The sequence below is a fragment of the Dendropsophus ebraccatus genome, chromosome 12 (genome assembly GCF_027789765.1).
Source record: "Dendropsophus ebraccatus isolate aDenEbr1 chromosome 12, aDenEbr1.pat, whole genome shotgun sequence".
Taxonomy (NCBI): Eukaryota; Metazoa; Chordata; class Amphibia; order Anura; family Hylidae; genus Dendropsophus; species Dendropsophus ebraccatus.
Window position 1 is genome coordinate 75,693,923 of NC_091465.1, and position 72,089 is coordinate 75,766,011.

At 43.5% G+C, this 72,089-nt stretch overlaps 1 protein-coding gene and 1 long non-coding RNA gene across 4 annotated transcripts in view; one reads left to right on the forward strand and one right to left on the reverse strand.

The window, feature by feature from the left end:
• Positions 1–795: 795 nt before the first annotated feature.
• LOC138769722 (uncharacterized) lies at positions 796–29,169 on the forward strand. The gene is made up of 4 exons (XR_011359298.1): positions 796–864; positions 25,292–25,454; positions 25,720–25,805; positions 29,088–29,169. It is a non-coding gene; the product is annotated as an uncharacterized lncRNA (long non-coding RNA).
• A 19,898-nt stretch (positions 29,170–49,067) lies between these two features.
• Positions 49,068–72,089, reverse strand: part of GSK3A (glycogen synthase kinase 3 alpha) — a 24,265-nt gene continuing 1,243 nt past the window's right edge. Inside the window, exons 1-11 of one of the 3 annotated variants that reach the window (XM_069947874.1) lie at positions 63,504–63,824; positions 57,774–57,961; positions 55,123–55,206; positions 54,895–55,005; positions 54,672–54,802; positions 54,342–54,448; positions 53,535–53,632; positions 52,681–52,776; positions 52,407–52,589; positions 52,226–52,294; positions 49,068–51,544 (exon numbers count right to left, since the gene is read on the reverse strand). In XM_069947874.1, coding sequence (XP_069803975.1) covers positions 52,271–52,294; positions 52,407–52,589; positions 52,681–52,776; positions 53,535–53,632; positions 54,342–54,448; positions 54,672–54,802; positions 54,895–55,005; positions 55,123–55,206; positions 57,774–57,961; positions 63,504–63,636 — 1,155 coding nt within the window. In that variant the 5' untranslated portion in view covers positions 63,637–63,824 and the 3' untranslated portion in view covers positions 49,068–51,544; positions 52,226–52,270. Of the gene's footprint in view, positions 51,545–52,225; positions 52,295–52,402; positions 52,590–52,680; positions 52,777–53,534; positions 53,633–54,341; positions 54,449–54,671; positions 54,803–54,894; positions 55,006–55,122; positions 55,207–57,773; positions 57,962–63,503; positions 63,825–72,089 lie in introns of those variants that run through there. The other 2 variants (XM_069947872.1, XM_069947873.1) reach the window with 2 other exon arrangements.

Here is a 72,089-nt window from a genome sequence, read left to right on the forward strand (position 1 = left end):
CCAGTCCAGCACTGTGTCACAATATAAGTTATGACTACTAAAAGAAAAATCAGATACAGTAGAATGATGAAGGCATCTGCTGTTACGCGGCATAACCTGCTTTCACTGGCCCAGAGTTAACACAATTCAGACCTGTGGGTGGTTAATGCTGTTCATAATAAAAGTGACCCACCACATAATTTGTCATTTTCGACTTTCCTTGGAGATTTACTGAAATTCAGCTCATTTAGTACCTATTTTTTTGTCAGCTGGTTAATGCAAAGACCTTTAAATATATTAGGGTAATGACACTTGTAATGGATATCATATGTGTTTGATGATCTGATACTGTTGTTTTGTTTATTTACATGAACTAACATTACTTATGACATGGCAACTATGGTTAAAATTCAACAAAAATGACCAAATGTAAGAAGAGGTGCTCAGTGTTGTGAACAAATGATACCTAACAAAATGATAGCTTCTCTTTTGTAAAATTAATCATTAACACATGCAAAAGAAGAGAAATAAGCTATCAATATGTCATTGTTCTTATTGGTAAGAATATCACAAATGTTTAATGCAGTCATTTTATTTTTTGCAGAGAACAGGATGCTTGTTCAGGATATACCTTCTGTTAGCAGCAGAGGGCACATGGACAACACTTCTGACTTTCTTGTGGACTCTACGTTTACAGTAACTTCTACAAACCACCACTTTATCCCTATTACAACAATCTGTTCAATTACACATCCTACCAAATGGGCATGACTGCTGATCCTACAGGTGCTGGTGAGTGGGTGCCATTGGCGGAGCACAATAAAGAACACTTTTAGGAGCATCCCAGCTGCCTATGTCCAGGCTCAGTCAGGAAATCAGTGGCAGGTAAAGGAAAGCACAACAACTAAAAATTCATCACCTAAATGCCCTTTTCCTATGTGATGTATTTTCATATTTAAAACCTTTCCCCTGTCATAGAGAGGTTTTGACTGGTGGGGGTCTGGGTGCTAGGAGACCCCCACTCCTTACTAAGATGAATGGAGGAAAGTGTTTAGCAGAGAACAGTTTCTCCTAACTTGTTGAATTTTGACTTTATACAAAATCTATCAACATAGACCCACTGATCAAAACTTCAGAATGTCTTAAAACAGCAGTTATACTTCAAATATATATATATATATATATATATATATATATATATATATATATATATAATTTAGCATTATGCTAGTTATTTTCATCAACCATCTTAACCCCTAGACGACCCTTTCTGTACAGGTACGGCATGGACGCCTGTCACCAGACGACCCAGACGTACCCGTACAGCAATAGCTTGTGCAGCACTAAGAAGCTTCATAGTAAGTGGGGCCCTAACCCTTAATGACAGGCTTCACCGATCGCGCTGCAGCCTGTCATTAACCCCTAAAACGTCACGATCACGGGGTTAAGCGTAAGTGACAGGAGCAGCTTCCTGTCACTTACCGATCGGGCCCCTCCGCATTGTGATTGCGGGGGTCCCAATTGCTTTCCCGGACCACAGGCTGGTCTATGTGCAGAATGCCGATAAAACTGATGATAACACTTCCCCCAATAAAAGTTAAAATCACCCACCTTTCCCATTATACATATATATTATGTAAAATAAAATAAACATGTTATATACCGGAGCGTGCATAACTGTCTGATCTATTAAAATACAACAATATATTCCCGTACGTAGAATGGCGTAAAAGAAAAGACGCCAGGATTGCTGATTTTTTTAAGTGATCAAAGTCTGATCTACACAAATATGGTATTAATAAAAACTAGAGATCATGACGCAAAAAATTTACATCCCATACAGCCCCATAGGTGAAAAAATAAAACCATTACAAAAGTCAAAATAGGGCAATCTTAATAATTATGTGCAATTAAAAAAGGTTTCTGTAAAGGAAAAGAAGAAAACATTAGAAAAGCTGTATAAACATTCTATCGTGTTCAGACTGACAGATAGAATAAAGGTATAATGTCAGTTTTTACCGTAGACACGGGAAACCCCAAAAGTTACAAAATTACACACACACCAATTTTACCCATAAATAATATATTTGGCACCATTACAAAGTACACTTGTTCCTGAAAAAAGCAAGCTCTTACATGTCCCTGTAGCTGGAAAAATGAAAGCGCTATAGTTCTTAGAAAGCGAGGAGGAAAAAGTGTAAATGCAGAAATGCAAATTGGGCTATTTTGGGCTGGGGTCAAAGGGTTAAATACTGATCCCTCTGAATTTCATCTGCATCTCAGAGTAGGTTGGTAAAGGATCAGAGTTTAAAGGACTCAAAATGGCCTTAAGGACCCAGACAAATTTTAGGAATATGAGGTATAACTTTATTCATTAATAATGTGGAGATCCTTTTACTTATCCCAGTGATTCACATATTCTGCATTTATATAACTGCTACGTTTCAGTCGATATTTTCTGCATATCTTTATGGGGGGGGGGGGGAACTAAATTTTGTGGAAAATTGGGAAAAATTACATTTTTTCTAACTTCTGGGAAATAGTTATGCCCCATAAATTAGATACTAAATAACATTAGCAATTTGTCTACTTTATGTTGGCAGCATTTGTTAAACTTACTTACAGTTTTTTAAGACAATAGAAAGCTTAACCCTTTAACCCCTTAAGGACGGGGCCAATTTTTGTTTTGCGTTTTTCGTTTTTTCCTTCTTGTGTTTGAAAGGCCATAGCTTGCATTTTTCCACCTAGAAACCCACATGAGCCCTATTTTTTGTGTTACTAATTGTACTTTGCAACGACAGGCTGAATTTTGCATAAAGTACACTGCGAAACCAGGAAAAAAATTCAATGTGTGGTGAAATTGGAACAAAAAAAAAACGCATTTCTTTTATTTGGGGGGTATTTGTTATTACACCAGTCGCCCTGAGGTAAACTGACTGTTATGCATGTTCCTCAAGTCGTTACGATTACAAAGATATGTAACATGTATAACTTTTCTTTTATCTGATGGCCTGTAAAAAATTCAAACCATTGTTAACAAATATATGTTCCTTAAAATCGCTCCATTCCCATACTTATAACGCTTTAATTTTTTGGTCTATGGGGCTGTGTGAGGTGTCATTTTTTGCGCCATGATGTGTTCTTTCGATCGGTACCTTGATTGCGCATATACGACTTTTTGATCATTTCTTTTTATTACATTTTTTGCGGATTTGATGCAACCAAAAATGTGCAATTTTGCACTTTGGGATTTTTTTTGCGCTTACGCTATTTACCGTGCGAGATCAGTAATGTGATTAATTAATAGTTCCGGCGATTACGCACGCCGCGATACCAAACATGTTTATTTATTTTATTTATAACATGGGGAAAGGGGGGTGATTCAAACATTTATTAGGGGAGGGGGCTTTTTATTAACAACAACTTTTTTTTTTTTACACATATACTAGAAGCCCCCTGGGGGACTTCTAGTATATGCACTCTGATCTCTCATTGATCTATGCTGTATATAGTTATACAGCATAGATCGATGAGATCGCCACTTGATTGCTTTCGGCTGCTGCAGCCGAAAACAACCAAGTGCGAGCGGGTCAGGTCAGCGCCATTTTGGCGGAGACCCGGCAGGTAATAGACACGGAGATCGCCACTAGACACAGGGAACGGCTGCATACGATAATCCATAGGAGAACAATGAAGACAGGGGGAGAGCTTCAAACTGCTTTTTCATGATAAAAATGCCTTTTTCGGCTAATAAACCCAATTACAAAGTTTCTTAAAATCGCCTGGCTATTGATTTCTGCAAAAAAAAAAAAATTCACGACAGTGACTCTTTAAAGACAGAGCCAATTTTTTTAGCTAGAACCCCACATGAGCCCTTTTTTTTTTGCGCCACTAATTGTAATTTGCAATGACAGGCTGAATCTTTGCATAAAGTACACAGCAAAACCAGAAAGAAAATAAATGTGTGGTGAAATTGAGAAAAAACGCATTTTGTTTATTTGGGGGGTATTTGTATTTACGCTGTTCGCCCAGGGGTAAAACTGATTTGTTATATAGGTTCCTCAAGTCGTTACGATTACAACGATATGCAACATGTATAACTTTTATTTTATTTGATGGCCTGTAAAAAATTCAAACCATTGTTAACAAAAATATGTTCCTTAGGCTTATAGCGCTTTTATCCTTTGGTCTATGGGGCTGTGTCAGGTGTCATTTTTGCGCCATGATATGTTCTTTCTATCGGTACCTTGATTGCGCATATGTGACCTTTTGATCGCTTTTTATTACAATTTTTCTGGATTTGATGCGACCAAATATGCGCAATTTTGCACTTTGGGATTTTTTTGCGCTTACACCATTTACCGTGTGAGATCAGTAATGTGATTAATTAATAGTTCGGGCGATTACGCACGCGGTGATAGCAAACATGTTTATTTATTTATTCACTTTATTTAAAACCTGGAAAAGGGGGGTATTCAGACTTTTATTAGGGGAGGGGGCTTTTTACTAATAACAATACTTTTTTTTACACATATACTAGAAGCCCCCCTGGGGGACTTCTAGTATATACACTTTGATCTCTCATTGAGATCTTTGCTGTATAGTTATACAGCAAAGATCAATGAGATCGACACTTGTTTGCTTTCGGCTGCTGAAGCCGAAAACAAATCAGTGCCGAGGCGGGGACGGCGCCATCTTGGAGAAGCCATTTTCAGTAACGGAGAGCAATCTCACCCACTAGACACCAGGGAGATGCTGCATCCAGTAATCGGATGCAGCTGTCATGTTTGACAGCTGCATCTGATTACTGTATTAGCGGGCACAGCAATTTTTTTGGCGCTTACGCTGTTTACCGTGCAAGATCAGGAATGTGCTAAATTAATAGTTCGGGCGATTTAGCACGCGGCGATAACAAACATGTGTATTTTTTTTTATTTTTTATTTTTAATAACATGGGAAAAGGGGGGAGATTCAAACTTTATTAGGGGAGGTTTTTTTTTTTTTTTTTTTTACACACATGCTAGAAGCCCCCCTGGGGGACTTCTAGTATACGCACACTCATCTCTCATTGAGATCTATGCAGTATAGTTATGCTGCATAGATCAATGAGATCAATGTCAACTTTGACAGCTGCATCTGATTTCTTAATTAGCGGGCACGGCGATCGGACCGTGCCCGCTAATTGCCGCGGTCCCGGGCTACATGCGGCACCGCGGGGGTTCAGAGTGAGGTCACCGCGAGGCCCCGCTCTGAACTCCCCGAGGTGGCTGCAGAGCGTAAATATACGCCCACGGTCGTTAAGGGGTTAAAGGGGTAATGCAACGTTTAACATTTATTCACTAAATAACACACATTACAACGTTATAAAACTTTGTAATGTGTGGAATTTAAGTGAATGGCTCCCTTCTCCGTGTTCCCCCCCCACGCCGGAAGTGTGGTGCAGTATACTTACTAAATTGATGTGGACCCCAAAAATGACATCGTCGACCCAAGATGGTGGCCGGGGTCCACAGCAATTGAGTAAGTTATACTGCACCACACTTCCGGGGTGGGGGGAATACGGGGAAAGGGGCCATTCACTTAAATAACACACATTACAAAGTTGTATAACTTTGTAATGTGTGTTATTTAGTGAATAAATGTTAAACGCCGCACTACCCTTTAAAGGTTTAGCAGCAATTTTCAATATTGTCATAGAAATTTCAAAATGTGTATTTAGAGACCAGTTCAGGAGTGAAGTGTATTTGAGGAAACTATATATTAGAAAGTCAATTTTTAAAACCACAACTAAAATGTTTTTTAACCCTTTTGGTAAGTCACGGAATAAAAGCAGTGGTGTGAGAGAATTAACAAACCTCCATTTTCTTTGCAAAAATTCTATTCTAATACAGTATCGTTCGTAACAGAAAACCTATTAGCTGAGAAATCCACCACAATATTTATTGCCCTATTTCTGCAGTTTATAGAAATATCCCAAATGTGGCCATATTGTGCTACTTGACTCGACCACAAGCATCAGGCATAAAGGAGCCCAAGTGAAATTTAGCGAAAGCTCCATTTTATTTGACCATTCATCTTGCCTGGATTCTGTCTACAACGCTGCAGTCTAAGGCTATGTTCACACTACGTATATGTCTGGCCGCGAAAAATATTTTCGCGGCCGGACATATACATGTTAAACTCCGGCCGGGAATTCACGCAAGTTGCGGCCAGCTACGTACAGACCGCGAACTTACGCCCGTAGTCTACTTACGCTTCCCGAGCGCCCCACGTAGCGATCTGACAGCGGTCTTTTACTTGGAAATCTTCGCCTAGCCCCGGACACCCCACAGAACCTTTTGGATCGCACAAAAAGCTTGCACAATGAAATCACCCCTAAGCTGATGAAGGATATGCTTGGCCGAAACGCGTCCTTGTACCATATGTTTGCTACACTACAATAAAGAAGTATAATCTACTTGTGAGTGCCGGGCTCTTCCTAATATCTGGTTCATTTTTTACGGCGCCACATACGATCTGGGCATAAGTTTGTACGTAGTGTGAACTGTGCAGCCATACATTGTATACTTTCCATTGTATGCAAACTACGTAAGTTTCCGGCCGCTTATTCACAGAATGCGCTACGTCCGGAGACTTACGTAGTGTGAACAAAGCCTTAAAAGAATATCATCATGACTTACAGCCAAGGAAAAACCAACATTCAATATCTCCGAAAATTAAAATAATCAACCCGAAATACCTGAAAAGGCTTCCTTAGGACTGTGTTAGATGGGCCGATATTTTAAACCAAGCAAGCACTGACATGTCAGGTCATCATTCGCTTGCTTCTCATTCCCCGCTCGCTTTCGGTGCTATTACACACACCAATATCAAGTGGGAAGGGCTGCTTGGTTGATCTTTAGATCGTCTGCATGACCCATAGGGAAGAGTGGTGGACTGCTGCCGCCTCTCCTATTAAGCATTGCGACACCAGCAGAATATCGTTATTGGGATTTTAGGCCATGGTTTAAATCAACAATCAGCTGACATTGTGCAGGTTGGCTGATCGTTGATTTAAAACTGGACCTATTACAGAAAAGAATTATCGGCTTGGTAATCCGCCAAGTGTGGCCAATAATCGCTTCATGTAATAGTTCAGTAGGCGACACAATGATGGGAAAGATTTAAGACTTGACAGATGTTGAGAAGGCAGTCATTGACACACTCCACAAGGAGGGTAAGCCCCAGTGCTATATCAAAGCATTTTAATGGAAAGTTAAGTGGAGGGAGAAAGTGTGGTAGAAAAAGGTGCACAAGATACTGGGATAACCACAGCGCAATCAGTGATGGTTTTGGGAGCCATGCCATCTGCTGGGGTAGGTACACTGTGTTTTATCAAGACCAAAGTCAGCACAGTTGTACAGTTTTTTTATTTTTTTAATCATATTATTGGAAAAAAAATAACTTTTTGATGATTTTCTAATTTATTGAAATGCAGACTGCGCAAGAGGACACTAAGATATCTATTGGCTTAATGGCATCTGTTCCTGACAGTCCCCAAATACTGCCTTCGGGAAAGATAATGTTGAAGTCCAGCTGCCTGGTCCTTCCCCCCTGATATCTGCCATCCCCCCCCCCATACATAAAAGATTTTTGACTGTTCCCACCTTAAATGGACAAGTTTAATTTTACACTGATATAGATGGGAACCTTTAGGCTCTGAGCACGTTTGCAATATAGCCTCCATTGAAAATAACATCAGATTAACACCAGAACCAGTTATAAATCAAGGGTCACGGTCAGACACTTGTGGTATCTGGTGTGTGAGAGATTTGGCAACATGTTGTGGTTTTTGTTGTAAATGGAAACGACAACACAAATGTCCTCAGCACATTTACTTACACCACTCATGGCTGGCATAGATCTATGCTAACAATTTCACATTGTTACAGAATTGGTGCATTTTATGGCTCCATTTCCTGACACTATTTGAGGTAGATCTAAAAGTGGATAGGTGTTAAAATACATAATAGGTTGGAATAATCTGGGGCACAATTTAGATGTAAAGTGGGGCCTTTGATTACAAGCATAATTCGTTCCGGGACCGTGCTTGTAATCCAAATCCATTCTTAAACCAAAGTATATTTTCCATAAGAAATCCCTGAAATGCAGATAATTAGTTCCACACCCCAAAAATAATAATGTTTAATTCTGAATAACCTGTAGAGCAGATGAAACAAAACAATGAGAAACAGCTGAATATGTAATATTTTAAGTTACTGTGCAGTATAGCAATCAGCATGTAGTGTATAATGTTTAGTATGTACATAAGAATTAGAAAACAGCAGCAGTTTGTAGATACAGGATGGAACTGCAGATCCCCATGATGCAGTAGCGTAGTACAACATTCTAGAATAGAGAAGCAGGGCTGCTGTCAGAGGCCTGTGTGGTCACATGCCAGCAATGGGGAAGGGGTGTGTTCAGCATGGACCAATCAGGAAATGAGAATCACAGAGCTGTGCAGGAGGACAGTGACTGAAACCTTTCTATACAGCAGTGTGAATGGCAGTGTGGAGTGTGTGAGTGCAGACATTATAGGAGCAGTGTGTATAGCTGAGTGTAAGTGCAGGCACATTATAACAGCAGTGTATATAGCTGAGTGTGATTGCAGGCACATTTATAGCAGGAATTGAAAGGATGGCAAACACAAGGGCTGACAGAGACTGCAGGGAGCATGAAGAAATGAGCAGGGCAGATGTGGGCACAGAAATGCAACACTCTCTGTCCGGTGAGAGAAGGGTTACAGCTATGAAGATATTACCTCCACAGTCCTGTCCCCTGATGTGAGCCCCAGCCTGAGGTGGATCTGCTATGATTTGGAAGGTGAGGGAGACTTCCTTGGTCAGAGTACAGTGCTGTAGACCAAACTATACAGGCCATGCCCCTCCCCCACTCCGGCCAGCACAGGGCGCTGTTAAACCAAAGCAATGCTCTAAACCAAGTTACAGTTTTGAAAAACTCTTAATCCAAGTTACTCTTAAACCAAGGTACCACTGTATTTACCTTCTCTAATGTGCTGTGAAAATTGTGAGCAATAAAGAGGGTTTGGAGCAAGAAATGTATAGTGACCCTGGTTATGGAGTCTGGGTAATTCTGAGCAATGTAATAGAACTGTGAATAAAGGAAAATATATAGAATATCTGGATAAGGAGGGTTATTTTCTGTCATGTAAAATATAAAAAATAAACCTTTAGTATGTGCATTGTATTGTCCTAAAGAACTAAACAGCCTTTTAAAACTGAAACAGTGATGACATTTCCTTTTAGGACTTGCCTTCAGTGTATAATCGTTTAGACTTGACAGCGCTGAAGTGTAGTGTATTAATACTCATAATGTGTTGCCATGAGTTCCTCCGTGGCCCTCAAACTATTTATTCCTTTGAACAGTGAGGGTCTTACAGGTTGCACCTGCATTAACCCCTTCACGTCAGCCATCTGTATATATACGTTCCTATTGCACATGCCCCGTGCAGTAGGAATGTACATATACGTTCCTGACTGACAGGGGCTTTGTGATGAGAACGGGATTGCTGCAGGGACAGCGATCCCGCTCTCATCTGTGTACAGCACCGGAGATAATGAGGATCAGCTGCGATCCCGCAGCTGACCCCCATTAACCCCTTAGTGACCGCCGAAACGGCGGTCACTAATGGGCCGGTGCCGCCACTGTATTTCATCTCCCCCCACCGTGAATCCACGGTGGGGGGGGGAGATGAAATAAGTAAAAATCAGACCCCAGATCAGCCCCTAGTGCCCCAGTCACTAACCCCCCCTCCCGCGGCGGCCATCGGATCCAAGATGGCCGCCGCGATCACTGTGAACAGAATAATGTCTGTTCACAGTGATCAAAAAAAAAAATGAATGAAAGCCCCATGCTCTCCGCCACCGGAGGTAGCGGAGAGCATGGGGCAGTCATCGGACCCCCCCTGTAGGGTCCCAGTACAAGCGATCAGCGGTATATACTATATACCGCTGATCGCTTGTGCCATGTGCCACCGGCACTTTTTATCCCCTGTCACCATGAATGATTGGTGACGGGATTGGTGACCCCCTCCAGATTGTCCGTAATCACCCCAGATTGCCTGTAACCACCCCAAATTACATGTAACCACCCCAGATTAGCTATAAGCACTTCACTCTATCCGTAACAATTCTAGATTGTCTGTAACCCCCCAGGTTGCCCGTAACCACCCCAGGTTGCCCGTAATCATGCCAGATTACATGTAACCCCCCAGATTGCACGCAACCACCGCAGGTTGCCTCTGACCACCGCCCCTTGCCTCTGACCACCGCCCCTTGCCTCTGACCACCGCACGTCGCCTCTGACCACCGCACGTCGCCTCTGACCACCGCACGTCGCCTTTGACCACCGCACGTCGCCTATGACCACCGCACGTCGCCTATGACCACCGCACGTCGCCTATGACCACCGCACCTTGCATCTGACCACCGCACCTTGCCTCTGAACACTGCACCTTGCCTCTAACCACCCCAAATTGCCAGTGACCCCCTCCAGATTGCCCGTAACCACGCCAGATTACAGGTACCCACCTCTGATTACCTATTAGCACTTCAGTTTATCCGTAACCACAGCAGGTTGCCTGTAACCACCCCAGATTGTCTGTAACCACCCCAGATTGTCCGTAACCACCCCAGATTGTCCGTAACCACCCCAGATTGTCCGTAACCACCCCACGTTGCCTGTAACCACAGCAGGTTGCCTGTAACCACCCTAGATTGTCTGTAACCACAGCAGGTTGCCCGTAACCACCCCAGGTTGCCCGTAACCACCCCAGATTGTCCGTAACCACCCCAGATTGTCCGTAACCACCCCAGATTGTCCGCAACCACCCCAGATTGTCCGCAACCACCCCAGATTGTCCGTAACCACAACAGGTTGCCTGTAACCGTACCAGATTGTCTGTAACCACAGCAGGTTGTCCGTATTCACCCCACGTTGCCGTAACCACCCCAGGTTGCCTCTAACCACCCCAGGTTGCCTCTAACCACACCAGGTTGCCTGTAACCACCCCAGGTTGTCGTAACCACAGCAGGTTGCCTGTGACCACCCCATGTTGACCGTATCCACCCCAGATTATCCATAACCACCCCAGATTACCCGTAACCACCTCAGACTGCCCGTAACCACCCCAGATTACCCATAAACCCCAGACTGCCCGTAACCACCTCAGACTGCCCGTAACCACCTCTAGATTACCCGGAACCACCCCAGACTGTCCGTAACCACCCCACATTACCTGTAATCTAATTTTTTTTATTGTATTTTAGTAACTGCGCTATTGTAATAACTGATACTAGCTGCGGTTTTGCTCCAGCAAATTGGCGCTCCTTCCCTTCTGAGCCCTGCTGTGTGCCCATACAGTGGTTTATGCCCACATATGGGGTACCGTTGTACTCAGGAGAACCTGCGTTACAGATTTTGGGGTACATTTTTTCTCCTGTTCCTTGTGAAATTTAGAAATTTCAAACTAAACCAACATATTTTGGAAAAATTCAAGTTTTTCTTTTTTTACTGGCCAATTTTGAATACTTTCCTCTAATACCTGTGGGGCCAAAATGCTCATCCTACCCCAAGATGAATTCTTTGAGGGGTGTACTTTCCGAAATGGGGAGACTTTTGGGGGGATTCTATTCTGTAGACATTACAGGGGCTCTGCAAACGCACCTGGTGCTCAGAAACTTCTTCAGAAAAATCTGCAGAGAAAATGCTAATTGGCGCTCCTTCCCTTCTGAGCCCTGCTGTGTGCCCATACAGTGGTTTATGCCCACATATGAGGTACCGTTCTACTCAGGAGAACCTGCGTTACAGATTTTGGGTGAATTTTCTTCCTGTTCCTCGTGAAATTGAGAAATTTCAAACTAAAGGAACATATTATTGGAAAAATTTGAGTTTTTCATTTTTACTGTCTACTTTTGAATACTTTCCTCTAATACCTGTGGGGTCAAAATGCTCACCACACACCAAGATGAATTCTTTGAGGGGTGCACTTTCCAAAATGGGGTGACTTATGGCGAGATTTTACTCCACTGGCACTACAGGGGCACTGCAAACCCACCTGGCGCTCAGAAACTTCTTCAGCAAAAACTGCATTGAAAAAGCTAATTGGCGCTCCTTCCCTTCTGAGCCCTGATGTGTGCCCATACAGTGGTTTATACCGACATATGAGGTACTTTTTACTCAGGAGAACCTGCGTTACAAATTTTGGGGTACTTTTTTTCTCTGTTCCTCGTGAAATTGAGAAATTTCAAACTAAAGGAACATATTATTGGAAAAATTCGAGTTTTTCATTTTTACTGTCTACTTTTGAATACTTTCCTCTAATACCTGTGGGGTCAAAATGCTCACCACACCCCAAAATGAATTCTTTGAGGGGTGCACTTTCCAAAATGGGGTGACTTATGGCGAGATTTTACTCCGCTGGCACTACAGGGGCTCTGCAAACACACCTGGCGCTCAGAAACTTCTTCAGCAAAATCTGCACTGAAAAAGCTAATTGGCGCTCCTTTCCTTCTGAGCCCGCTGTGTGCCCATGCAGTGGTTTATGCTCACATATGAGGTACCTTTTTACTCAGGAGAACCTGCGTTACAAATTTTGGGGTACTTTTTTTTCTCTTGTTCCTCGTGAAATTGAGAAATTTCAAACTAAAGGAACATATTATTGGAAAAATTTGAGTTTTTCATTTTTACTGTCTAATTTTGAATACTTTCCTCTAACACCTGTGGGGTCAAATTGCTCATCCTACCCGAAGATGAATTCTTTGAGGGTTGTACTTTCCAAAATGGGGTGACTTATGGTTTTTTTTTCTCTCTGCTGACACTACAGGGGCTCTGCAAATGCACCTGGCGCTCGGAAACTTCTTCAGCAAAATCTGCAATGGAAAAGCTAATTGGCGCTCCTTCCCTTCTGAGCCCCGCTGTGTGCCCATGCAGTGGTTTACGCCCACATATGGGGTACCGTAGTACTCGAACCCGTGTTACAAATTTTGGGGTGCTTTTTCTCTCATGTTCCTTTTGAAAATGAGAAACTTTAATCTAAATGTATATATTATTGGAAAATTTTATTTTTCATTTTTTTACGGCCTAATGGTGAATACTTTCCTCCAGCCCCTGTAGGGTTAAAATGCTCATTATACCCCTAGATTAATTCTTTAAGGTGTCTAGTTTCCAAAATGGGGACACTTATGGGGGTTTCCAGTATACAAATCTCCTAAATCAACTTAAAATAAGAACTGGTCCCTAAAAAAATCAGTTTTGGAAACTTTCACGAAAATGTGGTAATTTGCTGATAAATTTCTAAGCCCCGTAACACCCTAAAAAAGTAAAATATGTTTATGAAATGAAGCCAGAATAAAGAGGATATATTGGTAATGTGACTTAGTAACTAATTTATGTAATACAACTTTTTTTTAGAAGCAGAGAATTTCAAAGTTCATAAAATGCTAATTTTTTCAATTTTTCATGATATTTTGATGTTTTTCACAAAAAACACACAAAGTAGTGACCAAATTTTGCCACTAATATAAAGTGCCATATGTGACGAAAAAACAATCTCATAATCGCTAGCATACGTTAAAGCATCACTGAGCTATAAGCGCATAAAGTGAGACAGGTCAGATTTTGAAAAATGAGCCTGGTCTTTTAGGTGCAAATAGGCTTGGTCTTGAAGGGGTTAATGACAAATTAATGAATCTTTTGAATTCTAAAGACTGTATCCTAGGCAAAGGCCATCATTTTTAAGAGAAGATGGCTAGTAGCAAAGTATTTGCACATTTAGGCTATGTTCACACTACGTATATGTACGGCCGTAGTGCTAGCCGCGAATATTCGCCCGTAGTTTTGAGGTTGATGCGTACGCTGGAAAGTATACGATATATGGCTGCACAGTGCACACTACGTATGAGCCTACGGCCCGATCGTAAACGGACCCGTAAAAAAAAAATATATATAAATGTATATTTATATATATATTTATTTTTTTACAGTATATTTAATTGCACAATGATGGATTCGTTTATATAAAATTATTGAACAACGTTTTTTTTTAAATTATTTATTAAAAAAAAAACCTGCATAGGGTCCCCCCTATTTTAATAACCAGCTGGGTTAAAAACCAAGCAACAGCAGCCTGGTAACACCAGGGTGGGAAGAGCCATTGGTTTAGGCCCTCCCCAGCCTAAATCTTACCAGCCTGCTGCCGCCCCAGTCCAGGAGCGCCAATTTTGACGCTCCGGGACCACTGGCACCCGGCTCTTCCCAGTACCCCTGGTGGCATTGGGTACTGGGGTAATAATGAGGGGGTTAGTGTTAGCCATTTTATACCGGCTAACACTAGGCCCCGACTTAGTAATGGATTCCGTCTATTAGACGGCTTCCACTACTAAGTCTATAAAGTAAAGAAATAAAGACAAGACACATTTTATTCAAATAAAAACACCCCCACACCCCTCATTGACCATTTTATAAAAAAAATCCAAACAACCACTGGTCATCGACGTAGTCCATGGAATCCGACGTAATCCACTGGATACCGATATCTGAAAAACAAAAAGGGAGAAACACCCAAAAAACACACAAACAGGAGCACAACACCCATCATTGTGAGCGGTGTTGTGCTCCTTACAGTATGCAGCCTCTTTACAGATCGCTGCTTACAGTCTGGCCCCCAAGGGGTTAAGGGAGGATGTATTGCATCCCCTTAACCCCTTGAGGGCCAGACTGATGTCAGACTGCACCCATCCCAGCAAGGAAGGGGTTAAGTGACCCCCCTTCCTTGCTGGGAGGGGTGCAGTGCAGGGGAGGGGGTGGGGAGTGCTTTATACTCACCCCGATGTGTCCTCTTCACTGGTCCGCAACACAATAAAGTCACTGTGCTGCGGACCGGCTCTTTATATGTGCGCTCTGCCGATCAGCCAATCAGCTGAGCGCACATATAATTCAAAATGTTTCTTCTAATAATGCTATTGTGATAACATAATTAGAAGAAACATTTGATGTTTTAATTCAAGTAAATATTGATTATTACAGAATGCTCTATTTACCGGGAATATGAATTAACGGTTTAATGGAGCTTCCTGTACTAATTAATATTTAATTAATAAAACACATTTTTGTTGTAATAAAATCTGTTTCGTTGTTCAATAATTTAATTTAAACGAATCCATCATTGTGCAATTAAATATACTGTAAAAAAAAAAAATATATATATATATATAAATATACATTTATTTATATATATATTTATTTTAACAGTATATTTAATTGCACAATGATGGATTCGTTTAAATTTAATTATTGAACAACGAAAGGGACTTTATTACAACGAAAATGTGTTTTATTAATTAAATATATTAACCATGAGAGGCATCGGCATTACTGCAGAGGATCGCAAACCCGGTAATAGCAATTCATGTAAACTGTTTCCCTGCTTTCCCAGATGCATCCAGAGGTGTTTGCATCACTTTCTAAAGATTTTATTTGTTATTTTTAGTTGAACCAGATTTCCAAGTAAATGACCGTATGTTTTCAGCCTCATGTCTATTTTTTCCCACGGCCGTAGTTTCAGCCGCACATTTCCGGCCGCGTAAAAACTACGGCCGGAAATATACGTAGTGTGAACATAGCCTTAAAAGATAGGTGGTAATGTAAGACCTGGAGTCATGGCTTCCATTTTACATTATGCTCTAGTTTGTAAGGCAACTATTTTTTGTTGATGAAATATTGCACTGTACTATGTGGTTATTGTGGTAGAAAAAAAAAAACAGAAAGTCCTTTATCTTGTTTTTAAACCATGATAGAACAGTTTCCCTTTGGTATTTGTTCCCTTAGATTTTATATGCGTCAGTCTGAAATATTACTTATTATCTCTTCTTGTAGATACTTGGACTGAATCCATTATATCCATTGAAACTCAATTTCTAGATTTTACAGTTAATATACAAAACCAAGGTACATTTTAGTTGCTAATACAGCAGAATTTATTACCTGTGAAATGAATCAACCAGCTCTGTTTCTACTGTTTCTACAGGCCTGCCCTGCACAGCAGAGAATACATACAGTAACAAATATGAGGAAAGATTTTCAGATTCCTGTTACCTAAAAGAATTTAACCACTTAAGGACCCATGACATACTCCAATAGGTTCGAAGAATCTGTGAAGCGAGCTCAGGAGCAGCCAGGTCCTCACTGTTAATGATGGGCTGCTGCAATTGTGCGGCTGTCCGCCATTATTCCTTGCAATGCTGCACACCTGTCACTGTCCTATTAGGACACACTGCTGGGGTTCTGATCGTGTAACTGACTGCCGGAGGTCTCTTACCTTCCTCCGTGCAGTCAGCTTGGCGATCACTGAAGATTGCAGATAACTCTGATCGATGCTTGACCAGGGTTAGTAATGTAATAAATGAAAGTAATTGTCCTGTAGGGGGACTTAAAAAGTGTAAAATTAAAAAAATGTAAATGATTTAAAAAAAAACATGAAATGGCCCCTCCCCCAATAAAAGTTTAAATCACCCCCCTTTTCCATGTTATATATTTATTTAAAACATAAAAAAACATATTATGTATCATACCGTGCTTAATTGTCCTGACCTATTGGACTAATCGGTCCAAATATAACGATAGTATTTCCGTATAGTGAACTGCGTAAACAAAAAATAAAGCCAAAATTACAGATTTTTTTGTCACATATATCAGAAAAAAAAGTTAAAGCAAACAAAATGTCCTATCCACACGAATATGGTACCAATAAAAAGTAGAGATTGTGGTGCAAAAATTAAGACCTCAAACAGTCCTGTAGGTTAAAAAATAAAAGCACGATGGTTCTTAGAAGGTGAGGAGGAAAAAATGAAACAGCAAAAATTAAAATTTGCGCGGTCCTTAATGCCAAAATCCATACGTCTTTAAGAAGTCAAAAGGGTATTCCCATCTTAACTAACATAGTTAGGACAGGTCAAGTTACATAGTTTTGCAAATTTATTAAGCAAACTTGCTTCCTTCTGACAAGCCCGCTGCTTTGTTCCCCTTGTTGATAGCTCAGTGTCTAGTTTACTGTCCACTGGTCCATCGTATAGCTATAGGGGCCTATTTATAGTTTGCACTGTTTTTTGTTTAAACCGCTTCATAAACGATGCATTAAATTTTACACCCTGCGTAAAAACACAAAGTATGCCTGAATAATGGCGCAAAAAGAATGATAAATATGCCCCATAATTTAGTGTAAAAGTACAGGGTGAGTCAAAAGTCTCAGAACAACTTTTATGTAAAAAAGAAAGGGAAAATTACCTATCCAAATACCCCAGCAAGTAATAGGTGGAGGGGGGGGGTCTATCTTTTAGACTATGTCTAGAATTTTGTCGCCATCTTGAAAGCCGCCATATTGGATCAAAGGCAGGTTTTACCAAGGGAAAAGAAGCCATGTTTCTTCGCAAAGAAGATCAGAATTGTCTCAGAAATTGATTGCCACAACACAGAAAGATAACCTGCAGAGTAAAGACAGTGGACTCCATGAAAACTAAACCTATGAGATAACCCCAAAACTTTTTCCAGTTTGTTATATGGTATCAATAAATAGTACCCTTAACGCTATACCATGAATACCAAACCATCATATACAGTAGCTATGTCGATTGAAAAATAAAAAACATTATGGCTGTTGGATGGTGAGGATGAAAGAACAAAAAGCCACTGCTAAAACTGGCTGCAATGTCAATAGATTAAAAAGAGATTTGAAAGCACATTCATCTGAACTACAGAAACCTAAAATCAAAATGTTTTTACAAAGGCCGATGAATAAGTATTCATATTACTGAGCTCTGTAATTATTCATAGATGGTTACTGGTTAAATGAAGAAAGGTAATTGGGTGTATACAAAGTCCTTTATGTTTAAAAAACTAGGGGCAAACACAGACAACATTGTAAGACATTAAATTTAAACACATTTAGTGATATGTCAGGAGATTTACAATTTATTGCTGTCCTAAAACCCCAACTGCAGTTGAATAGCATGAGATTTCCAAGCATGCCTATTGCTTCTTGAGTAAATTTCTCTTGCCTTATTTCCTTTCTTAGAAGCAAAAAAGATGAAGTTACTGCTCCTTAACGTCAAAAAGACAAATATGTTATGTATGCCCACTAAAATGAGATTGATAATCTAGAAATGATTTATTGTACTCGCTTGTCCAAAACACACTTCATTGCAGAGGATTTATAAGACAAACCATTTGTGATAATGTTTATTCCAAATCCATGGTCAGAAATATAACACTATATTGCTCCCTGTCTTCGGGTTTGATAAAATGATTTTTAGCTCACTACCTAAGCACGCCACCAATGTTGAATCTGCATGACATTTGTCATTATAGCCCTGACCTTTTCTTAGATTTTTTTTCTGTATATGTTAATGTTTGATATAAGCAATGTCTGTTAAAGTTTAGAGGTGTTATCAATGAAATATATTGTACTTGCAGTTTAGAGGTCAAGGAGGAAAAAAGACTGATGCACAAAATGAATAAATAAAAAGCAGTCACTTTGACCTTACTTTTAGACAGCCTGAAATGCTGCAGAAGTTATTATAAGAAGGATACAACTAAATAGAAGAAACATAATGGACTGGGACATAATCCCTATGTTTCTGTTTAAAGGGGTATTCCACCAAAGAGCTAATAAATGCAATGCACCTAGACCTAGTTGGTCTCACCAAGTATTTTGAGCCATCTCCAGTCTTTCTAGCTGCCGTCTTTTTTGAGTTAAAAGTTTTTGTAAAAGACGGTCTATGTCCAAGATAACGGTGGCCAAGAAACATTTTCCAGCATGCATTGCTTCACAGAGCCAACTGTCAAGTATCCGCCTCATCTTGTAGTATCTACCCATCTCTGGCTCAATCTGCTTCTGCTATAGACCTTGTTCCCACTGAGCAAAGGTAGCGGAATTCCGCGACGGAATTGTCCGCCGCGGAATGCCGTTAGCCTCCCGCTCATAATGGGAGTCTATGGGAGGCGCGCGCTCCTGCTCTGTACGCGCTGAAGAATGAACATCTATCTATCCATCTACACAGATAAAGAGAGAGAAATGAAACAACTTTGTTTCCTTCCCTCTATACTACTCAGGATGCTGTCATTGTTCTGTTGTTTCCCCACCCCCTGGCCAGGTGCTCAATGATTAGTGTGAAGTCCGTGGTGGCCGGGGTTACAGATGTGGTGTTACAGCTTGCCTAGCAACAGAAGGGACAGAGATCATGTGACTTTGATCTCAGAAGGGAGGGGGAGGACAGAGGAACTGAGACGGAGTAGACCAAGAAGTGAGGCTTTTTAGCAGCTTCAGGGTGCAAGTCAGGATGTGCTGCAGACAAATGGCCAAATTCATGTAATAGAAACCTATTACAAAAAAGCTTAGAATTTGGGTGGGGATTGAGCAGGTTTATATCTTTTAGGTGGAGTACCCTTTAATAGCTTTAAATGGATGATGATTTCCCATTTTGGCTTTTTCATTCATCATAAATCAACACAATGCTTTAAAACATTCTCATAATTCATTTTGAAACTCTTTACCACATATATGGGTAGGAAATGTTCGCTGGGAAGCTTGGGAGCTGAACCCGCTCTGCACCTAGCAGGTGTCAGCTGTTAACTACAGATGACACCTGCCGCCGTTTGCCTTAACTCACTAAGTTGCACCCAAGCAAAGAGGATCAAGTGAAGATTATATACCGATCGAACAAGTTAACATTATGGCATACTGCTTCCTCACTGACACTTACTGTATGTCCCTCAGTCGGAACAAGTGAGGATAATGTCCCATTGGTTCCTCACTAGCACTAGATGATATTAGTGAAGACCAGGGTTGAGTGAAAGCCTTGTCTGGCTACATCCTCCTTGGTCAGCTGTGATTTGAATCCTGCAAAGAAAATCTGTACAGGTAAGCTTACAGGGGTTGGTAGTCACCAGCCCACAACAGTGGCTTCCCTACTCTGGCAACATAGAGCTACTGGCAGACAGCAGCCTATGCCTGCTCCTAGCAGCAAGTGCCACCTGCCCGCCTCTTACTGTCTGGGAAGCTGAGGAAGCTTGGGGAGAAGCGGGACAAGGAGTGGATAAAGCTATTGATGAGGTGGAATGGAGATAAGGCAGAGGAGAATGGGACGTCAGAGTGGCTGCTGCCAGCCTACCCGTGGCATCTGTAACTGGGGAATGTTCCCACTCTGATCTACTGGGGGGGATTTACTAGATACATGATCTTCACTACTTTATTTGTGTTAGCCCGCACAGCTCTGGGAGTCGGGTCGTGACATCCCCATGTTATCCAGGAAGTGAAGCCTTGATGCAGTAGTAAGTGCAGGGAAAAAAGCACTTAAAGGGAACCATTCACCCCGTGGCCCCGGCAGAAACTGACATACAGTGACATAAAGGTCAATATACTTTCCACATCGCTCCCGGTCCTGTCCGGATCCCGTTGTTGACACGGAGAAATCGCCGATTCTTCTTCTTGCGCCCATTATGGTAATGAGCGCCGCCGGGCCCGAAGTCCAGCCTTCTCCCCACCTCCGACACTTTGACGCCGGGTCTTCTTCCTCCTTGTCTTCTTTCTTCTCGCCGGATCCCGCGCAGGCGCCTGACAGTCGTTTTCGGCGCATGCGCAGTTCACAATTGTAGCCGCTCCGCAGCCTCACTGTTTACTGCGCGTGCGCCGATTGTCTCGAGCACGTATCCTGTTTACTGCGCAGGCGCAGAAGAGGTGACGAGACCACTGCAACGGCGCCTGCGCGGGAATTCGTCAGAAGACTGAAGATGTCAATCAAGTTCCAGGAGGCGTGGATGGGCGGCGACGAGAAGAGGACCTCATGAATAGGTTGGACTCGTCTGCCGTTTCCTATGGACGTTGGACTCATCTCAGCTTATTACCATAATGGGCGGGAGAAGAAGAATCAGCGATTTCTCGTTGTCAACAACGGGTCCGGGACGGGACCGGGAGCGATGTGGTAAGTATATTGACCTTTATGTCACTGTATGTCAGTTTCTGCCGGGGGCCACGGGGTGAATGGTTCCCTTTAATGTGCATTTCCCCTAATAAGTGTATATTGGTGATTTGTATAACTTTTGGGGACAATACAATATTTTAATAAAAATTTTAGCCAGACTTTAATTTAATGTATATATATATTTTTCTTACATTGAATAGCAGCAGTAAGGAAAGACACGACAACCAATGGCTGTCAGGAACTACAGGGCTGCTCAAGCCCTGACCCCAGTATATTTAAATATTGCTACTGACACAGGTGGCTCGGTCATATCTTATGTCTTTTCTAGTGTTAACATGCATTACTACAGAAATCAGGGGAGATTCAGTGTTACTAGCACTGCATACTGCAAAGCTAGCAATATGTTACTGTTCCAGGACCAGGGCTTGGGCAGCCCTGCAGATCCCAGCTCAGCCATTGGTGGCAGCAGAGGCGATGCTCCGCCCTCTGTTGTTTAAATAAAAAAGTTTAAAAAAAAAAAATATAAAGTTATATATAAGAAATTATATAAATTTATTAACCCCTTCATGACCCTAAATGACAGGATCAATTTTTAGTTTTGCATTTTATTTTTTCCTTTCGCCTTCTAAGAACTATAGCGCCTTTATTTCTTCATCTACAGGGTCATGGAAGGGCTTTTTCCAGGAACAAATGTACTTTGTATTGGTACCTATTAATCTACCATAAAATGTTTTATTTATAGGGTGAAATTGAGGGGGTTCTGGGGGGTTCCTTTATCTACGTAATGCACTTAACATGTTATCTTCTTTTGTATACGTCAGCAAAACACAACGGTATGTATGCTTATATGGCTTTCCTAATATTTTATTTTTTTGATCACTTTATTTGTATAATGGGAAAGGGGGATGATTTAAACTTTTATTGGCACAGGGGCTTTGTGATATTTTTAAAAACATTTTTATATTTACATTTTTTATGTCCCTCTAGGGGACTATTATGTGCAGTCATCAGGTTACATACACTGGTCAATGCTATGCCATACCATAGCATCAGTGATCAGTGTTATAGGCAATCTCATACAGGCTCTATGACACAATCGCTGATCAGACTGCACGGATGTAAGCTGTATACCTCCGACTGTCAGGAAAAGCGAACACTAATGCCTGTTTTTGTTTTTTTAAACACATCTGGAAAATATAGAAAAGCTATCAAAAAGTTCACCCTACAAAAAATAAGTCCTCACAGAAAATTTAAGTAACAGAAAAAAAAACAGCTTCTATACAGTTGTATGAACATTTCTATGCATGTTTTGTTAATGCATTACGCTCATTTTGTTTCTCGTCTGCAGTCAGCATGCCTATACATATAGTGCAGGTGGCTCTGTTCTGTTCAGAGTGGCCGTCTGGCAGCTTGATCTCAAGCCATTCCTTCTCCTGTCCTGAATAATTTTCTAAGCTGGATTTTTGTAAAGGGAGGGGATGTCGTCATGAGTCAGCCTCTTTAATAAACTGTTAGTACAGAAATTCTATAACTTATTGTAAGATCACAATACACTGTTTCTTAGAAAATCAGCTATGAGGGTGGATTCTGATAAGAAGTTTTTCTGGAGAAAAAAGAACCCACTAAAAACAGCTAATTTGTCGCATGGCGTTTGTTGGGGGTGAAAAATGTGACGGAATATTATATATGAATAATAATGAAGAATAATAATGAAGAAAAACTAAACGTTAAATTAAATGTTTTTTGTTTGGTGTTTTTAAGAGCAGTTTGGTGTGTATTTATGTTTGTTTTTTTTTCCAACCACAGCAGGGTCTTTCTGCTGTTTTTTCCCACAGAGAGGTTTGTGTTTGGGGGTTAAAAATGTGAGAAGAAACATGTAAACAAATGTAGGGGATAAAATGCCAGAGATAAAGCCATCTACAGTAATTTACACGTAACAGATCTAGTGGTGGAGCCAGGGGTTCATTAGATCTGTTTTGGGTTCGTAGTCCTAAACGGGTGCCCCTCTGATCTTGCAGGACAATTTTTGTCTCTTTATGTTTATGTTAAAGTATCCACACAGGAAGATGTTAGTCGTAATTTGTATGAAGAGCAGAATTGTTTTAAGTGAAATGGATGTAACATAGAGACAATGTAGGAAAAGGGGGTGTAAGCATAGCTGTAGATCACTGCTGGACATCCAGGGCCTGGGTGTATTGCATGTAATTTTCTGCTCTCCGAAGAATATTTCTCATCTCATGTGTCTGTAGTAAAATAAAGGGAGAGGGGTGTACAGTTTGTTCTGTTTGGATGGATGTTCCTCTTGTCTATGAGTCATAGAATATGTATTATTACATCTTCCACCCTGCAGATTTATGCTAAAAAGTATCATAGTGTCTCTGGCAGCTCAAGTGTGACATGAATAGAAGCCATAATTCTCTCAGCAGGTAATATAAGAGATTTTTTTAACTGCATAGTGCTGATAGGGCTATATCTCTCTAGTGTCACAGCAGTTTGAGATTCTGATGGCAACATATTGTTTACGGGTCAGTGACTTTGTCTTAAACAGTAGCTTGGAACAGAATAGCAGAGGTTAATTAAGTATGTCTATCAACATGGACAGATATAGATGTTTCCTCTCACAGCAGTGCCAGCGTCTGCAATGATTCAAGCCAGTGTCTCGCCTGGGCTCTGTTCTTTTCTGCCACAGTACGTGCTTTAGTTTTAGAAGAATCTATCAGAGTTTCCGTATAGCTTCCTTATGATATACTTAATTGTTTTGGCTAGCGTTAACTATTCTTTTAATTCCAAGTTTAATGCTTTTATTCTTACTACTATACTATTTATTATCTGTTTTTTGTTTTGTTTTTTTAATTGTTTTATTTATTTCTATAGCACAAACTAGCAGTGCATAGCATAGTATGTATCATTTTATTTAGCGTTAAGTTGGGGGGGGGAAAGATCACTAATTGTGTGAAGAAAACAAATGTTTTCTCCACTGCTGGGAGTGGTGTAAAGAAAACAATAAACATGTTGTACTCACCTCCTCTGGTCTTCAGCAGCTCCTGTCCTTAGCTCCTCGTCACTTCTTCTGGGTTCTGTATCAGAGGCAGGACACTGCTAGGGCCACTGAGTGACTGAGCATGTAGTTTGTGAGGTTGGAACAACCCAGAACTCATAAGAAGTGGGGGGCCAGGAGAGTCTGTGTGGTAAGCAGTTATGCTTTATACATTGCTCCTTATTTAAATTTGAGCACAATATTTTATACATGTCCACGGTAGTAGTGCAGTCCTGACTTTCTACATTGGTAACTTGAGAGACAAAGCACGGGCCAGATGTTACGTGTTTACATTATATGTAGGGATGGTCCGAACCTGCCGAGCAGCGGGCGGATCCAGCGGGAGTAACGCCTGGAAAACTGGGATACAGCCTATGGCTATGGAGCGGGCAGACAGCGGGAATCATTACCGAGGGTTCGGGTTCGTACGAACCCGAACCGAACTCGGCTCGGACCATCCCTAATTATATGGTATCGTGGTGCTTATTGTGTCACATGAAGGAGTATTACTGCGGGACTATCCTTCTATTCTGGCCAGGAGTTCAGGCCCATGGACTTAAGTTTTAAACAACTACATTTCGGACACTTATTTGTAACTTATTCTTTGTATTCCACATGTTTGCTTTAAATTTGTTAGGTTTTTTTATGTACAAAGCTGTTATGTCTTTATAAAAACCTTAATAAAATAAAAGTTAAAATAATTCCCTTACCTTGTATGCCTACTGCTCAGTACATTGCTTCCATGAGCCCTAAAACAGCACACCATGGAAACTATGTAGAGGAGAAGGGAATCCTGCTCTTGAACAGTAAGCAAGAATATGCTATGAATTACTGCCTACTGGCTGGCCCAAGGAGGTAACTCTTTACACTCAATGGGCTGGGTCGCTCCACAATTTATAGGAAAAATATCAATAATTCCATACTGCACTTATAATATCAATAGTCCCATACTGCACTTACTGCTCCGCACTTGACCAGACTTTACCCAGAACTGAATTGACCATTTAATCTAAAACAAATTTAATGTCTTATTCAGACAAATTTCCCGATTGACGTTTTGGAGGTTGACCCTTTATGCTTGAGGGGGTAAGGCACCAGAGCAGTCCTGCAGAGGCAGAGGATTGGTGGATCCAACTGTTGACTGAACGAGAGCTCGGCCTCACCTTCTTTTGTGTATTTAGTTTCATCAGTGTCATCAGTTTTTTTTACTTTAAGTATCAGCTTAGTATATTGTCTTTTGCAGATGAAAAGTAATGATAACCGCCTTCCAGGACACAGCACAGGCTCCCAGTACAGGATGCACCATTACTACCCATGTGTGGGGCAGAGCATAGCCACACCTGCCTGTGTTCAACCCATCTTCAGTTTTGAAGAAAACCCCTCTTACCCTGAGGTCAAAGCAAGTGGTAAGTACTTTTTCGTTCCATGAACATGATTATGACTATGTACCTGTTGGTGTATGTGAGTTTGGAGTTTTCACAAGAGGCAGCATTTTGGAGAGGATTGACTGTTGCTTCATGCTGGGCTGTGAGTAAGCACTGAGGAATATCATTGACTTACTGCTACTTACTGTTCAATAGGAAGAGCCACAGTGTGAAGAAACAGTGAAATATGACCTCTGTAGTTCTTCCTGCAGCCATAACATACAATCACCTGCCTTATATTGTGCAGGTCTTCTTGTGCTACCAAAATATGGCTTCATCGTGTCATGGACTCCACAGGACTCCTGAAGATGTACAGTAGTATCTGGCACCAAGGTATCAAAACGCAAGTCTGTAAAAGTTGTCCTGTGGCCTTTCTGGCCCTTCTGTTTTAGTAAATACTTGTATTCTCCCTGAAAGAAAAATTCTGGAACATCTTTTCTTATAGATCTATGATGTGCCATTCCTTTGTTCTTACTCGAAAGGTATGACTCAATCATCAACTGAGTGTTACGACTTGGGAGCGTATCCCTAAAGTCTGGCATTGTCATCTGTGATTAGATAGTGTCATACACCCAAATAGCTAAAGTGCAGCTGGTAATTTACTCATACATTTCTAGTAAAAATAACAGGAATGGCACAATACAGAGCTATGAGTGAGGATGTCGCAGAATTAGGGAATTCATATATTGTCTAAAATCAGAAAATAAAACAGCAGATAACTGATGATAACAGACAGATAAAAAAATTGTTTTCAAATCAACTGGTCCCAAAAAGTTGTACAGATTTGTAATTTTCTCAAATCAGCTGGTGTATGTCCTACAGGAAGTGGAGTTTTCTTTGCAATCTGATACAGTGCTCTCTGCTGCCACCTCTGTCCAGAGCAGCAGCAAATCCCCCCAGAAAACTGGCATGCAAACTGAAATAAATGTTACCCATGTTTCATTCGTTCTTTAAAAGCATTCTGTTGGTAGCCTTTTTTATAATTCTATACTGAAGTTTTTATAAGGAATTTTGCTTCAGCTTTATGCCCTAGAGATGCATATTGAAAAATGCCTAAAATACCTAACAGGTAAAATCTGTAGTTCTATGATGCATGTAATAATGATACCGGGAAGTCAGAAACCTCGTATATAAGTTACATAATACAGTGTATAAATATATTTTTCTCTGTTTTTAATTCATTAATTTGTTTAATTACTTAAAGGGAACCTGTCACCCCCCGTACCGGGGTGACAGGCTCCCGACCCCCGTTAGAGACCCCTATACTTACCTCATCCCGCCGGGTCCCGCTTCTGGATTCGGTCGGGTCCCGGAGATCTCAGCCGCTGCAGCCCGGCGCGCGCGCTGAGAGATGAGTCCAACACCCATAGAGAATGACAGGAGAGTCCAGCGCTCCGTCATTCTCTATGAGCGTTGGACTCATCTGTCAGCGCGCGCGCCGGGCTGCAGCGGCTGAGATCTCCGGGACCCGACCGAATCCAGAAGCGGGACCCGGCGGGATGAGGTAAGTATAGGGGTCTCTAACGGGGGGTCGGGAGCCTGTCACCCCGGCACGGGGGGTGACAGGTTCCCTTTAATTAATTACTGCTGTGTTTCCCTTTTTTCTTTCGTTTATTGTACTGCAGAAAATAAGGCTGTGTGAACACTGTGTTTCATTTAGTTTTGCCATTTCCATTACAGTATGTTCAAGTGTATAAAACGTTTACATTTAGGGTACAAACACACACACCGTATACGCAGCAAATATGCAGCAGATACGCAGCAGATTTGATGGTGCAGATTTGATGCTGTGTTCAGTTATTTAGATCTAATCTGCTGCGTATCTGCTGCGCATTTACTGTGTATTTGCTGCGTATCGCAGCAGTAAATACGCTGCGTATACGGTGTGTGTGTTTGTACCCTAAAAGCAATCAAAATTGCAGAGTGGAACCAGCCTTATTTTACCATATTTACTTTATTTACATTCTAAATAGGAACATAAATAGAACAATTTTTATTTTTTTATTAGATTTCCAATTTAAATGGCTTTCTAGCCAGTTAGCTGCTTACATATATTGTTACTAAAATATTAGCTTGGAGGAGAAAGTAATGTATACACAAACATGTAGGGGAATGTATTAAAAGCTGTTTTATCACAAATCATTGCATACTGCAAAATTGCTTTAAAAATTATCTTTTTGCACTGAAAACAAATGTGTATGGTTTACCAGGAGGGGGCAGGGCCTAAAATGTAAAACAGTGTGGTGTGAATTTGGCACAAATCTACACCTACTCATTGTCCAATATGCACCAGATTTATGAAACTGTAAAATAGAAACTAGTGTAAACTGCCCACAGCAACCAATCGCAGGTCAGCTTTCAGCTCTGCTAAAATAAAAACCGAGCTGTGGTTGCTGTGGGCAGTTTACACCAGCTTCTAATTTTCACACTTGAATCTGGGCCAATATTCATCAAAATAAATCGGTTCACCACCTGGATAAAAATAAAATTTCTCCTTTAATCAAAGCTGGAAGGTTAAATTTAGGGATGGTCCGAACCGAGTTCGGTTCGGGTTCGTACGAACCCGAACCCTCGGTAATGATTCCCGCTGTCTGCCCACTCCGTGCAGCAGGCGGATCCAGCGGGAGGACCGCCTGGAAAACTGGGATACAGCCACAGCTATAGGCTGTATCCCAGTTTTCCAGACGTTACTCCCGCTGTATCCGCCCGCTCCACGGAGTGGGCAGACAGCGGGAATCTGCTGCCGAGCGTTCAAGTTCATACGAACCCGAACCTCGGCAGGTTCGGACCATCCCTAGTTAAATTGATTTGTAATTTACCTCTATTTTAAAAATTCTGTCTTTCCAGCATTTATCAGGTACTGTATGTCAAGGAGGAAGTCATGTGTTCCTTCCAGTACGACATGGTGCTCTCTGCTGCCACTTTTGCATGTGTCAGGAACTGTTCAGGGCTGGAGAAAAACCCAATGGCAAACTTCTCTGGACAGGGGTAACAGCAGGGAGCACCTTGTTGGATTGGAAATAACCACACAGCTTCCTTCAGCACATAGAGCGGGTGCTACATACTGGAAAGACAATTTTTTTTAAAAAAAGAGACACTGTGACCATAAAAAACTTTTTGACATGTCAAAAGTTTTGATCAGTCCGGGTCTAAGTGTTAAGACCTGACTGATCGTGAGAACGAGCCAGTACAAGCCACGCTTGTGTCATGTGACAAGACAGCTGCATAATTTAAGTCTATGGTGGCACATCTTTTTCACTGACACAATGCATGATAGCGGAGTCCTCTCCCTGCACGTTCTATTGATCAGTCAGAGTCTGAACAGGTCAGAGGTTATTTATGGTGACCTGTTACACTTTAAGCAAAGGTAAATTACAAATCTGTGCAACTTTGTTACAATTGACTTGAAAATATTTTTTTTCTTTGAAGTACCCCTTTAACAATACATCGGTTCTGCTGAAAGAGAGTATATAGAACATCTGGTCATCTTAAAAAATATAAATATTGAGTTGAGTGTTGAGCAAACTTTGAGCATGCTTCATTACTTTTAGGCTGCCTTCACACTAGCATAATTAACATCCATGTTACATTCTTTTTTTCCGGATAATAATACAGAGCTAAGCTTACCTGCCACCATCACCCCCCTGCCATTACATGTGCTTCTGTACTGAAGGGAAGGATCCCACTCCATGACAACATGCAGAGATCTTGAAACTATAGAAAAACTGATACCCTAAGTTAATTTTGAAAAGTTGCTAGCTCAACCACAACTGCTATCTAGTTGGACCCAATTTTTATTCGATTTACAGAGGTTGCTGTGCCCATTAGATGATGGAGGTGCACTGATTGATGTAGAGATTCCGTGGAGAGTGAGTACAAAGAACAAGCTGTATATATATATTTATATATATAATTAACTCTTTATTGATTATATTACATGCATCACTAGAGGGAAGGTTAGCTCTGAATCCATAAGTACTAAAATATCAGGTCATTTTCCTAAAGGCTGCAGTGTTGCAGGTTGCTCTGAGCAGCACATGGAAATCTTGTGACATTGATATAACAACCATCATAAGTATTAGCCCACGACGACAGACAACATATCAATTTTTTTGGCCACTTGACGGCCTTATACACACCATAAAACTTCGCAGCGCAATCCCACCATTGTCCATGTCATACTGGCAGTCTATGGGAGGCTCACGCTCCTTTGTCCGCGCTGGAGAATGGACATGTCAGTTCTTCAGAGTGGAAAGGCGCAGAGAGAGGAGGTGCTCGAGCCTCCCATAGACTGCCAGTCTGCGCGGAATTCAGCCAGTTTTACTCTGTGTGAACTCAACGAATGATAACCAGATGTATCAACTGTTCACATAGACTTAAATAGAAAAATTGTAACGTCTGTTCGTGGTCCGTTAAGTAGAATGGTTGGAAGATTACAGTACGCACAGATTTTTCCTCTGTTCAAAAAGCAGTTCACAAACAAATGGAGCAAATTGAGACCTTTTTTGTCCCGCTGAAATCGATAAGAGACATTTATTTCCTTTTTCTGGTGTTTGAGTGGTAATCAAAACACAGATGTGACACTTCCCCCCCCCTCCCCTCCAAATGTTCCTTCAGTGTTGCAGTACCTCATAAAGATTCTATATATCTTAGTTATGTATACAACAGCAGTATCTTTTTTGGGGATATTTTGCTGCTTGTGTCTATGGGATAGCAGCTTGAATGGAGGACAGTATGAAAAGATAGAGAGCCATGTTTAGAATGAATTAGTGTAGTTTTCCAGGTTATATACAGAGAGTGAAAGTGTTCTGTGGCCCTGGATGACATTTTATCAGCCTGCTGGCTTATAACTCGGTGCCTGGAAAAGCTGGATCAAGTTATAAAATAGTAATCCTTAAAAAAAAAAACATATAGCAATTACGTGAAAAACATTAAATGATTATACTTTTTATACTGCATACATTACAAAAAATGAAAAAGAAAAAAACTGCATATATTGGGTATCTGCTTGTCTGTGATAACTTGAAAATTTATTTTAACTGGTTATTTAATGTATGCCATAAACCATATACAGTGGGGCCATGGATTAAGAGCATAATTAATTCCAGGACCGTGCTTGTAATCTAAATCACAAAGCAAATTTTCCCATAAGAAATCAGTAAAATGCAGACAATTGGTTTCACATCCCAAAAATGTTTTTTTTTTATCCTGAATAAAAAGTAAAACAGATGAAACAAACATTTAGAAACAGCTGAATATGTAATATTATAAGTTACTGTACAGTATAGCACTCAGCATGTGCATGTGTATGATGTATAGTAAGTGCATAAACCTGAAAGAACAGCAGCAGTTTGTAGATACAGGATGGAACTGCAGATCCCCATAATGCAGTAGTGTAGTACAATAGGCTAGAATAGAGAAGCAGGGCTGCTGTCAGAGGTCTGTGTGGTCACATGGCAGCAATGGGGAAGGGGTTTGCTCAGCATGGACCAATCAGGAAGTGAGAATCACAGAGCTGTGCAGGAGGACAGTGACAGATTTTTCTATACAACAGTGTAAGTGTAAGAGTGTAAGTACAGGCACATTATAACAGTAGTGTGTATAGCGAAGTGTAAGTGCAGGCATATAGCAGCAGTGTGAATGGCTGAGTGTAAGTGCAGGCACATTATAGCAGCAGTGTGTATAGCTGAATGTGAGCGCAGGCACATTATAGCATCAGTGTGTATAGCTGAGTGTAAGTGCAGGCACATTATAGCAGGAATAATAGGAATGGAGAGGATAGGAAACAAGGGCTGACATAGACTGCAGAAAGTGTGAAGGAATGAGCAGGTCATATGTGCAACATGTGTGCAGCACTCTCTGGGGAGAGAGGGGTTACAGCTATTGAGAGATTACCTCCACAGTCCTGTCCCCTGACGCAAGCCCCAGCCTGAAGTGGATCTGCTATGATTTGGATGGCGAGGGAGACTTCCTGGGTCAGAGTACAGTGCTGTAGACCCCGCTATGCAGGCGATGCCCCTCCCCCACTCTCATATTCATGCCACAAAAAAAAAATCTTTTAATTTCATAGTGATTCATATGTATCACCGACTACACCAAAAAAAGGTACAATTTCTGCTTCATAAAACAAGGCCTTATAGGGGGACGTCAATAAAAGTTGTGGCTGCACAAACACTGGGACACAGAAATGGAAACAATTAACTAGTCATTAACCCCATTTTGTCAGCAATAAATAGATATACGTTCCTGCTGCACATACCCTGATGTGTGCGGGAGCGCTGCAGTGAGAGCAGTCCTGCACACATCAGTGTTCCGAGAGCCCAGCATAATGACTGGCAGCTGTGATCCTGCAGCTGCTTTTCATCAACCTTTTAAACGCCGTGATCTATAGTGATTGCGGCGTTTAAGGTATTGCAGGGGTCCCGATGGCTTGTACCGAAGGGCGGGGGTAAGTCAGTCAGTTGGATCGGCGTTCCATGTAGAGTCTGCTCTCAGGCAGGCTCTATGCATATGTCGCCGATAACACTGATCTATGTTATGCTATGGCCTAGCATAGATCGGTATATGCAATCTATTGATTACATGATTTACAGTGAAAACAAGTGTTAAAAAAAACTTTAAGTATTAAAAAAAAAACCTTTATAAACCCTGCCAATAAAAGTTTAATATACCTCCTTGCCCATTCTAAAAATATAAAAAAAAAAAATATATATATATCTTAGCGTGTGGAAATGTCCGATCTATTAAAATATAACATTATTGTTTCCCCACGGTGAACGTCTTAAACGGAAAAAAAAAAAAAAAACCACCAGGATTGCTGATTTTTTAAAATTATATATCAGAAAAAAAATTATTAAAAAGCCATCAAAATTTTTCTATTACACCAATATGATATTAATAAAAACTAGAGATCATGGCGCAAAAAATGATCCCCCAACCAGCCCTTTAGGTGGAAAAAGAAAAGCGCTATGGCTCTTAGGAACATTGCATTATTTTGACCCAGACATCTGTGCATCAATGGGCTCGGTCTTGAAGGGGTTAAAAGGATTGTCCAGCCAGGATCCCATTCTGCACTATGTCCAGAGAGTCCCTGATGTACTGATGCCTCTGGGTCTGCAGATGTGATGTAGCAGGCCCACTCAGGCATTAAGTGAATGTAGCCGTGTCTTGCCTCCACCACTGAAAGCCTGACCAGGCCTGCTATGTCACGTACATGAACCCAGCAGTGCCAACACACCAGGATCCGGAGCAGGGGAGTACTGGCAGCAGCACTGGAGCCAGGGAGGTGAGTTATTTTTCTCACTTACCCCCTCAACAGGAATCCTGGCCAAACAACCCCCTTTGACCTCTTCATGCAAATTCACGTACACGTATGTCTGTGGTTGCTGTACAGTAGGACAACCTCACATATATGTACACGAATGAGATAAACTGTAGCGAGTAGTTGCGCAGTGACAGTTTAACTTTGTGACGTCACCACTGACCTCGGCCAGGGATGACTGCGATTGGTCCGTCAATACAGATGGACCAGTCGCAGTGTGAAATGATAGGAGGGGCTGGTCTCTGACAGTCCTTCTTGCTCTGATCTCCACTGTTGTGTCTGGAAGGAGACCAGAGCTGGAAGTACTGAACAGAGCCATACCGCAACGTAATCAATAACTCCTAATAGTTATATTAACCCCTTCCTACCCTGATCATCACGCTGTTGCTGTATCTACTCATCTCTTCCAGGGCCGGGACAAAGGGTAGGCCAGGGTAGGCGATGGCCTAGGGCGCCATCTCCTGGTGAATTACAGGGGGCGCAATGTAGCTCCACGTAAAAATCCCCCCACCTGACCTCACACAGCAGAATCCCTTCTCCACTCTGCTCCAGCTCCGCAACGGCAGGACCTGCGCTGCTCCTCCTCTCTTCTGCTTGGCTCCAGAGCAGAAGAAAAGCTTCTAATTAATGTCACATGACCTCTGGAGCCAATCAGGAGAGGGGAGAAGTGCAGGGATAAGTGTAATGGCAGATGCCCCAACCCCCGCCCCCCCTCCCGACAAAGAACGATGAGGAGATGATCGGCATCCTCAGAAACATCCTCAGTGTCCTCCTCCACTGCTACTGCTGTGTGGGTGGGTGAGTATTTGTGTACTAATGGTGTGTGTGTGTGTGTGTGTGTGTGTGTGTGTGTGTGTGTGTGTGTGTGTGTGTGTGTGTGTGTGTGTGTGTGTGTGTGTGTGTGTGTGTGTGTGTGTGTGTGTGTGTGTGTGTGTGGATAACTCCCAGCATGACCTGTGTGACTGAGATAGGACAACAACTCCCAGCATGACCTGTGTGACTGAGGTAGGACAACAACTCCCAGCATGACCTGTGTGACTGAGGTAGGACAACAACTCCCAGCATGACCTGTGTGACTGAGGTAGGACAACAACTCCCAGCATGACCTGTGTGACTGAGGTAGGACAACAACTCCCAGCATGACCTGTGTGACTGAGGTAGGACAACAACTCCCAGCATGACCTGTGTGACTGAGGTAGGACACCAACTCCTAGCATGACCTGTGTGGCAGAGGTAGAACTACAGCCCCCAGCATTCACCTGTGTGACTGAGATAGGACAACTCCCAGCATGACCTGTGTGGCTGAGGTAGGACACCAACTCCCAGCATGACCTGTGTGGCAGAGGTAGAACTACAGCCCCCAGCATTCACCTGTGTGACCAGGGTAGAACTACAGCTCCCAGCATGCTCCTGTGTGTGTAGGGAGGGGGGGGGGGCGCCATTTGCCTAACTGCCTAGGGCACCAAAACTCCTTGTCCCGGCCCTGTCTTGTCCTCTGCTGCTGTACCTGAAAAGTTGTCCCTATCTCCCATTACTGTTACTATACCCAATAGTTCTCCTTGTCTCCAGTTGCTGTACCTGATAGTCATCCCTGTCCCCCATTACTTTACTTATTGTCATCCCTGGTCCTATATCCAATAGTTCTCCTTGTCCCCTATTGCTGTACCTGATAGTCATCCCTGTCCTTCATTACTGTACTTAGTGCCATTCCTATACCCGATATTAATCCCTGTCCCCTGTTGCTGTGCCTGTCAGTCACCCCTGTCCCCCATTGCTGTAATTATTGTCATCCCTGTCCTATACTCGATAGTTCGTCTTGTCCCCTATTGCTGTACCTGATAGTCACCCCTGTCCCCCATTACTATACTTATTGTCATCCCTGTTCCTATACCCGATAGCAGGGGCGTAGCTAATGACTCCTGGGCCCTGGTGCGAGAGGTCAACTTGGGCCCCCCCCCTTCCTCGACCAAGTGATGCTATTGGTATATGTGTGTATATATATATATATATATATATATATATATATACACCAAGACAGATATTACGAATAACGATCTTAAGATAGGAAGAGAAAATATTATCACCACACATATTGCCGCCATATTGTTACTGACCAAATCCTGTATACTAAGACCAATAAAACATAGTACCAAATAGCAAGTAACAAATAATTCCACCACATACTGACTAACACCACCACTGCTACTGACTAACACCACCACATACTGACTAACACCACCACATACTGACTAACACCTCCGCTGCTACTGACTAACACCACCACATACTGACTAACACCAACGCTGCTACTAACACCACCACCTACTAACACCACCGCTGCTACTGAATAACATCCACTGTACACGTATCACCGCATCCAGTCATATAGAGGTGGACGCAGCTCCACACAGGCTCTAGACACCATATACATTACAGTGCAGTTACATCAGGTGACTCACAGGGGACGTCTTCTCTGATCGGAGTTCTTCCCTCTTCATCTTCTTCTCCATCTGCTCTCGGCCATTATGAGAACTTCTCCGAGCCACGAATCCACAGAATCTGCCAGACAGACATATTAGACTCCTCACTCTGACACCATCGTAATCTCTCTACAAACTGCACATTTGTATTGGCCTCATTTAGTGGGTAACCCTGACACTATGTGACCTCCTTATAGTGTATGCCCTATATGTAGCCTCCTTATAGATGGTCCCCACTCTGTGTATCCCCCCTTATAGTATATGCCTCCTACTATGTAGCCTCCTTATAGATGCCCCCTCTGTGTATCCCCCCTTATAGTATATGCCTCCTACTATGTAGCCTCCTTATAGATGCCCCCTCTGTATATCCCCTCTTATAGAAATCCCCCCTCTCCCCCTATGTTGCCCCCCTTATAGATGCCCCCCCTTATAGATGGCCCCTTCCCCCCCTTATATATTGCCCCCTTATAGATAGCCCCCTCTCCCACCCTCCTATAGATGGCCCCCTCTCCTATAGATGGCCCCTTCCCCCCTTATAGATGGCCCCCTCTGCTATAGATGGCCCCTTCCCCCCCTTATAGATGGCCCACTCTCCCCTCTCCTTATATAGATGGTCCCCTCTCCCCCCCCCCTTATAGATGGTCCTCTCTCCCCCCCCCCTTATAGATGGTCCCCCTCCCTTATAGATGGTCCCCCTCTCCCCCCCCTTATAGATGGTTCCCTCTCCCCCCTTATAGATGGTCCTCCTCTTCCCCCCCTTATAGATGGTCCCCTCCCCCCTATAGATGGTCCCACTCTCCCCCCCCCCTTATAGATGGTCCCCCTCCCCCCCTTATATATACCCCCCCTCTAGAAGGTCCCCCTCTCTTGCCCCCCTTTATAGATGGCCACCTCTCCCCCCTCCTTTATAAATGGCCCCTTCCCTCCTATAGATAGCCCCCTCTTTCCTTTATTAAAACAAATAAAAATAAATAAAAAAAACACACACAACTCACCTAACAATGCGCTCCCCCGGCGATCCTCTTCTTCTTCAGCCTCCGTCTGCCCCGGATCATGCGCTGCTGCCGGGGGTGTCGCGTCCTATCCCCGGCAGCGCGCGCATCATAGAGTTCCCTGTGCTGGGACCTCCAGCACAGGGAGCGTCTCTAATGTGCGCTCCCTGTGCCGGAGCAGTGAACTCTATGATGCGCGCGCTGCCGGGGATAGGACGCGACACCCCCGGCAGCAGCGCATGATCCGGGGCAGACGGAGGCGGCCTCTTGTGACCGCAAGCAACACAATGCTTGCGGTCACAAGAGTGATTGATGAGGGGGGGGCTTCAGGGGCCCAGCGGGCCCCGCGGGCCCCCCCTTGTGGCGGGCCGGGTCGCAGCGGCGACTGCTGCGACCCTGGTAGTTACGCCACTGCCCGATAGTGCTCCTCGTCCCCTGTTGCTGTACCTGATCATCACTCTTATCACCTGATTGTTGCCACTGTTACTGTACGTGAAATTTGGAAAAAAGTGCAGCTAAACTTCTTAACCCTATAGCATCCTAAAAAGTAAAAAGGACCCTTCCCAAATAATGCAGACATACATACAGTAGACATATTGTAAATGTGAATTATTATCTCTGTTGCGTGACTATCTTAGTTACTAGCAGAGAATTTTAAACCTAGATACCTGTCCAGGCATGATGGGAATTGTAGTTATGCAACAGCTGAAGAGCTTAGGGTTCCCCATCCCTGTGTTAGAGAAATTTAACAGCTCCTAAAAACTTATTATTTTAGTAAAAAACAATGTGCTGCTATTGCTGTGGATCTTTTTCTAATCGGGAATGTTTTACACGGTCCTCATGATCCAAATAGTTTTCTTTAGAAGAGAAACTTAGTACTGAGCATGTGCAGCACAGTCTCCAGCATTGTAACTAAGGGCCTTGGGGCAGCATGAAGAGACCTTAGGGACAGGTATTAGGGGCAGGGGTGAACATGTTTTCTATTACCACTAGAGCATGTTGCTGCGGATGTGGAAAAGTGTCCATAGAAATCAGTGGGTGTCACAATCTATAATAACAGATCTGTAATTGCAGACAGTATAATACTGATGCCTGAAAGGGTCCTTAGATTGATGGAACATAAAATAGATTTATGATTAATATTTCTATACTTCCTATAAAAAAAAGTTAAATATACAAAGTTAAAGGGGTACTCCAGCATTTTTTTTCTTTCAGATCAACTGGTTTCAGAAAGTTATACTGATTTGTAAATTACTTCTATTTAAAATCTCCAGTCTCCCAGTACTTATCAGCTGCTGTAAGTCCTGCAGGGAGTGGTGTATTTTTTCAGTGCTCTTTGCTGCCACCTCTGTCCATGCCAGGAACTGTCCAGAGTAGTAGCAAATCCCCATAGGAAACCTCTCCTGCTTTGGACAGTTCCTGACATGGACAGAGGAGGCAGCGGAGAGCACTGTGTCAGACTGGAAAGAATACACCACTTCCGGCAGTACATACAGCAGCTGATAAGTACAAATCTATATAACTTATTGAAACCAGTTGATTTAAAAGAAAAAGATTTTCACCGGAGTAGCCCTTTAATAATTCTAACCTGTTTATATGTTTCTGTAGCGGGGGGGGGGGGGCACTGAGGATGAAGGTAAGTTTCTTACCTTGACCCTCAGCACAGTTTTCGCGTGGTTTGCAGTTTTATCCATATGCTATCTGCCCCTTCTAATGAATATTTATCTGTCGCTCTGCAGTGACATCAATCCGGCTGCTCATTACTGTGGGGCGGATTGGTGCACTAAGAGTGGTAGTCCCGCCCCCAGTGCACCATACCCCCTCATTAGCATATGGGTTATATGGCGAACTACACAAAGATGGCACAGAGGATCAAGATAAGAAGCTTACCTTCATCCTCAGCACCCCATGCGCTGTAGGGAGATATCAGCAGGTTAGACACTTCTAACCTGCTGATATTTTACCTTGAAAGCTAAAGTCACTTCTATCAATCTCAACTCCAGCCAGAACTAGCTGATTTAAAGGGGTTATCCGCGTTTAAAAAACAAAACACAACTTCTTGCAAAATTAGCATCACCCTTGTCCTTTGTCATTTCGATTACAATGGACTGTCAGGAATGTATGCCCTGAAATCTTTGTGTGAACAGTCGCAGTAAAACCATTGAATATCAGATGTAATCCACCCAGAATCTGTCCCCATGGGCATGGCACACTGAGACAGTCCCTGCACTTGGCATAACACAGTGTTCCAGAGATTACACGAGGTTCAGACTAATGTTCTGGTATTGTTCATCATCAGAACAGTCTTGCATATACCTAGAGACTTTGTTCACACGCTGCAGTTGCATCACAGTATTATGGGGAAACCAGAACCACGGAAGTTTTGCAAAACATCTGTAATGCAGATCCACCGTCTTCTAGTGGTTAGGATTTGTCGTATGTTGGTAAGACTTCACACATTAAACCTAAGGCAGTGCTGATTGCCTGGCTCATCATCCAAGTTAAAGGGGTCGGCCACTGTATAGTAAAATAGTTCAGTGTACAGTATTAGTAGGTGTACTCACTGTATATACTGACAGCAGCTTCCTGTGTACCTCATAGAGCTGAAATCAGACTCCCCTCCTCCAGGCTGTGCTGTCCTGCTCTGTGGTGAGTCCGTCCAAAAGATGGCTGACATGGAGGAGCTTGTAACCATGCCCCGCCCCCCAGTGTCCACCACTGAGCCTGTATATGCCTAAGGAGGACAATGGAGGCGTGGCATGATCACATGCTCCTGCGTGTTGGCAATTTTATAGACAGAATCACCACAGAGCAGGACAGCCTGGAGGAGGGGAGTCTGATTTTGTCTCTATGAGATACACAGGGAGCTGCTGTCAGTAAGTGCTGTGAGTACACACACAAAACAATTTTACTATAAATTAGCCAACCCCTGTCGTCCTTTTTTTTTCTTTTTCTTTTGTTAAACATTAAAATCGACTTTGATGGGTTGAGAGCAGAGAGCAGCAGTGTGGGAGGACACCATCACCTGATCTCCTGGAATACTCAGAAATCACTTCAGGTGTGGCACAGCTATTCCTGTAACTTCTAGCTCTGAGCTGCACCAATCTGTGCAACCATGTGGACTGGAGAATGGAAAGCAATCAGCTGCGCAAGGTCCCTGTGTATAGGCCCAGTTAAAAAAACAAAAACAACAACTCATGGACAGTGAAATGGTGCAACTATGTAAATCAGGGGGGGGGGGGGAAGAACCTCCGGCCTGCGAACCGCATCCGGCCCCTGACACCTCCTGATGCGGCCCGCGGCTCCCCTGTGACATGCAGCGCTCTGAAGGGGAAGGAGCCCGCATCCACTGCATCTTCCTGTGTCTGTGACAGTTGCCAGAAGCATGCTGGGAGTGCCGGCCCCTTCCCCACTAAAGCGCCGCACATCTTCCTTCTCCTGCGGGCCGTGCGCGATGGCGCCTGCAGGAGAAGACGGGCACAGAATAGAGGGGAAAGAAGAGGATCTGGGCAGCGTGGGAGCGGAGGAAAGGTGAGTGGGATGTTTAACTGGGGGTTAACTGGGCTACCAGGGACATGACTGGGGGGGGTTAACTAGAGCCACCAGGGACATAACTGGGGGGTTAACTAGGCTACCAGGGACATGACTGGGGGGTTAACTAGGCCACCAGGGGCATGACTGGGGGGGCTAACTAGGCCACTAGGGACATGACTGGGGGGGCTAACTAGGCCACCAGAGACATGACTGGGGGGGGTTAACTAGGCCACCGATGCGCGGTGGGGGAACAATGATTTTAGGTCTGGCCCTAAATGAACGATCAGCCGATGACATGATCATAGGCTGTTCGCTCTCTCTATTCCACCAAGCGATAATCGGCCAAATCGGGCCGAATGGCGACTTGGGTCCCTTTAAGAGGGAATTGGGTCCCTTTAAGAGCGACTTGGGTCCCGTCCCTTTAAGAGTGACTTAGGCCCATTTAAGAGCGACTTGGGTCTCTTTAAGAGCAACTTGGGTCCCTTTAAGAGCGACTTGGGTCCCGTCCCTTTAAGATTGACTTGGGTCCCTTTAAGAGCAACTTAAGTCCCGTCCATTTAAGAGCGACATGGGTCCCCTCCCTTTAAGAGCCACTTGGGTCCCTTTTAAGAGTGACTTGTGTCCTGTCCCTTTAAGAGTAACATTGTTACCTTTAAGAGCGACCTGGGTCCCGTCCCTTTAAGAGCGACATTGGTTCCGTGCCTTTAAGAGTGACCTAGCCCCTTTAAGAGCGACTTGGGTCCTTTTAAGAGCAACTTGGCTCCCTTTAAGAGCAACTTAAGTCTTGTCCATTTAAGAGCGACATGGGTCCCTTCCCTTTGAGAGCGACTTGGGTCCCGTCCCTTTAAGAGCGACATTGGTCCCGTACCTTTAACAGTGACCTAGGCCCCTTTAAGAGCGACTTGGGTCCTTTTAAGAGCGACTTGGGTCCCTTTAAGAGCGACTTGGGTCCCATTCCTTTAACAGTGACTTGGGTCCCTTTAAGAGCAACTTAAGTCCCGTCCATTTAAGAGTGACATGTGTCCCGTCCCTTTAAGAGCGACTTGGGTCCCGTCCCTTTAAGAGCGACATGGGTCCCGTGCCTTTAAGAGTGACCTAGGCCCCTTTTAAGAGCGACTTGGGTCCCTTTAAGAGCGATTTGGGTTCCTTTAAGAGCGACTTGGGTCCCATCTCTTTCAGAGCAACTTAAGTCCCGTCCATTTAAGAGCGACATGGGTCCCCTCCCTTTAAGAGCAACTTGGGTCCCTTAAAGAGTGACATGGTTCCCTTTAAGAACGACCTGGGTCCCATCCCTTTAAGATTGACTTGGGTCCCTTTAAGAGCAACTTAAGTCCCGTCCATTTAGGAGAGACATGGGTCCCTTCCCTTTAAGAGCGACTTGGGTCCCGTGCCTTTAAGAGTGACCTAGGCCCCTTTAAGATCGACTTGGGTCCCTTTAAGAGTGACTTGGGTCCCATCCCTTTAAGAGTGACTTGGGTCCCTTTAAGAGCAACTTAAGTCCAGTCCATTTAAGAGTGACATGTGTCCTGTCCCTTTAAGAGCGACTTGGGTCCTGTCCCTTTAAGAGCGACATGGGTCCCGTGCCTTTAAGAGTGACCTAGGCCCCTTTTAAGAGCGACTTGGGTCCCTTTAATAGCGATTTGGGTTCCTTTAAGAACGACTTGGGTCCCATTCCTTTCAGAGCAACTTAAGTCCAGTCCATTTAAGAGCGACATGGGTCCCCTAAAGAGTGACATGGTTCCCTTTAAGAACGACCTGGGTCCCATGCCTTTAAGAGTGACTTGGGTCCCTTTAAGAGGGAATTGGGTCCCGTCTCTTTAAGAACGACTTGGGTCCCTTAAAGGCACACAAGTCACTCTGTCCCTTTAAGAGCAACTTGGGTCCCCTCCCATGTACGGATTACAATATACTGCTTTTTCAAGCACTATAATAAGATTAAAAATTTTTTTACATGCACAGGGCACTATGCAGCCAACGACCCTGGCTGTATGCCGCTTATCTTTCGGGGCATAAATAAAGTGCCTAGTCCTCTGTGCCTGATCCTTCTCTCCGACATCATTGAGGACATTCAGGAGGCAAAATTAACAGGTTTTGCTCACACTTTTCTTATGTGTATGGGGGATCTTAACGCATACCTATAACAATTTTTTTTTTGAGAAATCAAGCAGTTTTGCAATATACTTGTTTTTTTTTTATTATGTTTCTATGTTTAAATCATTGTTATACGTACAGCCAAACTGTGGCTCATGCTTCCTCTTTGCCGATGAAAAAAAAAAAAAAAAAGACTAAACACAAAAATTCCCAGAAATGCCCTGAGGGCAATGAGGGCTAATTATATCATCAACTATGCATCTTACCAGGAGACAATGCTCTTTGTTATGCAACAATACTCTCAGTATAATGTCACTGTGTGGTTACAGAGGTTTTGGTGCTGTGTGACAGGAGAGTTGACCATACAATGCAAGCACCCCCAGTATTCTCTGCGACTGAACGTGGAGACGCAGCAGCTGTACACATGAGCAGCGTTGACTAATGGTTTGTTTAGACGGAGATTTATCTGAAAGATTTTTGAAGCCAAAGCCATGAATGGATTTGAAAAGAGGAGAAATCTCAGTCTTTCCTTTATAACCTGTTCTCTGTTTATAGTCTGTTCTTGGCTTTGGCTTCAAAAATCTGTCAGATGTAAGATGCGACTCAGGAATGGCCATCAATCAATACTAGGCCATGTCTGTGAGTAGATAAGAGACTGGGACTTCCTGTGTTTAGTCTCCTTTTTTGAACAGACAAAAGACCAAATATCAGCACCAAGGGAGCGAGGATTTTATAGTCCTGCTGGAAGCCACTTCTCAGCCTGTAGGGGCAGCTGCTTTGTCTCTAACCCTGTACAAGCTGTAATGTAACAATATCTTTACTTGCTGACTGTGGCAGGAAACATATTTGTAATGTGTGACTAAGGCTGGGTTCACACTACGTATATTTCAGTCAGTATTGTAGTCCTCATATTGCAACCAAAACCAGGAGTGGATTAAAAACACAAAGGCTCTGTTCACACAATGTTGAAATTGAGTGGATGGCCGCTATTTAATGGCAAATATTTGCTGTTATTTTAAAACAACGGCTGTTATATTGAAATAATGGCCGTTATTTACTGTTATATGGCTGCCATCCACTCAATTTCACCATTGTGTGAACAGATCCTTTCTGTGTTTTTAATCCACTCCTGGTTTTGGTTGCAATATGAGGACCACAATACTGACTGAAATATACGGAGTGTGAAACCAGCCTGAAGCTTTGGTTTGAAGATGCAGGTTACAGGAACAGCAAGCCATAACTAGTGTCCTCAGCATGCTGCAATGGAGCTGAACTGCACTACTAGTAAATGTTTAGGAAGTAGTATTGAGAGCACTCGCTGAATGCTCTGCATTTGACTCCCAGTGGCTGGAGAAGTTGGATGCCGCCTTAAGACTGCTAAGAAAACATCAATATAGTTTATGGCTGCATCCAACTTCTCCAGCCACCGCCGGGAGTCAAATGCAGAGCATTCAGGTCGGATGACTAGAATGTTCAGCAAGTTTGCTCCACGCTATCAGGCAGGAACAGCAGGAATAAAGGGAGAGAGGCAGCACTGTACTGTACAGGGGGTCAACATAAAGGAGAAGTCTGGTGAAAATTTTTATTTAAAGTGTCACTGTCGTGAAATTTTTTTTTGCAGAAATCAATAGTCCAGGCGATTTTAAGAAACTTTGTAATTGGGTTTATTATCCGAAAAATGCATTTTTATCATGAAAAAGCAGTTTGAAGCTCTCCCCCCTGTCTTCATTGTTCTCCTATGGAGAGAGCTAAAGAAAAGACCAAAACAGGACAACAAAGAGTTAATCTACAAATCCCTCACCCGTTATCTGTTCTGACCATCACCAGTGACCTGTCTGAGCTCAGATTACAGCTGTCACCCAGCTCCGTGCCTGTAATCCTCTGTTATCTGCTTTCTGCTGCCGGCTAACTCCCTCCTTCCTCCTCCCCCCTCCCCTCTCCCTAGAACAGACAGGGGACGTCTCCTGCAACAAGTCACAATTTTCAGATTTTTCAGAGTGGATGAAAAAGAGGAAGGAGGGGGGGACCTGGGAAAAGGCTTTTTACATGCAGATAATGGCAGATTTGGCTAATAAACCCAATTACAAAGTTTCTTCAAATCGCCTGGACTATTGATTTCTGCAAAAAAAAAAAATACGACAGTGACTCTTTAAGTATTGTATTGCCCCCCAAAAGTTATACAAATCACCAATATACACTTATTATGGGAAATGCTTCTAAAGTGCTTTTTTCCCTGCACTTACTACTGCATCAAGGCTTCACTTCCTGGATAACACAGTGATGTCACTTCCTGGATAACACGGTGATGTCACTTCCTGGCTAACATGGTGATGTCACTTCCTGGATAACATGGTGATGTCACTACCCGACTCCCAGAGCTGTGCGGCTGTGGCTGCTGGAGAGGATGATGGCAGGGGGACGCTCAGTGTCCCTCCAGTGCCCTGTGTCCCTCAGCGTCCCCCTGCCATCATCCTCTCCAGCAGCCACAACCCGCACAGCTCTGGGAGTCGGGTAGTGACATCACCATGTTATCCAGGAAGTGACATCACCAAGTGCAGGGAAAAAAGCACTTTATAAGCATTTCCCGTAATAAGTGTATATTGGTGATTTGTATAACTTTTGGGGGGGGGGCAATACAATACTTTAATAAAAAAAAATGTTGCTAGACTTCTCCTTTAAATTCCCTGCGCAGTTTGGGACTCAGGAGTCATCAGGTAATTAGCAACTCATCCCCTTCTTGCCCATGACTGGTGGTGTTCTCAGGTTAGATCCTCATTGATCCTATGGTAGTAGTGTACTGTAGCTATCTGCAATCTGCTTATGAGATAGGACTGCTCCTTTAATTGTTACCATGGCCCAGAGTCTATTTGAGCTGCTTCCATATATATATATATATATATATATATATATATATATATATATATATATTTTTTTTTTTTTTTTTTTTAAGAAATGTGTCATCAGAAAATGACTGGTTTAAATATTTTTATGTAAAACATATTTAAGTATGTATATTTAATTTTTGGAGATTTTTTTTCTCTAATTTTCCTATCTATATTATAAAATAATCCTGATATCTTGCGACTAGGGCTAAAACTAAGCTGAGACTTCCTGTTGTCTCTCTAGTGATAAGAGGAGGCTGCAATAAAGTGATCTGTATAGCATTGCAGCATCTAGCGATAGAGGAGACAATAGTAGCTCCTTATGGACTGATGCCTTCACGCTCAGTGATGTTTCACACTTATCTCAGGGGGACAGAGTCTCTATTGGCGTCTATGTCCATGAGCCTCACTGTAAAGTAGGTCACTAAATGCTGTTAAGAACTCAAGCAAGATGGCAGCCCAGATAACAATGAACAAAAACGTAAAATAAAAATACAGTCAGAATATAGAAATGATTCAAATAAAAAAAACTTTTTTTTTTAGGTGACATGTTCCCTTTAAGGTCAGTTTTCTCCCATGCCATTCTTTAGGAGCAGTCGGTCTGGTGACCAGTATACATTTGTCCTACACAAAGGATTTTTCAGGTTTCACTGCCGCCTTAAGAGCTGAGAGAACGCTGTAATGAACTTGTATGTTTCCTGCACACCGATGACTTTCCAGAAGAATGTGTTCGGGGTCATTGAGCGTAAACTCACAGCAATTAATGGCCTGGATCACTTACAATAGCTTGTACACTGCAGTGTAAGCTACAGATCCATGTGAGGAACAGAAACTGCAGCCAGATGCCATTTACCTTAAAGGGCACAGGCCGCCTACACAGTACATAAGCACATTACTGGGGGATGACGCAGCATTCTTCCTGCTTGTACATCATTTGCATAAGAGACTTCCTGCATTACAACATTTATTGGCCCAGGGCTACTCCCTAGATCCCCCCAAAATATAAATTATTTCAATTAATATCATAGCATACACCCTGCAAGAACATTAGATTTACTGGACGCAAAGTCTGAATACAGGGCAAGCTAATGGCATCCAAATACTGACTGTCACTACTGAGAAAATGGCCACTGGAGTCATTTGAACCCAAACTCTTCCCTTCCTTGGAAGGAACCTCACAGATCACTCAGGGGACAAGGAACCCCCCCCCCCCCCCCCCTTTCCTTCTAATCGACATATAACGAGAAATCCTCGGTCATTTAATAGAATTTTGACCTATTTTTATCGTTGAGCGTTTGCATGTAATAAGACGTCATTCGCAGTAGCGACGATTGGACAACCGCAGTAACGATCGCTCTGTGTAATTGGTTTGAGTTTGTTTATCGTTAATCGTCGAAAAGTCGCTTCGTATAATAGTACCCATACTCAACATGGGACTACTAAAAAAAAAAAAGTTGAGTACTTTATAACCTTTGGCGATGAACCAAGCATGCCTCCTGTTCAAACAGGGCAGCAAGAGACCTTAGTAACCTATCCCAACCACAAGTAACCAAAGATAATTTTCGGATACCCTTTTTTAAAAAAAACAACAAAAAAAAAAACATTAAAAATAGGTATTCCCATCCCTTATACTTTTGTTAGGTGATGGGAAATGGAAAAGGAAGTAGTCATGCTAACAGCCTAGCATCTCCAGAGCTTTATCATAGGGAGATACAGCAGTACCAAGCTGATTCAGCACGGCACCACTGTATCCTGTTCTTGCTCCCCTCATGACCTTCCCGAACCAGGAAGCGAGAGCAGGACAGAGCAGAATGTACGATAGACAACCCCTTTAAGACTCAAATTCAGTATGTTTTACCTACAAACTTGCCAAATCCTTAGCACGCTGCAGTTCACACTATGGCCACTAAGTGCACACAGTCAATGTGTAAAAAAAAAAAAAAAGTTATATCATATACACAGTGGTGCCTTGGATTACGAGCATAATTCGTTCCGGGACTGTGCTTGTAATCCAAATCCACTCTTATACCAAAGCAAATCTTCCCATAAAAAATCATTGACATGTAGACAATTGGTTCCACACTCCAAAAATCAATTTTATAATAATTATAGCAGCAGTGTGTATAGCTGAGTGTGAGTGCAAGCACATTATAGCAGCAGTGTGTATAGCTGAGTGTGAGTGCAGGAACATTATAGCAGGAATGGAGAGGATGGGAAACACAAGGACTGACAGAGACTGCAGGGAGCATAGAGGAATGAGCAGGACAGATGTGGGCACAGTATAGCAGCACTCTCTGTCCGGGGAGAGAGGGGTTACAGCTATAAAGAGATTACCCCCACAGTCCTGTCCCCTGATGCAAGCCCCAGCCTGAAGTGGATCTGCTATAAATTGGAAGGTGAGAGACTTCCTGGGTCAGAGTACAGGACTGTAGACCCCACTATGCAGGCCATGCCCCTCCTCCACTCCCCCTCCCACCCAGTACAGGGAGCTCTTAAATCAAAGCAATGCTCTTAAACCAAGTCACAATTTTGAAAAACTGTGAGCTCTTCTTGCAAAACGCTCTTAAACCAAGTTACTCTTAAACCAAGGTACCACTGTAATCATATTCCAAGATCTGAGGTGCAAGTTGACAAGGAGGAAATGTCAGGAAGCGTACATCTACACTCCCAATTCTTATGAATGAAGTTGTCCCTGCTTCATTCCTGTTACCAGCCTCAAACAATACAATTATATTATTGGATAGGACTTCCCTCTAAATTTGGTTTAAGCACCTATGCACGACTCCCTGGCAACCAAAACTGCCAAAAATATTGCTCTCTCCACAGGCTGGTGAAGATCATATGACTAATAAAGGGGTACTCCGGCAAAAAGCTCCGTCAAATAAAAAAAATTCTCAAGTCTTCCCATACTTATCATCTGCTGTATGTCCTGCAGGAAGTGGTGTATTCTTCCCAGTCTGACACTGCTCTCTGCTGCCACCTCTGTCCATGTCAGGATCTGTCCAGAGTAGGAGAGGTTGTATATGAGGATTTGCCGCTGCTCTGGACAGTTCCTGTCCAAGACAGAGGTGGCTGCAGAGAACACTGTCAGGCTATGTTCACACTAGGCTATGTTCACACTACGTAAAACTACGGCCGTAGTCCGAACCGTAAAACTACGGCCGTAGTCTGAACCGTAAAACTAGGGCCGTAGTCCGAACCGCAAAACTACAGCCTTAGTTTTGAGGTTTATGCCTTGGCTGCAATATATACTAACTACGGTCGTACAATGCACACTACGCATCAGACAACGGCCGTTGTTTTCACGGCTCCGTGAAAAATGAACATGTCATTTATTTCCGTCCGGTAATGTTCCAACTACAGCTGTGGATTTCAATGCGGCCGCGCACGGAATATTTCTGCAAAATTGAACTTTATTTTGAAATTTAAAAAAATGGGTGGTTTATTGGGCTGGGCACAGTATTCCAAATAAATGATTTGTTTCATCCCGCTCGGAAACAAGCTAGGAAGCATAATTCTACGGCTGTAGTTTCAGGCGCACACGTCCGGCCGGGTGAAAACAACAGCCGTTAATTTAAGTAGTGTGAACATAGCCTCAAGACTGGAGAGAATCCAACACTTACTGCAGGACATACAGCAGCTGATAAGTATGAGAAGACTTAAGATTTTTAGAGGGAACTATCAGCAGTTAGATCTAACCTGATAGCTCCCTATAGCGCCTGGGACGATGAGGTATGTGTCTTAACTTCCTTCTCTGGGCCAGTCCCGCACTGTTAATTGGCCGGGTGCACTGTTAGGAGCACACACACAGCTTGGACAGGCCGGATGATGCTGTGGGGTTGGGGCAGTGCTCCTAATGGTGCTCCCAGCCAATGATTACACTGACTAACAGAGCGGGACTGGTGCCGAGAAGGAAGTTAGGACACAGACCTCATCGTCCCAGGCGCTATAGGGAGCTATCAGCAGGTTACATTCATCTAACCTGCTGATAGTTCCCCTTTAAATAGAAGCAAATTACATAACTTTCTTAAACAAATTGATTTGAAAGAAAAAGATTTTTACCAGAATACCCCTTTAAAAGGTACACCAGTGATTCCTGTCCTTGCTGCCGAGGAGAGAAAGGCGGCAGACAGACAGGGAATCTTCAGCCCCTTCGTGAATCCTAGCAATGATATCATTCTTCATGTGCCAGGCTGCCCTTAGTCTTTTGATCAGTCTTCCTTTACATTCAGCAGCAGTAGCTATAATGAAGACAATAAGCAGACACTGAAGAAAGTCACGATGAAGAACAGAAGTGAAACGTCTTCATGCCAATAATTTATTGAAGATTGCTGTACATTTCCAGAAACCACAGCAGCCCAGAGACAGGAGGCCGGGCTTCTACCAAACTACGTCCTGGCTTTTTGTTTTGCTTCTACAACAATACAGTATTCACGTCTCGATTCTAAAACAGGAATTAAAAAGGGAAGGGGCAGGGGATTGCTTTTGAGGCAGGGGAGGAAAAAAAAAAAAAAAAAAAGGCTAAAAATGGTTGAAATTGGGAAGAGGGGGAAAAAAAAAATAAAAATAAATCAAGGTGGACTCAACATCTTCATTAAGAAAAAAAAATAAAATAAAACAAATGAACATATTTACAAAGAAATCAACAGCTACATCTTCTCAGATACAAGAATTTGTAGTATGCGGAAATATATATATTTACAAAGAGAAAATAAAAGGCCCGGGCACAAATTCTGAGATGGGACCCAAAAGAATTGGGAATGGGGAGAAAAAAAAAATTACATTGATTTAAGTTATTGTGTTGGTATACAATAATAATAATTAAAAAAAAAGTCTAAAATTCTACTGGGGTGTGATGGGGACAAGTGACATACCCCTAGTGCCACACCAGGATAATCCATGACAGACTACTGCTGCTCTAACTAGAATGTGACACACAGTAAAGGACAGAGCCGACGATGGTTGTACGCTGCCCAGGGACGAAGAGACAAAAGTTTTTGGGCAAAGATTCAGATCAGATCCTACCTAACCAATGGGTGCACTTACTTTCCAGCTCTACAATAAAAACGCCACGTTAAAAAGGATTGTGTGGAATTACAGAAAAAAACAAAAACAAAAAAAAACACTTCCTTTCTTCCAGGAACAGCACCACCCTTGCTCATAGACTGTGTGTGATATTGCAGCTCAATCCATAGAATAGGGCTGCACTGCTATACCAAGTTTACGTATAAGATTGGCGCGGTTTCCAGAAGTAGCCATGTTATTTTATAGCATGATGCCTGCCTGTCACCATCTAATCCCGATCTCCTACCAATAATTGCATGCTGGGTTCTCTCTGGCATCACCCGCCCCCACAGGCTTAGAATTACAGGTTAAAAATCATCATAAAATACCAAGATCACCAAAAGCTATTAATATCAGCTACCCGATGGGACATTATATTATAGAAGGGTTTTTTTAGGCTATTTGGAGAGGGAAAAAAAGATAAGAGACCACTTAAAATGGTCTAATATCCAACAGCACAAGCTCTTCCTCATAGCGGCTGATGATCACACCCTGGTACCATCTCTAGAGAATAAAAGCCTACATGGGTGACATATATATATATACCTGGTCAGACAAAGGGAGGAGAGTGCAGTAATAGATGAAAGGAATGGACCTGGCTTCACTTTAGGGCTCATATACACTGCCGTGTGGTCCATCTTTCATGAAGTAGGTTGCGCTACACCCATACTAAATATATTTGCTGTCTCCATTCACTGACATGACCTGCTGGGAGTAGTAGTGGCAAAGCAGTCAATATGGCCACAGATTATATAGACCTATGCACAAAAAGATACAAGATTCAACCACTCATGTGGCCCCACTCGCTTCAGTGTGTACATCAATATGGGACGTCACAGAGCAGGCTCTGTATCTAGACGTTACCTGCCAATGTGGTGCAGTAGAAGGTAATAGCTGCAGGTCAAATGAAGACACCACAGCGAGGTTCTGAGGTTGCGTCCCCATCATTTACCCCCTCGCCTCTTAAAGAGCAGCACAAAGGAGTCAAGTATTAAGTGGTTTCAAAGCCTACATATACCCAGCACATGAAGACAAGAGGCTCCATACACGACTGGCTTGTAGACTAAGGTCTATGCTGGAGCTGCTACATTAGGGGGAGCCTTACGCTATCCACACCCTTCATGGAGGATCCTAGGATGAGCGGGTTTTGTTCCGTTTCGCAATGACGATGTGAAATAAAATAACAGTTGGGGAAGAAATGAGTTTGCACCTTTGCCCAGTTCAAAAACCAAAACACTTTACATCAAGATCAGAGTCTGCAAGAAACCTGTCAGGGAGAACGATAGCAGTACTATGATGTCCAGAGGAGGGTCGGGCAGGAGGCCTAGACCTTCACATCAATGCTTGGGAGGTATCCAGAGCAGCGCTCTACAGTGCTACAGGCAGTTCGTTTCTGTGCGGGTAGAGGGATCCATGACTTCTGATCATTAAACTTGAGATGGGGAAGGGAGGATTAAAACCCATCTAAGGATGACCAGCAAGAGCCATCGAAAAAGTCAGTGACCGGAGCTGAAGAGAAGAAACTGGATCCCCATGAACCAAGCTCATCTCCCACACAACAAGTGTAAGATGTCAGCTGGGAAAAAAGGAGAAGAAGAAGAGCACTGAAGGATGGGCCGGGGAAGGGGGGCCAGAACCGCTCCTCAGGAGGTGTTCAACTCTGCTACGTCGCTGGTTTTGAGTCTGTCTGATCCAGTTCTCCCTTCACCTATAGGACAGGAAGAGAAGATTAGAGCATGAAAAATAAATAAATCTGTTACATTCAACAATACAAGAACATCAAAAGCAACACAATATGAGAGAGAAGCAAGCATGTCTCCAGAGGAAGCTCTTTAGTCTTAATCGAGCTGCACAAGCGAATCACCCGTCCTGATCTCTGCCAATATACTGTGTTACACCTGGTGCAGGAAACAGATCACAGAACCTCTACAAAGTCATGCCAACCCCCTAGAACCCTGCACAAGGCATAATACAGTAAGTTTTACAGTGTCCCTTTAAGCAGGCCCTGAACATTTTCACTCTAAATGCATCAACACTGACATGGCTGAAGTCAATGACCCCGACTTATGTAATAAGTGGTAACCGGCTGCTTACATTATATACCCCTAGGAGCAAGAGAGTTTAGGAATACAGATGAGTGAAATTACAGTAAATTCCATTCTGTGAAACGCCAAACGCTCTGCAACAGTGGCTGGAGAAGATTGATACAGCACTAGGGCTGCCTGGAAACCAGGGATGCAGCCATATGCATTACATAGTAGCTGTATCCATCTTCTCCAGCCACCAAGAGTCAAATGCAGAGCGTTTGGCCTTTCACAAAACAGAAATTACTGTTGTTTTGCTCATAGCGCCAGCAACAGGCCACTCCTTGCCTCATCAAGTTACCTACCGTGCAAGTGAGTCTGCTGCAGGTGAGGAGGTATGAGGACGGTGTTCAACGAGGGCTCAATGGAGAGCTCTGCAAACAAGTGACAAACATTTACAAAAACCACAAGACACATCCACACGTCACAACCATCAGCCAAACTCCCAGCACAGTCAATGTATCACTGCACCAGACTCTCACCTACAGAGCTGAAATTGAAGATGGGAGGCAACTCCCTGCCACTCGGGAGACGTGTGTTAGGGTCACGAAGTTCGTCAAAGAAGGAGTGTGCACAGGCTTGTAGGGGGGAAAGGCGGGTGTCTGGGGTGTATTCCAGAAGCCGACTGCACAATGTGATGGCTTCTGGGGAGGTGCGGGGCTTAAAGACCTGTCCATGAAGAGAGAGGAGAACAATGAGAGAAGAGGATACCAGCAATGACCATACTAAGAGATCACTAGGATAAAATGTCACTCCTTACCTTTGTCCAGGGATGTGCTTTAATTTGTGGGAATTTAAATTCTGTGTAGTTTGGGTTCATCTCTCGGATTTGTTCCCGTGTGGGAGTTCCTAACACCTGCAGGTGGTCAGATGTATGACATTATTTAGTCACAAGTACAGATATTCAACCAGGCTAACCTTAAAGAAGCAGTTCACAAAAAATTATTATTGCCCCCCCTCCCCCCCGTAGGCACTGGCACGTATACTCACCGCAGCTGATTAGTGTCCTGCGGCGCCTTTCAAATCCGGCGTGCGCTCACGTCAGTCTCCGCTGTGACTCCTCTCCTGCGATTGAATGCTGGAAGTCACGCGCTTCAATGCATTCTCTATGGAAGCGCGTGACTTCCAGGGTCAATCACAGGAGAGGAGTCACGGCGGAGGCTGTCGCGAGTGCACACTGGATTTGAACGAAGCAGCAGGACCGCAACAAGGCCGCACCGCAGCACACTGATCGGCTGCGGTGACTATACATGCTAACCCCTACCGGGAGGGGGCGGTAGTAATTTTTTGTAAACCACTTCTTTAAAAAGGGGTACTCCAGCCAAGCTTACTTTACACAGAGCTTTGTGAAGTTTTACACATAGCTTTGTGAAGTTTTAACTCATCAGCCGACTATAGGCGATACCCTACTCGGCTATTGCAGAGACAAAGAAAAAAAAAAAGAAAAGAAAAAAAAACACCTTGTCCCCATTCTCTGCACAATTGTTCATTGATTTGTAGCAGGTGAGAAATCAATCAGTAATTCTAAGGAGTCATTCACAATGTTCGCATTTCCTAAGTCAATAAACCACAACAAAGGCCACAAAGATTGACCCACCCAGCGGGGGAGCTCACCTTTATGATTTCCACCAACTGGTCAACACCACTGTCCCCAGGAAAGATGGGCTGACCCAGGAGAAGCTCTGCAAGAACGCAACCTGCTGACCAGATGTCTGGAACAAAAGAAAAATATAAAAGATAATAATGATGATGATGATGATGATGAGAATGAGGATAATAATAATGATAATACAAAAAAGTAATAATAATTCAAAAAAAAAAGTCATGAAGACTGCATAGGCGTTTCCAGTCCAAGGTAGATATTAAGGGCCCGTTCACACTATGGATTCGGCAGGGAACCTCCGCCTGCGGACTCCACGCCGAATCCCTCCTGCTAGGTCTTTGAACGGGAGGGCTTGTGTGCCTCCGCTCAAAGAATTGATACGTCAATTCTTTGAGTGGGGGCACTCCGAGCCCTCCCATTCAAAGACATAGAAAGAGGGATTGGGTGTAGAGTCCACGGACAGCGGTTATCCGGCAGAATCTCCGTGCATAATCCGTAGTGTGGACGGGCACTAACAACTAAGCAGCTGAACGCTTCTTTCCCCAGCACCCTGTAATATATTTATTTCCTCCAATTTAAGTCTATGGAGCTCCTCTCACGTCTGAGTGAAATGCTCAGCAGGGTGCTTCTCGCAGTTATATCTAAAGATCAGTGGGGGTCTGAACACTGACCACATGTGATCAGAACTTTTATATGCCATTCTGTGCTGCAAGGGCATGTCAAATCTTTTGCATAACCCTAGATTAGAGTTGTCACAATAACTCAGCTCTAGATCCATTCGTGTAGATGTACACTACATTAGAATACTTATAACTTACCAATGTTTGCAGTATAATCCGTGGCTCCGAATATGAGCTCAGGAGCTCTGTAATAGCGAGAACAAATATAGGAAACATTCGGCTCTCCTCGTACCAGTTGTTTTGCGCTGTAATAAGTAGTGACAGTAAAGCTCTGCACTGTATGATGCAACCAATGCACAGACACAGTCTATGGCAGGGGTAGAGAACCTTGGCTCTCCAGCAGCTTCAAAACTACAACTCCCATTATACCTGGACAGCCAAAGCTTTAGCTGTCCAGCCATGATGGGAGTTGTAACTTTGCAACAGCTGAAGAGCCAAGGTCCCCTACCCTTGGTCTATTATACATACCTGCCAAAGTCACATAGCTTCAGCACAGCTGTGTCAGGATCCACCAGCAGATTCTGTGGTTTTATGTCCCTGTGGCAGACGCCTTGAGAATGGATATAAGCCAAGCTTCGGAATAGCTGATACATGTACACCTATGTGGTGGAAACAGAACTGGGCTTATTCCGTGAACATAATAAGTATCCCCTCCTTCCCCCCCGCTACTCTCCAGACCCAAAATCCTCACCTTCACATAGATGGACGGCAGCGTGGATTTGGCTTTTGCAAAGTGCCGTGCGACGCGATACACTGTTTCTGGGACAAAATCCAGGACCAAGTTTAAATAAACTTCATCCTTCTGTAGGGACAGACAAGAAAAACAGTGTTGAGTCTTTGCCACATGAATCTAGCGAGGCTCCTGCAATAGCATTGTTAAAATACGATAAAAACTATAATATCGGTGAGGGAGGCTGACCTTCTCTCCGCTGGAGTAGAAGAAGTATCGCAGACGCACGATGTTACAATGATCCAGTCTGCGCATAATCTGAAGTTCACGATTCTGAAAAGACAAAAAGATATTTTTTTTTTTTGCTTTATATCTTTTAAATAGAGATAATCTGATCAGATAGATCACAGGGGTGAAGTGACATAGAAAAATTTATAAATCTATGATCTGATAATTTGGCAGTAATAGGATCCCATAATGCCCTATTAAAATGAATTTTACTTTAACAGTAGAAAACCTCTGTGCCAAGCCCCAATTTAAAAAGGGTTTATTGGGACTCTGAAGTCTTATCCTCCTCCCAGCACTCCCACCAATAAACTGAATAAAATACAATGACTGAAGTGCCATTAAAGGGGTTATCCAGTGCTACAAAAACATGGCCACTTCCTTTCAGAGACAACACGACTCTTGTCTCCAGTTCAGGTGCAGTTTGCAATTAAGCTCCATTCACTTCAATGGAACTGAGCAGCAAAACCTGCACTCAAGCTGGAGACAAGAGTGTTGTGTGTGTGTGGGGGGGTGTCTGGAAGAAAGCGGCCAGGTTTATGTAGCGCTGGATAACCCCTTTAAGCTCATCGACCTAGTTTATTCTGTAAATGAGTGGTCTGTAACCCATGACGCCCTAGCTGTTGCAAAACAGACCCCATCCTGGTAGTTGTGGTTCTGCCACAGCTGCCCACCTCTTCAGACATGGCGCTGTGCCGTACAGCACAGCGCTGCCTCTAAAGACGAGGATGGCACAGTGACACCAGACTTCTGTCAGCGGAGCTCTGTTTCAAAGAAAGTTGGCCCCGGAGTACCCCTTTAAGTAATTTCCCACAGCGACTGTGTTGGGAGTTTCCATAGTTAGTAGGTATTAAGTTCTTTGCTATTGCACGCATGTTGTCCAGAACCTAAAGCCTATTCAGATATAATTACATGATAACCTGGCTCTGTACTGCATGACTTTTACTTCAGGTCCACACAGCCATCTAATATACTCCCATGTTCCCACTGCATATTCTGGGAGTGTTTTACTGTATATAGTATTTGCCAACCTACATCCCACTGCGTGTTCCATATGATATCAGAAACAACTCAGACCCGGCTGACTGTATATATCCCCTTTAAGCAAGTCTCTAGCCCTTGTATTAAGTGTTACATTCTGTGATTAGGTTACAAATTTCACAGCTTCCTGCCAAATCTCTGAAACGCCTGAGCGCTCCACATGGAGGTGTGTACACGACGTGCCAGGTGAGCAACAGGGGAAGGCGAAAATGTTCTGCTCAAGTGATGTACGGCCACCACTAGTGCCTGCAATGTGAGAGAACACCCTACACTGGGATCGGTTGTGTAGTTACAGGGCATGAACGTCCCCCTCTCTGTACTTGATAGTGTTGCATCACCAATTCAGAATAAAAAGACCATTGTTCTGCACTGAACACAATTTCCTTCTGCTTTCACCTACAGAACCTGTTCAGTCACATGAGCCTCTGCTTCTTCTACTTGGCCCATGTGGAGCCATGAATATAAGAAATACATTGATGTGCGCTGAACATACAAGTGTATGAGATGGAAAAGACAGGAGAGAACTATTGATGTCTAATGCTGCTCCAATAACTTTCAGGATATCCAGATCACTGTATCAGGGAGTAACTAAAGCCCTGTGCATGAGGTCTATGTACAGCACAGATCAGTGCCCATAGCCTACAGGTCCATATAGGATCACAGGTTGCTTAAAGGGAACCTGTCACCCTACAGGTCCATATAGGATCACAGGTTGCTTAAAGGGAACCTGTCACCCCCTGTGCCAGGATGACAGGCTCCCGGACCCCCCGCTACAGCCCCCTATACTCACCTGATCCCGCTTCTGGATCCGGTCGGGTCACGGAGATCTCAGCCGCAGCAGCCCGGCGTGTGCGCTGAGACATGAGTCCAACGCTCAGAGAATGACGGAGCGCTGGACTCTCCTGTCATTCTCTATGTACGTTGGACTCGCGCGCGCCGGGCTGCTGCGGCTGAGATCTCCGTGACCCGACCGGATCCAGAAGCGGGACCCGGCGGGATCAGAGTATAGGGGGCTGTAGCGGGGGGTCGGGAGCCTGTCACCCCGGCATGGGGGGTGACAGGTTCCCTTTAAAGGGGTTATCCAGCACTACAAAAACATGGCCACTTTCTTCCAGAGACAGCACCACTCTTGTCTCCAGTTTGGGTGCAGGTTTTGTAACTCAGTTCCATTGAAGTAAATGGACCTTAATTGCAAACTACACCTGAACTGGAGACAAGAGTGGAGCTGTCTCTGGAAGGAAGTGGCCATGTTTGTGTAGTAGTGGATGACCCCTTTAAAGGGGTTATCCAATGCTACAAAAACATGGCCACTTTCTTTAAGAAACAACACGACTCTCGCCTCCAGTTCAGGTGCGGTTTGCAATTAAGCTCCATTCACTTCAATGGAACAGAGTTACAAAACCTGCATCCAAACTGGAGACAAGAGTGGTGCTGTCTCTGGAAGAAAGTGGCCATGTTTTTGTAGTGTTAGATAACCATTAAAGTATATCAAGCATCTATGGGTCTGTAATGATCTCACATGGTACTGTTTCAGCATAGTCCATTTACATAAAAGATAATGAGTTTGGAGGTACCTTAAATCTCTTGTCCTGCAGGACTTTCTTTATGGCCACCATTTCTCCACAGTCCACCAGCCGCGCCTGGTACACCACTCCGAAGGAGCCATTACCAATGACTTTGATGTCTGTGTAGGACACTTCCTGCGGACGATCCGGCCCCTGACCAGGAGTGGCCACAACCGTGGTCACTTTTCCATTGTCTCCTGGGAAACAGAAAGAAATTTAAAAATAAGGAACGTCATCGGGGTCGCCCACTCATGAATAGGGCAACTCCAGAAGAACATTTTATTTCTTTCAAATCAACTGGTGTCAGAAAGTGCTAGATATTTGTAATTTACTTCTTTTAAAAATATCAAGTTTTCCAGTACTTATCAGCTTCTGTATGACCTACATATCTTTGTCTATGACATACAGCAGATGATAAGTACTGGAAGATTGGAGATTTTTTAATAGAAGTAGATTACAAATCTCTGGAACTTTTAGTTGATTGGAAATAAATTTTTCGCTGGAGTTGTCCTTTAAGGAAAATTATGAGGATGACTAACAATGAGCAAAAAGGTACAGATACATTTAAAAGGATCAGATACATTTAAAAGGATATGTCTACCAGTGAACAAACTTTAAAGTGTAACTATTTGTAAAAAATTCTGACATGTCAAAATTGTGTATCAGTCAGGGTCTGGGTGCCGAGATCCCCACCGATCACTAGAATAAAGGGGCAGAAGCGGTCAGCAGCACAAGCCTCATCTACGCTATATGGAGCAGTATACAGAATTATGATGGGAGCCTATGGACCTTCCAGTTGAATTATAATTTAGTAAACTGCAGTTATATGGAGATGAAGGGGCACAACGCATGTTCGTTGTAGCGATCGGTGGGGGGTCTCAGCACCCAGACCCCCACAGATACACACTTCTGACCTGTCAGAAGTTTTTACAAATCATAGTGACACTTTAATCACTTTGCAAATGCCTTTTATTACCCAATACTGTTTGAGTTACATCCTGTATTAGGTCAGGTTCACACAATGTAAAAACAATGGCCGTATTTCATAACAACGGCCGTAGTTGTACACACAACGGCTGTTATTTCACAAATACCGGGGGTTGTTTGCACAGTGTGAACCTGGCCTTATACTGCAGAGCTGCGCTCACTATTCTGCTGGTGGGGTCACTGTACATACATTAAATTACTTATCCAGTACAGATCCTGAGTTACATCCTGTATTATTCTCCAGAGCTGCGCTCACTATTCTGCTGGTGAGATCACTGTGTACATACATTACATTACTGATCCTGAGTTACATCCTGTATTATACCCCAGCGCTGCATTCACTATTCTGCTGGTGAGGTCACTGTGTACATACATTACTGATCCTAAGTTACATACTGTATTATACTCCAGAGCTGCACTCACTATTCTGATGGTGGGGTCACTGTGTACATACATTACTGATCCTGTACTGATCCGGAGTTACATCCTGTATTATACTCCAGAGCTGCACTCACTATTCTGCTGGTGGGGTCACTGTGTACATACATTACTGATCCTGAGTTACATCCTGTATTATACCCCAGAGCTGCACTTACTATTCTGCTGGTGGGGTCACTGTGTACATACATTACTGATCCTGTACTGATCCGGAGTTACATCCTGTATTATACTCCAGAGCTGTACTCACTATTCTGCTGGCGAGGTCACTGTGTACATACATTACTGATCCTGAGTTACATCCTGTATTATACCCAAGAGCTGCACTCACTATTCTGCTGGTGAGGTCACTGTGTACATACATTACTGATCCGGAGTTACATCCTTACTCCAAAGCTGCAATCATAATTCACAATAAGCTTTCCGCAGAGAGGTCGGCTCTGTGATACTGCTCTGGAAGATACAGGATCAGTACCATATGTGATGCAATGGATTACGGTACATTTGAATGCAGAACCATTGGGAATGATGGGGGCAACTTATCCCGAGACTTATTTTTTCCTTGGTGGGGGGATAAGGTGAGATAAAGTGGTCCCTCCTGTCATTTCCCCAATGGTAGAACACGAAGGCCTCCTGATCCTATTTATTGCTCTTTTAATCTTCTTGGACGGGATCCATCTTTAGGAAACAATCTACCTTTGCATAACCCAAGCTGCTCCCTCCCTCAGCATAGCCTGCGGCGGAGCAAGTTTTATAAATATCTCCGGCCGAAAATAAAATAGGAGAAGTGATGAAAGAAAATAATTGAGGTGAGATCTCCGGATGGGAAGTCACACGGCGATCCCGACAACACACGCCCGGCCGTAGGGGAAGACTAGCCCCCCATCTCTATCCATCCCGCGTCCCTTACCTTTCCTGGAATAGCAGTAACGTGAAGACGCAGGGGGCGACTTATTCCTATCACTACAAGGACTGCAAACAATCCGGCCTGCATATCCGATCATACTAAAAATACAGCGCAAGTCTAAGGATGTTGTATAGAGATGTAATACAGCACCCATACATCACCCCCATAGGGCTCCGATTTCATGGTCACCGCTTTATATGGGCCACGTCCTGCCACACGCTGGGTCTCAGGGGTATTATACCCTCAGTGGAGGGTAACAGCTACGGCCTTAGTTGCCATTGTGTACTACTCTATGGGAGATACAGAAACAGCTGGGTGCTATACCACATGGGGTAGGGAACCTTGGCTCTCCAGCTGTTGCAAAACTACAACTCCCATCATGCCTGGACAGCCAAAGCTAACGCTTTGGCTGTCCAGGCATGATGGGAGTTGTAGTTTTGCAACAGCTGGAGAGCCAAGGTTCCCTACCCCTGCACTACACGGCTAGGGGTCATTACAACAGCAACAGAGAGCAAAGTTTAGGCTTGACTCCAATTGCATTAGGGTCATATGTACACAGCATGTAGTGACCCATGGCCGGTGCCCCACCTCCTCTCTACGCTGAGCGGCCATGTCTTACTATTAGTGTTTTGTATAGTCCCTGTTGGTTGCCAAACTTAAAAAGTTATTTAAAAGGGATTCCCATCACTATGATCAGGGGGGTCAGCACTGGCATAGTACAGCAACAGCGCTCTGATGCCTACAGCATACACTATTATACACCAGCCTCTTTATACCCTGGATGGAAAAGGAGGGGTCCCCGAGCTCAGACCCCCACAACTGTGTATCCCAGCATCACTTTATGACATGACAATACCTATTTAAAGGGGTATTTCACTAAAACATAACTTCAGATATGTTGCTGCCCATGGAAAGACTAATAAATTCCATACTTATCTATTCAGTCTTCTTCCTCCAGTTCTCAGCTGCTGCTTTCCGCTGAAGACACAAAAATCTGTGTGTGAGCTTCTCTCTCTGTCTCCCCCCCCCATAAAACCGATTTAAAGTCCCGACTGACTATCAGCAACATTGTAGCTTTTTTGTAATGTTGGGAGGATTAAGTTGCTGCCGAACTCACTGTGATTACAGCAGTACAAAGAAGCTACAAAGTTGCAGATACAGCCTCCCAGGGACTTGTTTACATCAGCTGTCTCAGAAGGGAGGGGGGAGGAGGGAGACAGAGGGGAAAAAAAAGCTCACAAACAGTTTTTGGTGTTTTCGGCAGAAAGCAGCAGCTCAGAACTGGGGGAAGAAGACTGAAGAGATAACAAGTATGGAAGGAATTGATAGTCACACCAATTATGTTTGTTTGATTTTTAATCTCAACATTTATCGTGTCACAAAGTGAGTGGATAGAAGGCCACTGGCACATACAGCCGTCTACAGAGTGACTGGAGCGGCAGGATCTATAAGAGAACCCCCTTATTACTCCTATATATAATGCTCAAGGCCGGGATTGTATTGAGGTCCCATCTGGTCATCCATGGTAGAGCTATGTTCACACTAAGTTGTGTCCCATCAGGATTTAGACCATGAACGGCGTCCAATGCTGGAGAATAGGAAAACCCGACCAGTCCAAAGAGGAAAGAAAAACTTGGAAAAAAATATAAAATAATATATTTTTTATAATATAAGAAATTTCCCTTCTGGTATCAGTCGTCTTCAGCCCATTTCCCTAACATAACCCAACAGCCAGCATGATGGGAGTTGTGGTTTGGGGAAGACCCAGGCTGGAGACCACTGCTATACATCATTAGAGGTATATCTCAGCCCCTCTTATCGCCAGAGGGGAGACCCCCTTTACTAAATGGGAAACTCTGAATTTTTTCTTTTTCAAAGCAATTTAAAAAAATCTCCAGTCTTCCAGTACTGATCAGTCACAGACAGACATAGATATGTAGGACATACAGCAGCTGATAAGTATTGGAAGGCTGGAGATCTTTAAATAGAAATACATTCTGAGTTGCCCTTTAAAATATCAAAGAAATATTAGAAATTGGACCTTTTCCTATTACACTGTGGCATTTATGTAACATCTTAAAGGGGTTATCCAGCGCTACAAAAACATGGCCATTTCCCCCTACTGTTGTCTCCAGTTCAGGTGCGGTTTGCAATTAAGCTCCATTTACTTCAATGGAACGGAGTTTGAAACCCCACCCAATCTGAAGACAAGAGAGGGGGGAAAGTGGCCATGTTTTTGGATAACCCCTTTAAATCCTGGAGGATACCAACTGCTTAAGGGTGCGTTCACACCTACAGGATCCGCAGCAGATCTGAATGCGGTGTTCAGTTATTTAACGCAGCGGATCTGGTAAATGTGAACGTACCCCAAGGGTGTGTTTACACGTACAGGATCGGCAGCAGATTTGATGGCCTAGAATTGATTTGCTTTCAATCTGCGCCATCAAATCTGCTGCAGATCCTGTATGTGTGAACGCACCCTAAGGGTGCGTTCACACGTACAGGATCCGCAGCAGATTTGATGCTGTGTTCAGTTATTTAGATGAAATCTGCTGCAGATCTGGTACGTGTGAACATACCCTACAGGGGGATTTCCTATATAGAACAAGCGTCTAGTAACGACTGTCTAGTCAGTGGGGCCCCCTAAATGAGTCAGACTCGTGTGCCGTCGCCCCATTCATTCACGAGTCACATGAGAACTGCTGAATAATACAGCTCTTGGCCACCTTTGTCCGACGCAGAGCTATTAAAGGGGTACAAAAACACGTCCGCTTTCTTCCAGAGACAGCACCGCTCTAGTCTCCCGTTTGGGTGCAGGTTTTGCTATACACCATCCCATAGAACTGAATGGAGCTTTAATGCAAACCGCATCTGGAAGAAAGCAGCCATGTTTCTGTAGCGCTGGATAACCCCTTTAAATGGAGCAGCCGCTCACGTGTGACCACCACTCCATCTACACAGGGGGGGGCACAGTATGGGTCACGAGGGTCGGGGCCTTATGATCCTTGAGGGTATGTACCGGATCGGCAGCAGATTTCATTTAAATAACTGAACACCGCATCAGATCTGCTGCGGATCCTGTAGGTGTGAACGCACCCTTAGGTAATATTTTTTTGTAAATATAAAAAAAAAAAAAAAATGGTCACCCAGTATATAACCGATACGTATAACGGACGGCGAGTTATAATCCATCGATAAAGCCGGTGATATAAGGGCAGCCTGCCAATGCCCAGCGCCCACCTCCAGGCAGGGCCAAGGACTAGGATTATAATCTCCAGGCTATTATAAGGTTATTCCACACGTCACGTGGTACACCATGACACTATAATACACAGGAGACAGCCGAGGCCCCTGGAGCTCCGAGCCCCGCCGCCATGTTCTCCCCCTCCCCAGCCTCACATACTCACTGCCCAGTTTGATGGCGCTGAAGCCCGCAGGCACAGAGGAGGCGCCCCCCGTAGCTCCTCCGGGACCCTTATTAGCTCCAGACGGAACTTGGTCACCGAAGACGTCGCTCCGGGTCCGGTTGACGCCGCTCATGCTGAGGAGCGAAGCGTACAAACGCTGAATGGTGGCCGGGCTCGGCGGCTCCCTCCCCGCGGCCGCCACACACACTCAGCCCCCGGGGCTCCAGGCCGCTTCCTAAAGCTCTCTGGGAAACCGAGTCCGTAGCTTGCTTCCCACCAATCACAGGAAACACCTCCCAGGACCACACTACCCGGCGTGCCCCGCGGCGGGGAGGAAGAAAGGAGACTTCAGCGCAAAGCACGTCGGGAGCCCGAGTGCACGTACGCTCAGGAGACGACTGTAGAGGTGACAAATGGAAACTACAAATCCCAGAGTGCTTTGGGAGGGGGGGAGATTGAGAACGTCCGCAAGCGTCGTGCATGCCGGGAAAACGTCATAGCGGAAATGAATTAACTACAAGACCCAGAAGACATTGCGGCAGACAAAGAACTATTAAAAAAAAAAAAAAAAAAAATTCCAGCGATGCTTGAAACAAGTTTCGGCAAGGCTCAAAAGGAAATGGGCGTGACGCCCACGTATGAGGTGGGCGGGACCAATGGCGCCATTGTGGCTTTGGGCGGAAGAGTAATAAAGGAAACGCGGGAAACAATACTGCCATTAAAAACCCGGCTTAAACTGGTTTAGACAGCAGAGAGGGAAGCTCCTCAGCACAAATAGGTTTCCCACTCACTTTACTGAGAGAAACTGGTTAGGACTGGACATCCCTCTAAGTAATGGCTGACACTGTCCATGTACAGCAGGGATAGGGAACCTTTGGCCCTCCAGCTGTTGCAAAACTACAATTCCCATCATGCCTGGACAGCCGAAGCGAAGCTTCGGCTGTCCAGGCATGATGGGAATTGTAGTTTTGCAACAGCTGGAGGGCCAAAGGTTCCCCATCCCAGATATACAGCAATACCAATAAGTGTGTCCTCAGCTGGAAACGGCGCCACTATTGCCACCAGTTTGTGTGCGGTATTGCAGCTCAGTTCTATAGAAATTAAAGGAGCAGAGTTGTAATACTACACACAACCTGAAGACAGGGGTGGCACTGGTTTTGTAAGAGAGCGGACGTGTTTCGTTTCAGTTCTCGATATTTGAGGAGCCTTAAAGGGGTAATCAAACAGTACAAAACTGATTAATACCAGAATACAGAGGGTCCGACTCCTGTCCCCCCTGCCGATCAGCAGCTTGATGGGGTTACAGTGCTTAGGTGAGTGCTCTAGTGCCTTCAGTGTTTAGCTCTGCTTGTCCTTCCTGATGGAGGTGAAGGTACTACAGCGCCCTCCCGGTCAGGTGACTCAGAATCCTGCACCACCGCTACAGATAAAACGGCCATAGCACAAGAGAGGATTACCCCTTTAAGTCCCATAATTCTAATTAAAGGGAAGCAAGATTTAGGGTCAGTTCACACTGAGAAATCAGCCCCAAAATTCCAAGCGGAATCCTCCACTCGGACTTCCACCTGCCTCAGCGTAAGGGCCAGTTCACACTGAGTAAACACTGCGCAATTCCGCCATGCTCCGTGTCCTGCTTTGAGCGAATGGGAGAGCGCATGCTCGTCCGCTTCCTCTCCTCTCCACTCAAAGAATGAACATGTTCATTGTTCGAGCGGAGTGCGGCGGCAGCGGACAGGTGCGCTCTCCCATCCACTCAAAAGCAGGACACCGAGCACGACAGGATTCCGCAGCGGAAAGCTCCGCCGCGGAATTGCGCCGTGTTTACTCAGTGTGAACTGGCCCTAAGGTATAGGGCGCCTTTGCTCAAAGAGCTGACATTGAGGCGCTGAGGCAGGTGGAATTCCAAGCGGAGTCGGCAAAAGGGATTCCAACTGGAATTTTGGCTTATTCTTTAGGGTCCTATTCCACCGGACGATTATCGTTAAATCATTCAAATATAAACGATAATCGTTCGTCTGAATAGCAGTTAACGACCGAACGAGAAATCGTTGATCGTTTAATAAGACCTGGACCTATTTTTTTCGTTCGCATTGAATAAGAAGTCGCTCCGTCGTTCGCAGTAGTGACAAACGCAATAGCTACGACAAGACAACCGCAAGAACGATCATAAGTAACGATTATCTTTCCATGTAAATGGGTGAACGATCTCAGGTCTTTCGCAATAGCGATCGTTTATCGTTAACAATTATGCGAACGATAATCTTCCCGTGGAATAGGGCCCTAAGGGTTAACTAAAGGCGTCCTTATTACAAAAGACCTTTCACACCAGTTTCCCTTTAACTTTCTAGGTTGTCATTTTCCGTGACTACGGGCCCTATTACACGGGACGATTATCGTGCGAAAAATCGTTAAATCGTTCAAATTTAAACGATAATCGTACTGTGTAATTGCAGGCAACGATCGAAAAATCGTTCATATGTCGTTAATCGTTAAATTATCGCTAATCGTTCGCTGTAATTCCACGGTCGTTTGCTCATGTTCCGCGTTTTTTCACTAATCATTCAGTGTAATTGCACATTGTTAATCGTTTTTCTGGGATCAGAAGGAATAAACGATCATAGTAACGATCACAATAACGATCATAGTAACGATCATAACTAACGACCATCGTTCTGTGTAATATGGTGAACGATTTCAGGTTGACGATAAACAATATCGTTTGTGATCATTTATCGTTAGTCGTTAATCGTTAATCGTTAAAAATTGCTCAGTGTAATAGGACCCTACCTCTGTGACAGCTGTAAGGAAACCCTCTGGTTCGGAGCTCTATCACTGCACATCAGCAGGTGGTATGGAGGCTCGCACATCCTATCTCACCGCACACCCAGCTACAATCAGGAGCCTCTCCAGTGCTCAAGGGGGATTTGGCGGAAGAGGTGAACCAAACCTAAACAATTGTCATTGTGTGATGTCTGTACAGCGGTATTTCCGACCACTTCTTACAGACATCTTCCCCTCTTTATTTCCTGTTTCACTTCCTTTCATTCTAATAAATATCACAGCTGTTATCTACAACAATAAGATACTCCTGTATACCCTCTGAGCAGCATTCTGCACTCTATATACAGAAACATAGGGCCCCAATATATTACTCATCTGGTAACAATTACCGTTACCGTCAACAGTTATAGTCTTATCCTACAGAGCTGCATTACTGATCCTGTACTGATCCTAAGTTACATCCTGTATTATAGTCCAGAGCTGCACTCACTATTCTGCTGGTGAGGTCACTGTGTACATACATTACATTACTTATCCCGAGTAACATCCTGTATTATACTGCAGAGCTGCACTCACTATTCTGCTGGTGGGGTCACTGTGTACATACATTACATTACTGATCCTGTACTGATCCTGAGTTACATCCTGTATTATAGTCCAGAGCTGCACTCACTATTCTGCTGGTGAGGTCACTGTGTACATACATTACATTACTTATCCCGAGTAACATCCTGTATTATACTGCAGAGCTGCACTCACTATTCTGCTGGTGGGGTCACTGTGTACATACATTACATTACTTATCCCGAGTAACATCCTGTATTATACTGCAGAGCTGCACTCACTATTCTGCTGGTGGAGTCACTGTGTACATACATTACTGATCCTGAGTTGCATCCTGTATTAGGGTACTATTACACGGAACGATAATCGGCCCTTACCGGCCGATTATCGTCCCGTGTAACAAAGACAACTATCAGCCGATGATCGTTGTCATCAGCTGATCGTTGATATAGGTTCTGACCTATAATTGTTGGGTGCTGACCATGCATCGCTACGTGTAATAGCGGTGCGCGGGCGGCGCTGACGATTAGCAAAGAAGAATACATTACCTATCCAGGCTGCAGGGCTCCTCTTGTTCTGTGCTTCTCCCCGGGTGCCGCGCACTCCAGCTTCAGAGCGGCCTGTCTCAGCTGACAGGTCGCTCAGCCAATCACTGGCTGGGACCGCTGCGGCTAGTGATTGGCTAAGCGGCCTGTCAGCTGAGACAGGCCGCTCTAAAGCTGGAGTGTGCGGCACCCGGGCAGAAGCACAGACCAAGAGGAGCCCTGCAGCATAGACAGGTAATTTATAAAGTTTAAACATGGGCTGTAAGGACATCGGTACCCTTATACTCCAGAGCTGCACTCACTATCCTGCTGGTGGAGTCACTGTGTACATACATTACATTACTGATCCTGCACTGATCCTGAATTACATCCTGTATTATACTCCAGAGCTGCACTCACTATCCTGCTGGTGGAGTCACTGTGTACATACATTACATTACTGATCCTGAGTTACATCCTGTATTATACTCCAGAGCTGCACTCACTATTCTGCTGGTGGGGTCACTGTGTACATACATTACTGATCCTGAGTTACATCCTGTATTATACCCCAGAGCTGCACTCACTATTCTGCTGGTGGGGTCACTGTGTACATACATTACTGATCCTGAGTTACATCCTGTATTATACTCCAGAGCTGCACTCACTATCCTGCTGGTGGGGTTACTGTGTACATACATTACATTACTGATCCTGTACTGATCCTGAGTTACATCCTGTATTATACTCCAGAGCTGCACTCACTATTCTGCTGGTGGGGTCACTGTGTACATACATTACATTACTGATCCTGCACTGATCCTGAATTACATCCTGTATTATACCCCAGAGCTGCACTCACTATTCTGCTGGTAAGGTAACTGTCCATTCAATCAGGCTTACCTGCACCCAGACTATTTAACAAAGCAGAAGCCTGTGAAACAGTGTAGGCGGCCTCAGACATACAGTAGATGGGATACAATGGTGTGTTAGACATTATTGCTCAGTGCTGACATCTGCTGGAGAAATGCTGAATGACACTCCTGTATGATGGAGCTGGAGTTTCACAACAGCTGGAGAGCTATTGGTTGGGGAACGCTGCCCTATAAGCTGTAGGCCATAGGGACTTGCTGGGAGTTGTAGTTGCACATCAGTTAGACACTGGTTGGAATTGCTGTATTGCTGGTTTAGTACATGCTTCTCAGCCTAATCACACCCATACAAAACTATTGGCCTCAAGGATTAGTTGTCAAATCCCAGTCCTCATATTAATCTCTTAATGATAAGATTCCCTGCAAAGCGTTCACTCAGTCACCCATTACCTGTATAATCCCATCACCTATCATTGTCAAACCGGCCATTGTTCCCTCCACACACAATACAATCCCTGATGTCCCATGATGCAAAGCTCTCAGCCATCACAATGGTCTGGACTTTACAGATAATCATGTAATCTTAATTCTTGAGCAAACTAAACTGGTAACAGCAAAGCCACGACCTGACAACCAGAAGCTGCACGGTACAGGGCAGTGCCCAATCTACAGGAGGAAGCGAGCGCAGACCTGTCAGATCAGTGCTCGCTCCCTCCTCGCTGTCTGTGCTATTACACACACACACACAAATGGAGAGGAGGGTGCATGTCACGGGGGGATGCCCATAGAAGAGAGCGGTGGTCTATTAACATGTAGACCGCCACTATAGTCATGGTGATTTTAGAACATGCTGAAAGACAATGATCATTTAACATTGTGTACGTCGGCTGATCATTGCCTTTCAGCATGAGCTATTACACCAAGCAATTATCGGCCTTATCAAGTCACTCCCAGTCCATCTAGTTTTATGTGCTGCACACAGTGGTAACTTTGGATATAAAATGCTTGTCATAATGTGAATCAACTGTGTAACTACTATAATACTGCTACTCATGTGTAATATTATAACTACTATAGTACTGCCTCCTATATACAGGAATATAACTACTATAATACTGTCTCCTATATACAGGAATATAACTACTACAATACTGCTCCTATATACAGGAATATAACTACTATAATACTGCTCCTATATACAAGAATATAACTACTATAATACTGCTCCTATATACAAGAATATAACTACTATAATACTGCTCCTATATACAAGAATATAACTACTATAATACTGCTCCTATATACAGGAATATAACTACTATAATACTGCTCCTATATACAGGAATATAACTACTATAATACTGCTCCTATATACAGGAATATAACTACTATAATACTGTCTCCTATATACAGGAATATAACTACTATAATACACGAACTGGAGAGAATGGAACGGCTGCACATCCCATCTATGGCTGATACTAATGCCGCTAGGCCTATATTAAAAATCAACACCAGAGTGTCTGTATATGAATTGATCAAGCCATATTGCCCCGTGTACCACCGCGCAGGTCCTCTGGTCCACACGGGTCCCTACACTAACTCCACACCGTGTCGGTCAGCGACCGCCAACCCCGCAAAGCGTGCACATGCAGGGAAGGGAGGCCATGGAATGGCCCTGCAACCCCAATGTCACAGGACCAGACCCAAAAAGCCCCACCAAAACCCAGCCAGCACCACCAGCGGGGAAGGCTGCCCCCAAACGACACAAGTCTGGATATGGTATTACACTTACCATTGCTGCTCTCACAGAATGGGGAAGACATAGGGTCCAGACATTTGAGCACAGGCATATCCTGCTAATTTTGGTTATGTGGGTCTTATAAAGGAGTGCGAGCTGTTCAGATAGGGAGAACTGAAAAACACGAACTGGAGAGAATGGAACGGCTGCACATCCCATCTATGGCTGATAATTAATTTTGTGTATGAATTGATCAAGCCATACTGCCCCATGTACCTCGTGCCGGTATCTGATACACATGGGTCCCTACACTAAGTCCACACCGTGCCAGTCAGTGGCCACCAACCCCGCAGGCGTGCACAGCCAGGGAACGGGGGCCATGGGACGGCCCTGCAACCCCCATGCCACAGGACCAGACCCAAAAACACCACACCAGAACCCCGCCGGCACCGCCGGCGGAGAAGGTCGCCCCAAGCAGCACAAGTTTGGATAAGGTATTACACTCACCATAGCTGCAGCAAACAGACTATAATACTGCCTCCTATATACAGGAATATAACTACTATAATACTGCCTCCTATATACAGGAATATAACTACTATAATACTGCCTCCTATATACAGGAATATAACTACTATAATACTGCCTCCTATATACAGGAATATAACTACTATAATACTGCCTCCTATATACAGGAATATAACTACTATAATACTGCCTCCTATATACAGGAATATAACTACTATAATACTGCCTCCTATATACAGGAATATAACTACTATAAAATACTGCCTCCTATATACAGGAATATAAATACTATAATACTGCCCCTATATACAAGATTATAACTACTATAATACTGCTCCTATATACAGGAATATAACTACTATAATACTGCCCCTATATACAAGATTATAACTACTATAATACTGCTCCTATATACAAGAATATAACTACTATAATACTGCCCCTATATACAGGAATATAACTACTATATTACTGCTCCTATATACAAGAATATAACTACTAAATACTGCTCCTATATACTGGAATATAACTACTATAATACTGCTCTTATATACAAGAATATACCTAATATAATACTGCTCCTATATAAAGGAATCTAAATACTATAATAGTGCCCCCTATATAAATGAATATAACTGATATAATACTGCCCCCTATGTGTAATAATAAGTATTACTGAAAGAAGAAAAACTTTCAAAGCACGCCAGTCATGAGGAAACAAGGAAGAAAAAAAAAAAATCTTAGAAAAATAAAATGTGACCCAAGTTTTATCAACAGAAACCACAGATGAGGAGTGACCCCACATAGGACCGGCTGATATAGTCACTATGTCAGCTATCCTAATCTCAGGTCAAGTCTCTATATAAACGAAACTCCAGATAGCCATAGTGCCATTAGCACGCAGCTCTCCAGCATATAAGTCATGTATACATATTATACACAGTATGGCCACGTTATTGCAGCCTCTCTGTACGGAGATTAGTCATGTGACCTGGGGGACAGAATACATTCTAGTGCCCCCCTAGGTTCTGGGTATCCAGTTCTGGAAAATGAATCTTGGATGATCAGCAGCATCTAGAAGGGTTTTCCAGGCTTTAAAGGGGTTGTCCAGCGAAAATCTTTTCTTTCAAATCAACTGGTGTCAGAAAGTTATATAGATTTGTAATATACTTCTATTAAAAAAAAAAAAAAAATCTCAAGTCTTCCTATACTTATCAGCTGCTGCATGTCCTGCAGGAAGTTTTATTTTATTTTCAGTCAGACACAGTGCTCTCTGCTGACATCTCTGGCCGAGACAGGATTTGTCCAGAGTAGGAGAGGTTTTCTATGGGGATTCATAGAAAACCGATATCGAGGCCAGAGGTGTCAGCAGAGAGCTCTGTGTCAGACTGAGAATAAAACATTTCCTGCAGGACATATAGTAGCTAATAAGTATAGGAAGACTTGAGATTTTTTTAATAGAAGTAAATTAGAAATCTTTATAACTTTCTGACACCAGTTGATTTGAAAGAAAAAGTATTTTGCAGGACAACCCCTTTAAGTGCTCATATCTGTGGCTCCAACCACCACCTCTCAG